We start from the raw sequence: 72,089 nt of genomic DNA, 5'->3' as shown, positions 1-72,089 counted from the left end.
CCACTCTCTAATGTTTTGCACTATCATACATCTTAGCATTTGACCTAGGGTTCTATTAACCACCTCGGTTTGGCCATCACTTTGGGGATGACAAGTGGTGGAGAAAAGAAGCTTGGTGCCAAGTTTACCCCACAAGGTTCTCCAAAAATGGCTTAGGAACTTGGAGTCCCTATCACTTACAATGGACCTAGGTAGGCCATGTAGTCTTACCACTTCCTTGAAGAAAAGATTTGCAATATAAGTTGCATCATCAATCTTATGGCAAGGAATGAAATGGGCCATCTTAGAGAACCTATCCGCCACTACAAAAATGGAATCCCTACCTTTTTTGGTCCTTGGGAGGCCAAAGACAAAATTCATAGAAATGTCAACCCAAGGCTTGGAAGGGATAGGCAAGAGGGTGTAAAGACCATGGGGTTGGACTCTAGACGTGGCTTTCATGCATGCTATGCAACCTTTGCAATGCCTATCTACATGCTTCCTCATGTGAGGCCAATAGAAGTGTTCTTTCAAGACTTCCAAAGTCTTGTTTGGCCCAAAATGCCCCATTAATCCTCCCTCATGTACCTCTCTAATGAATGAGGCTCTTAAGGAACCTTGGGGAATGCAAAGTCTCTTACCTTTGAAAAGATATTGATTGAGAAGGTAAAAGTCTTTGTAAGCCCCTTGGTGGCACTCACTAAGAATGGGGGAGAAATCAACATCCTTTGGATACAATTCCTTAATATGATCAAAACTAAGAAATTTAGTTTCAAGAATGGAAAGGAGGGAATGCCTTCTTGAAAGTGCATCTGCCACAATGTTAGCCTTTCCTTGCTTATGTTTGATCACATATGGGAATTGTTCTAAGAACTCTACCCACCTAGCATGTCTCTTGTTTAACTTACCTTGGCTTTTCAAAAATTTGAGTGACTCATGGTCACTATGTATCACAAACTCCTTTGAAAGAAGATAGTGTTGCCAAGTTTGCAAAGTTCTCACAAGGGCATAAAGCTCTTTGTCATAGGTGGAGTAGTTGATGTGACTCCCCTTGAGTTTCTCACTAAAATAAGCTATGGGGTGCCCTTCTTGGAGAAGCACGACCCCAATGCCTACATTGGATGCATCACACTCAATTTCAAAAGTTTTGGAGAAGTTAGGGAGGGCTAAGAGTGGTGCATTGATCAATTTTTGTTTTGAAGTTTCAAAAGCCTTTTCTTGATCTTTGCCACACTTATAGGCCACACCTTTCTTGACTAATTTTCATTGAGAGGGGCGGCTATGGTGCTAAAGTTTGGCACAAACCTCCTATAGAAACTAGCTAACCCATGGAAAAACCTAAGCTCACTTACATTCTTTGGGGGAGGCCAATCCTTGATGGCCATCACTTTTTCTTGGTCCACATGGACCCCATGTTGATTTATTTTGAAACCTAGGAAGATCACATGATCCATCCCAAACACACATTTCTCCATGTTAGCATACAAGGATGCCTTCCTTAAGGTTTCTAACACACTCCTTAAATGATGCAAGTGGTCATCTTGAGACATACTATAAATGAGAATGTCATCAAAGTACACCACAACAAACTTCCCTAAGAACTCTCTAAGAACATGGTGCATGAGTCTCATGAATGTACTAGGTGCATTGGTCAAGCCAAAAGGCATAACTAACCACTCATATAATCCAAACTTAGTCTTGAAAGAGGTTTTCCATTCATCACCTTCTTTGATTCTAATTTGATTGTACCCACTCTTCAAGTCTATTTTAGAAAATATGGTTGCACCATGTAACTCATCAATCAAATCATCTAATCTAGGAATAGGATGCCTATACTTGATGGTTATGTTGTTGATAGCCCTACAATCTATGCACATTCTCCATGTTCCATCCTTTTTGGGGACAAGAATCACGGGCATTGCACAAGGACTCATGCTATGTTGCACCCACCCCTTTTCTAACAACTCATTCACTTGTTTTTGAATTTCCTTAGCCTCCTCGGGACTAGTCCTATAGGCTGGCCTATTAGGCAAAGATGAGCCTTGTATGAAATCAATTTGGTGTTCTATACCTCTTAGGGGTGGGAGACCCTTTGGAGGTTCTTGAAAAACATCTTTGAACTCATTTAAGACTAATGACAAGTCCAAGGGACATCTAGAGTGAGAGTTTTGGAAGGAGGGGCAAGATTCACTAGGATAAGCTAGGAAGATGGGTTTTTGGGCAAGCATTACCTTTTTCACCCCTTTGAGGGTGATCATGCTCTTCTTGGACTCATTGCCATGCCCTTGCGCCTTCTTTTGCGCCTTCTCTTCTTTTCTTTTCTTTATCATTTGCAATTGATCCTTATTGACTTCTCTTGGTGAAAGAGGTAGTAATGTGATCTTTTTGCCTTGGAAGCTAAATGTAAACTTGTTGGCATGGCCATCATGAAAAGCTTTCCTATCAAATTGCCATGGCCTTCCTAATAAAATGTGGGTTGCTTCCATGGGCACTAAGTCACATAATACCTCATCTTTGTAGTTTCCAATGGAGAAGTTAATAAGGACTTGTTTGTCCACTTTAATCTCACCTTCCTCACTAAGCCAAGAAAGCTTATAGGGCTTGGCATGAGGGATGGTTTTCAAGCCAAGCTTGTCCACAACTCTTGTGCTAGCCACATTAACACAACTTCCACTATCAATTATGAGGGAGCAAGTTTTGTTGTTGATTTGGCACCTTGAGTGAAAAATATTTTCTCTTTGGTTTTCAAATTCTTTAGGCACTTAGCCTAGCATGCGCCTAACCACCAACAAACCTCCTTCATTAGGTTTGATTTCATCCTCACTTGAAGATTGGGAAGAAGTGTGGGAGGAAGAACCTTTAGGGGAGGGGGGAGAAGAATGTTCACTTTCAACCTCTCCTTTAGGGTTCAAGATCATGTTCCTCTTTGTTGGGCAATTTGAAGCAATGTGACCATAGCCCAAACACTTAAAACATTTGATGGAACTAGTTCTTGAACTTTGAGAAGAGTTTGCACTTTCATGGGAGGTTTTAGACGAATTAGTCCTAGGTGGGTGGTCTTTGGAAGGTGGTTTCTCATCCTTTCTTTCTTTTCCTTTCCAAGTTCTAGAGTAGTATTCATTGTATGAAGTATTCCTCTTGGCCTCTTGTTTCTTTTTCAATTGACTTTCAACTTTTAAGGCCAAGTGTAAAATTTTGTCAAGAGTGGAATACTCATACAACTCAACTACATCTTGAACTTCTCTTCTAAGACCACTCACAAATCTAGCTACCTTTTCTTCTTCACTTTCAAATTGGAGTTCTACTTTGAGAAGCATGGACTCCATCATTTTAAAATATTCATTCACACACATAGACCCTTATTGAAGCCTTTGGAGCTTCAAAAGAGTCTCCCTCCTATAGTAGGAAGGAACAAATCTAGCGCGCATCAAAGTTTTAATGTCCATCGAAGAGGCCGCGGGTGGCTCTTGGTTAATATTGTCCATACACAATTGATGCCACCATGTCATGGCATAATCTTCAAATTCTAAAACTACTAAATCTACTTGTTCTTGATCACCAACTAAATGAATGTTGAAGATTTGGTCCACTTTTTGCTCCCACTCTATGTAGAGGTTTGGGTCATTCTCCCCCTTGAACTTTGGAATCTTGATTGGTGGAGGTTGTCTTTGTGGGAGTTGATTGCGCCTTCCACCACCATCATAGCCGTGCCTTCTTCTTCTTCCACCATGGCTAGAGTTCTCGGAAGAGGACCTCCTCCTTCTCCTCTCATCTTCCCTAAGCTCAAGTCTTTGGATGTGCTCTTGTAGGAAGATCTCACTTTGCCTCCTATCCACCCTCAATTGGTCAAAAGTTTCTCTCCTACTAACTTCCATCTCACGTAAGATGTTGGCAAGGGTCATTTGTTCACTTTCTTGGGCCATAGGAGTCACCATGGGAGGGGAATAAGGTGAGACCGACTCCTCCTCTTCTTCTACCTCTAAGATTGGATCCATATTCATGTTCCTACACCAAATACTCACCAAAAACCGAGACAATGAAGAGGTTAGCTAACAAAAAATTCCAAACCCGAGACCAAGTGTGGTCTTCTCAAGCACCCAAGTGTTTTTGATCACACTCCCAAAGCACACAAGCAAGGCTAGCACTCAAAAACCTTCCAAACAAGTGAAAATACCTTTAAAGAGATGAAAACCTTTTAAAAGCTCAAACAAGTGGCTCGGCCACAACACTCTAGGAAGACAAGGAAAAGAAAACTACTAAGACAAAACAAAGATTACCTAAAGACAAGCAAGCAAAGCTCAAAAAACAAGAAAGTTTAACTTCTAAGGAAACTTGTCTTTTGAAGACAAAACTTGAACAAGACTAAAGCAATGAAAAGCACTTTCAAAGACTCTATGGAAAGCATTTGAACAAGCCAAGATTATATATGCATACACCAAGAAAGATCATAACCAAGTTAAAGCATGGAACTAATTTGCCAATATCACCCAAAATCCAAGTATAAAATTTGGTAGCATAACACCTAGTAAAAATGGCCAAATGGATTCACCAAGCAACACATTAGCTCTCGGCCAAACTGTTTTTGGTCATGAAAATAATTTTTCTTTTCAAAACTAGGTACTTAAGATGATGAGAAGGATATTTTAGGGTGTCTTGAACACTTAGTTCCCAAAAAAATTAGGTCAAAATCAATTTCAAGGAGCATACAACAACAAAAGACATAGATTTCATGCAATAGCTCAAATACTTAGAAACAAGAACAAGAAAACTCAAAGAAGCATATGACAAGAGACTCAAGCATCCAAAGACATGTTATCTAACCACATTTAGGAGCAAAAGAGTCACAAAACCGAAGCCAAAATTGCCACAACATAACCTAAAAACGTTGTTTTTCGTATTCTCGGCAACTCTGACCTTTGCTCACTCATTTGATAATAACTCTCTCCACAGAACTCCAAATGCGTTAATTCTTTTTTTGTTGGAAACTAGACCCACAGAGCTTTCTTTTGATATAAAGAATGTTACTTTTGGACCACTGAGCTAGCTGCAGTTTAATCTTTTAAAATCATGAACAGTTTCTACCAGCATTGTTTTTATGTGGACCATTCAAAGATAGCTACACAAGACAAGGTTAGAACATGAAAACACCATATTCCCGGACAACCAGGCTCTGATACCAAATGATGAAGGATTATCTTGTTTCCTTTTAGAGTTATGAATATGGTGAAGTTGTTTAAGAAAGCTTTTTGAAAATTCCCACTGGACATTAAGATAACATACTATCTCATGAAAGGAAGAAGAGAGTTGGATTCAAGCTTAAACACACACGGCAATAACAACACTAAAGAGCAAAATGAAAGAAGAAACAATAAAAAGGGAAAGCATAGAAGATGAAGAATGGAAGAAGCACGCCACTCATAGGGGGCGATCTAAGCCAACCAAGCCCTAGAGATGAGTGATGGTGCCGCCACTTGCAAGCAAGATAAGGCAAAGGTGAGTTCACTTCTAGGAAGGAGAGCTCACGAAAATTGGTGGTTGAATGCACAAAGTTTATAACAAAATGATCAACCCTTTTACAAGATAAGGAGCACCCTTTAAATAGGAGTTCATAGGGGTCCTTTAGCAAATACGAAAACATGAAAAAGGATTAACTAGCAAACCCTAAACCTAATGTGAGAGTGAGTCTTGGCCAAGTGAAGGGAGATGATTGGTGGAGGCATTCCCATGAGGATTCTAGGCCAAAAGAGGAAGGAGACCAAATGACCTTCTAAGGCATAAACCACAAAGACAAAAGAAAACAAGGTACATGTCTACTTTTGCTTTTGCTTTATGCTTTTTGCTTTCCTCTCTCTTCCACTTCATCCAAGTGCTCCAATCACCAAGTGCCACCTAGCCATGCTCTACTTTCTCTTAATTACCTACAAAATAAGACAAACAAGGATTAACATGTTGGTTTAAGTTAATCTAATCTTGGTCAAAGGTCAACTTTGGATCAAAGTCAACAAGTCAACCAAAATAAATCAACTAGAAACCAACTTAGGGAATTCAAACTAAAGTAATGCAAAACAAAGATAAAGGTGATGGAATAGAAGACTCCCCTCTAGACATGCTTCTAGTGATCCTTCTTGAGGGAGCTTCTAAGGAGGTGGTCATGCCTTCATCATCAACCAAACATTCTGATCTGCCTAACCCTTAGCCGAGGACCTTCTGAGGTGATGTGGGAGGTTCATGTCACCCTAAGTCAAACATTCCAATCTGCCTAACCCTCAGCCGAGTACCTTCCGAGGTGATGTGGGAGGTTTATGTAACCCTCAGCCAAACAATTCGATCTGCCTAACCCTTAGCCGAGGACCTTCCGAGGTGACGCCTGGGTTGAGATCCCAGTTCGTGCCCGACCCAAGTCCGATCTGAGGGGTTTTTGTCGATTCACGAGGTTTTCCCGACTTTTAGTCGAGCTGAAAGATTTGTCGATTACGGGTTTTTCCCAACCTTTAGTTGCGCTAAAGGATCTGTCGATTACGAGTTTTACTCGACCCTTAAACGAGCTAAAGGATTTGTCGATTGTGGGTTTTTCCCGACCTTTAGCCGAGCTAGAGGATTTGTCGATTGTGGGTTTTACCCGACCTTTAGCCGAGCTAAAGGATCTGTCGATTGCAGGTTTTTCCCGACCTTTAGCCGAATAAAAGGATTTGTCAATTGCGGGGTTTTCCCAACCTTTAGCTGAGCTAGAGGATTTGTCCATTGCGGGTTTTTCCCGACCTTTAGCTGAGCTAGAGGATTTTTCGATTGCGGGTTTTTCCCGACCTTTAGCCGAGCTAAAGGATTTGTCAATTGCGGGTTTTTCCTGACCTTTGGCCGAGCTAAAGGATTTGTCGATTGCGGGTTTTTCTCGACCTTTAGCCAAGCTAAAGGATTTATTGATACTTCTGGTTGGAACAAAGAGATCATATTAACATTCATCTGACCTCGTTAAAAAACCCTTATGTTCTTGTAAGGGAAAAAGAGTGTCGGGTTATTACATAATATTCAAAAAATCAACTAAAATAAAAACGAAGTACTGTTGCGTTCCATGTGCGAGGAATCGCTTTTCCGTCTAGGGTTTCTAGCTCTTAGGCACCCTGTCCTAGTGCTTGCTTTATCCTGAAGGGCCCTGTCCATTTCGGGGAGAGCTTGTTTTCTAGTTGCAAGGGATGGGCTCTTCGTAGGACGAGGTCGCCTTCTGTGAACGCGCGTGGTTTGACCTTGGTACTATACCGGGATTCCACTTTTCTCTTTATGGCCTCACTATTAACCCTAGCCCTTTCTCGAGCTTCTTCTAGTGTGTCTAGATTCGCACGGAATCCCTCCTCGGAGGAAGCGGTAGTAAAATATTGGACTCTCCATGTCGGTTGCAAGATCTCTATGGGAAGTACTGCGTCTGTGCCATACACCAGGTCGAACGGAGTTTCTCGCGTTGATGTTTGAGGCGTTGTATGGTATGACAACAAGATTCCAGGTAATTCCTCTGCCCAGTCTGCTTTTGCCGAAGATATCCTCCTTCGGATTGCCCTTAGTATGACCTTGTTAGCCGCTTCTGCCTGTCTGTTTGTCTGGGGATGTTCCACTAAGGTGAAGGCTTGACGAATTCCCATTCAACGCAGGCCTCGCGAAGTATGCTTCCTGTGAATTTAGTTCCATTGTCGGATATCAATCTCTTAGGTGTCCCGAATCGGCATACTATTTGTTTCCAGACGAAGTTTTTTACTCGTGCAGCTGTAATGGTCGTGACGGCTTCAACTTCTATCCATTTAGTGAAATATTCGATGGCTACTATCAAGAATTTCACTTGTCTGGCTGAAGGGGAAACAACCCTAGTATGTCGATCCCCCAGGTATGGAAAGGCCATGGGGAGCTTATTGAATATAATTCTTCTAGAGGGGCTCGGTGCCAGTCTGAGTGTTTCTAACATTGGGCGCATTTCCGGGCGAAGTTCTGACAGTCTTGTCGCAGCGTGGGCCAATAATATCCGGCACGGATGATCTTTATGCCTAAAGCATGGCCACCAATGTGACTGCCACATATTCCCTCGTGGAGTTCGGCCATAATTCGGAAGGCTTCGTTGTCTTTCACACATGTTAGAAGAGGTCTGCAGAATCCATATCGGAACAGCTTCCCATCAATCATGATGTATTTGGCTGCATTCTTCTTTATTATCTGTGCTTCACCTGGATCTTGTGGGAGGATGCCGTCAACGAGATACGTAATATAGGGGGCCATCCACGAGTTTGATGGTGAGTCATTGATTACTGATGAGAGGACTTCCAGTTGGTTGTCTTTTGGTAGTATTTCGGCGGCGGATACTCTAGGTGTTATCAATGTTTCCCGTATGACTGATCTGTGTTGCCTAGGTTTTGAACGACTTGCTAATTTGGACAGGAGGTCTGCGCGGCTGTTCTGTTCCCGCGGGACGTGCAGTAGTTCGAATGTAGCAAACGAGGAGGATAGGGTGCGCACAAATTCCAAGTATCGTGCCAACAAGGGATCTTTAGCTTGGAACTCGCTGAACACTTATCTTGTTACGAGGAGGGAGTCGCTTTTTGCCATTAGTCGGGAGGCTCCCAGCTCTTTGGCGAGAAGCATCCCTTCGATGAGTGCTTCGTATTCTGCCTGATTGTTGCTGGTACGGAAAGAGAAGCGTAACGCCTGTTTTATAAGGGATCCTTGGGGATCTTCCAGGATTATGCCTGCTCCGCTTCCTTTGGGACTTGATGCGCCATCAACAGATAAGACCCAAACACCCTCTGAGGACTTCTCTAATTAGGGACCTAGCGGGGTTAACTCGGCGACGAAGTCGGCTAACACTTCTGCCTTAACTGGTCCCCTGGGTTCGAATGTGATACTATACTGTGATAGTTCAATCGACCATTTAACGAGCCTTCTGGATACATCAGGTTTTTGTAAGATCTGTTTCACAGGTTGGTCGGTCATGATGATGACTGTATGAGCCTAGAAATAGGGGCGGAGCTGCCGAGTGGTGAAGATAATGGCTAGGGCTACCTTTTCGATCTTCTGATACTTAGTCTCAGCTCCTTTTAAAGTCTTGCTGACGAAATATATTGGTCGTTGCTCACCACTCTGCTCTTGGACGAGGGTCGTGCTAACTGCAAGGTCGATGACGGTTATGTACAACTTCAAAGTTTCTCCTGGCTGCGGTCGTCGTAGTATGAGAGGACTTGTGAGGTGCCTTTTTAGTTGCTGGAAAGCTTCTTCGCATTCCTCGCTCCATTGAAAACCTAGACCCTTGCGTAGGCATTTAAAGTAAGGGAAACCTCGGTCTCCCCCGCGTGGCAGGAACCTGGCCAAGGCTGCTATGCGTCCGGTGAGTCATTATACCTCCTCATGTTCGTGATCGCAGCACATTTTTCTGGGTTGGCCTCTATTCCCCTCTCGGTCAACAAAAAACCCAGAAACTTTCCATCTTTTACTCCGAACACACATTTATCGGGATTCAATTTTAATCCATATTTGTTGATGGTGGCGAACAGCTCGGCGAGGTCGTCACCATGAGTCACTACGGAGGTTGAGGTGACCACCATGTCCTCCACATACGCCTGTACCTTTTTTCCCAAGATTGGTTGCAGGACTCTATCCATCAGTCTCTGATACGTGGCTCTCACATTTTTGAGCCCAAAGGGCATTACTTTGTAGCAATAATTAGCGGCCTCACCCATGAAAGTCATCTTGTCTTCGTCTTCTGGGTGCATACGGATCTGGTTGTATCCCTAGTACACATCCAAGAAGCTGAGTAACCCACAACCTGATGCATTGTCCACCAGGGTATCGATGTTAGGTAAGGGGTAGGAGTCTTTGGGACATGCGTTGTTGAGATCGGTAAAGTCCACACACATCCTCCATTTTCCATTCGCTTTCTTGACCATTACTACGTTAGCTAGCCACTCCGGATATTGAATTTCGCGGATGTGATTTGCGGTCAACAACTTCCTTGTTTCTTCCCTGATGGCCTCTAGTTTTTCCAGAGACATCCTCCTCCTTCTTTGCACTTTTGGTTTGGCCTTTGTATCCATGTTCAACTTATGACTGATAAAGTTGGAATCGATTCCCACCATATCTAATGGGGACCAAGCAAAGGATCTCAGGTTAACTCGAAGTATTGACAACAGGTCCTGCTTGGTATTCTGTTTGAGGTCGTCCCCAATCTTCAGAATTTTTGTGTCACCCATGTTCACCTCCTTCACTCCTCCCACTAGTTGAGGTCTCCTATCTTCGTACCCTAAACGTGGATCGAGCGCCGAAGGAGACGAAGGGCCAACAGCAATAGCTAGGGTGTATGTTGTTCTCCTTATCCGGAGGCTGTTCTCGTAGCATTTTCTTGCTATTGCTTGGTCTACTTTGAGCGTGACTACTTTCCCTTCCGGGGCGAGAATTTCACCTTTAGATGAGCTGTTGAGACCACCGCTCCTAGCCATTTAAGGGAAGGTCGCCCTAACAGGATGTTGTAGGATGAATGGGCCATGACAACAATATATCGAACGACAATCGTTTTGGCTGCGTAATCGTCTGCGAACATGGTGCGGAGGTCGAAGTACCCTCTGACCTCGACTAGATCCCCGGAAAAGCCTATCAGTACTCCATCGAAATATTGAAGCTGTTCTTGGAGTATACCAAAACCTGTGAAGGCGTCCCAAAACATGACATCCCCCGAACTTCCCTGGTCCACCAAGACACGATGAACCCTCCTCCCCATAGCGATTGCCGACACCACTACTGGGTCGTCCTCATAAGGAAGTACGTCAGCTCGGTCTTGGCTTGTGAAAACTACATTAGGGGACTGGGAGGAATCGTGCCATTCAAGCCCGGTAGTCATCACACTCCGGCAGTATCGCTTCCGACTGGCGGCCGTCGTTCCACCGCCTGCAAAACCACTAGCTATAGTGTTGAGATCGCCGTATATAGGGGTCTCATTGGGAGATTGTCATTTCTCCCCATTGTGCTCTTTCTCAGCGTATTTGTTTAAACAACCTTTGTCGTACAACCTTCGCAACTATTCCGCCAATGTGTAGCATCGCTCTATTTGATGGCCAAAGGCCTGATGGAACTTGCACCACGACTTGGGATCCCGACCAAGTATTCTGGTAGTCTTTTCGGGGAAACGGAGCAGATTTTTCGTTTCTGCGTCAGAGAGGATTTCCACTTGGGGCAAACCAAGGTTCCTGATCGTGTCGAACTTCCCTGGCCGTCTTACTGTGGATGTTTGTGCTACGTATGGGGCGAAACGGAGATCAGAGCTCTTAACTCGCGTTTCTTCGTATCCTCGTCGTCCATCTCGTCCCTTAGGCTCAGGTCTTGATATTTTTTCTTGCCTTCATTTGTGCTTCATTACATCTTCCGCTTCTATGTGTATGGAGACCCTAAGACGGACCTCTGCAAGGGAGATAGCCAGATTTTTTACGAGGGACTCACTGAATGAGTTGGCCCGAAGGCCTTTTACAAAAGCATCCACCAGAATCTCCTCATCCAGGTTAGGAATGTTTGTACTGGCATCACAGAAACGATTTAAGTAATCTCGTAGAGGCTCCTCGGTCCCCTGTCTCACATCAAACAAGTCGGACATTCGTGGGGGTTTCGCTCGGTTAGCAACAAATCGCTCAAGGAACATCCTGGCAAACATCGGGAAGGATGTTACCGTGGCTCTGGGTATGCCACTGAACCATTTCAACGCTGCTCCGGACAGTGTTCCTACAAATACTTTGCATCTCACGGCGTCGCTCCCCCCCTGAGACCAACATTTGGGCATTAAAGACTTTTAGGTGAGATTTTGGGTCGGCGCTGCCTGTGTAGGGGGTAACTTGGGGATATTGTATTGAAGTGGAACTTGTTCAGCCATGATGGTAGCAGAGAACGAGTGTCCTTGGTCTTCCACATTGATTCGACGACGTCCAAGGTTACGCTTCTCTCAGTCTTGTAACCGACGTAAGAGATCCCCATTGGCACGTCTCAAGTTTCCTTGCTCTCGGAGTGTGTCTTCCATCCTTTTCCTTGCCTCTTCTGCTTCTCTACTTGCTGCGACATGTTCCTTTCGAGCTTCATTTGCTCGATTGTGGGCTTCGTCTACCTTTTGGCGTATTTGCTCATTTTCACGTCGTAATTCTATGATTTGCCGTAACAATTCCCCGGTAGTAGGCTTAGTAGACTCAGTGTTTGCGTTATTCTGATGTCGTTCCTCCATCTTCAGAGGATTTTTGGTAAATGAACTTCTTTTAGGGTCTGGGAATCAGTTTTACCAGAGCCCTACAGAGCCCCACGGTGGGCGTCAATCTGTTCTTGCAGAAGAATGCCTGAGATGCACAGTGGGTACAACTCGTCCTCTTCGCCAGATACTCGATAATATTTCTCTTTCTCTTTTTTTTTTCTCCAAAAATGTCTACCTTTTCTTCAGAGTATGGTGCCTGCTTTATATCGGTCCTTCCTCGTCCTCCGTTGGGAATGCTGAAAACGGATGGGAACGTGGTCATGTACCCCCTACCAAGAGGGAAAGTGATGCGATTCTGAGAACAAATATCCCTCATAAATCGGTCGTAGATCGGCCAGAACACAAGTTCACTTAAAATCGACCTAGTATGTGGATCGGTTCTAGATGGACCCATAGATAGTTTGGTCACGTATTGGTCCAGGTCGCGTATTGACCTAGCTTATAGATTGGTCGTCTGTTGGCCCAACATCAAGATCGGTCTCAAATCGGCCCAAGACAGGATGACTTTATGACCTATCTGGCCCAGATCAACACAATGAATGGCATCAGCTAGGTCGGGCGAAGCTTGGTCGCCAGGGCGTACAGAATTCATGAAATTTTAAAATTTATTTTGTAGTTAATTGAAATCTTGTTGGAGTTCAATCCAACTTGGGCTTTGACTCTAGCCTACTTTATATGGGGGATTTGGGGGTTTAGGGCTTTTTCAACCCACTCATTTGGTGCTAATAAAATGGGGGACTTATTTTAAGAGTGAGTTAGGATTCAATTGACAACTTTAGAAAGGGGGAGTTGTAATGGATGATGGGGGCACCAATCGATCACTCTCATGGGAATGAAGAGGGCCTTTAACTTCTCTTACATCTTTTAAAGCAAAAGGGTGAGGAAGGAAACCTAAGTATCTAAGCTTTTCTCCAAAATTTTGTAACATACAACACAACCTAGGTTGATTCTAAAAAATCATGTATTTATTGTATTCAATAAATAATATTCTTCCATTACAAAAATATTTTTGAGATTTTTAGAATGAAAAAAAAAATTACAAAATGCAAAAAAATTTGGAAACCAAAATGGATCGAAGATGAAAGGACAATTCACATATTTAAAATTCATACAATTCCTTTTATATACTTCTTTTGTTCTAATTTTGAACAATTAACTAATTCAATTAAGGTTTAGTTAGTTGGATGATACCCACTTTCGGTCAAATGTGTTAGTTTGGTACTCTCTTTTTAAAAGGTGTCAATAAAGTCCCAATTTTTAAAAAAGTGTCTCAATTAGGTCTCATTCAGAAAAAAATTATTAACGCCGTTAACTTTATTCATGACTTTTACCACTAAATTTTAATATAAATATCGATAATTAATTTCGTAAGTCATTTTATATATCAACATTGTTAATGGCGTTAATATTTTTTTTTCAAATGGACCTAATTAAAGCATCTTTTTAAAAGTTGGGACTCGATTGACACATTTTTAAAAGCTGGCACCAAACTGACACATCTGAACGAAAGTGGGTATCATCCGACTAATTAAACCTTCAATTAATTATGTGAAAATGTATAATCAAATATTTTTGCTAGCTTGGCATTAACTTTCTCTCCTTTAGTTTGATAAGTAGTTGTAAAATACAATATGAAGTATCAAAGAGAGAAAATATACTCATTATTTTAATGCTGGTTTATCTTATCGCACAAACTATGTCTAGTTCTTGACTAATTAGTCAAGTTCCACTAAGTAGGCTAATGATGAAAAGTACATATATTATTGTTTCAACAAGTCATCGTTGGCTTTTTTAGTGACTCTAGAAAGGGATGAATAAAGCCTGTAAACATTTTAAATATTTTTGCGCAAATACAAAATAATCAAGTTAAGAGTATAAGGAAGGGATTGCATACACAAATTTATATTGTTAACACCACACACTAAGGCTACACCAAGACTCTTAAGCAATGCACTTAAGATATTCCACTACTCAAAACACTTGGTTAGAGTGAGAATCACCCTCTCTGGTTACAACGAGTATCAACCTCTCCAAGTATCAAGTATCAACCTCTTCAGGTATCATGAGTATAAACCTCCCAAGGTTACAACGAGTATCAACCATCCTTCTCAATCTCCCCTGAGATTGAGAATTCTCAGAATGAAATAACAAGAACAACTCAAATTAAGAGAGCACTATCAAATTTCATAGGGTATACATCATAACATGAAGGATTTTACAACGGTTAATCACACAACCCAATATTTCTAATTACTAATAAATTTGACTCTATATGCTTTGTATTTGTTCTTTGAATCTTTTTCATCATATGAATATTGTAATTTTGTTCATATGAGTCCTCTTTTTTCAAACAACCTTCAATTCTCTCTTTTTCAATCGTCTCTTATTTTCTCTCATCCAACCAGTATTCTTCATCTAGGTCATTGTATTTGTATTCATATTATAGAATGTGACAATTGATGATCTTCAGATTGCTTTGCTTTTCTTTAGGAAACTCTTGATATGATCTTCAAAATATTTGCTTAATTTCACTCTTGAATTATCCTTTTTTCTTTTTTTTTCTTGAACAGATTCTTCAATTTGAATTTCTTCATTCTTTAATTCAAAATATCTAAGTTGACTCACATTCTTGGGTGTAGGCTACTCCTTGATAACCACCACTTTTTTATTGGAAGAGGTTTTCCATTCACCACCTTCTTTAATTCTAACTTTATTGTACCCACTCTTCAAGTCTATTTTGGAAAATATGGTGCCATCATGTAACTCATCCAACAAATAATCTAACTTAGAAATGGGATGCCTATACTTGATGCATATGTTATTGATAGCCCTGCAATCAATTAACATTCTCCAAGTTCCATCCTTTTTGGGAACTAGAATAACGAGCATTGCAGTAGGACTCATGCTATGTTGCACCCACCCTTTTTACATTCCATTTGTTTTTGAATTTCTTTAGCTTCGTCGGGACTAGTCCTATAGGCTGGCCTATTAGGAAGCCCCTTTGGAGGTTCTTGAAGAACATCTTGGAACTCATATGAGACTAAAGAAAATTCTTGAGGACATGTAGAGTGAAACTTTTGGAAGGAGAGGGAAGACTCACTAGGATAAGCTATTAAGACATGTTTTTGGGTAAGCATTACCTTTTTGACCTCTTTAAAGAAGATCATGCTCTTCTTGGCCACTTTGCCATGCCTTTGCGCCTTTATTTGTTCATACTCTTCTTTTCTTTTCTTTAACATTTGCATTTAGTCCTCATTGACTTCTTTGGGTGAAAGAGGTAGAAGTATGACCTTCTTTCCTTTGAAGTTAAAAGAAAACATATTGGTATGGCCATCATGAAAAGCCTTTTTGTCAAATTGTCATGGCCTACCAAGTAAAGGCTTCCATGGGCACTAGGTCACACAAAACCTCATCCTTGTAACTTCCAATGGAGAAGTTGATGAGGACTTGCTTGTCAACTTTGATCTCTCCTTCCTCAATAAGCCATGAAAGCTTATAAGACTTAGCATGAGTGATGGTTTTTAAGCCACGGTTTCCTAATACCTTTGTGCTAGCAACATTGACACAACTTCCACTATCAATTATGTGGGAGCAAAGCTTGTTGATTAGGCATCTTGAGTGAAAAATATTTTCTCTTGGGACTTGGCCCAATATGCGCCTAACTACTAATTAACCTCCTTCATTTGGCTTAATTTCATAATCACTTCAAGAAAAGGAAGAAGTGTGTGAGGAAATACTTTTGGGGACGATAGGGAAGAATGTTCACTCTGTACCTCTCCCTTAGTGTTCAAGACCATGTTCCTTTAATTGGACAATTTGAAGCAATGTGTCCACAACCCAAACATTTAAAACATTTTATGGCACTAGTTCTTGAACCTTGGAAAGAGTTAGGAGTGTCAAGGGGGGACTCTAGACGACTTAGTCCTAGGTGGGTGGTCTTGGAGACTCTTGGAGGGTGTTCTTTCATCCTTTCTTTCTTTACCCTTCCAAATTTTAGAGTAGTAGTCATTGTAAGAAGTATTCCTCTTGGCCTCTTATTTCTTTTTCAATTGACTTTCAACTTTTAAGGCCATGGGTAAAATTTTATCAAGTGGGGAATACTCATACAACTCAATACATCTTGAATATCTCTTCTTAGGCTACTCTTGTAAGACCCACTAAATTTAAATAATTAAATAAATAATTATTTAATAAATGCGGGTATGAGAGTACATTGATTGTGTGAGACGACTTGGGTTCGATTCCTAAGTATGCCATTTGTGTGTTATTTAAAAATTTTATTATTTTCTGATGATGTGTTTGGAGCGTGATGAGTAAGTAGATAGTTTGAAATGCATAAATATTAGCATGTAATATGACTTGGTTGAGTTGGTCGTGCACTTGAATTGCAATTGTGGGGTGATGGGTTCAAACCTTGGCTTAAGCAAATGACTTCTTTTTGTTAAATTCTTGGAAGTGTAGGAATTCTCAAATTTTGGCAAGGAAATCCAGGTTAGGGGAGTTCCTTTTGATTGTTGACCCAGTCTTCTGGGTTTTCTCCATGAACCGCCTGGCGACAGAGTATGATCCGCTAGGCGACACGAACACGGTTACGCAATTTTTGGTTGTTTTGGATATTTTTGGGGTACCTGTGATGTCGTCGTAATGTTCATATGCTTGAATGTGAATTTTTATGAGTATAGTTGACTGTGTATATCATTCTTATGTAGAATGCATGAATTCTTGTATAAAATTGGGACTAGGGTTCATGTTGGGGTTGGAGATAAATTAAGCATGATTTATGTTTATGGTTCCTGCACTATTTGATGGAATTGACGTTAATATTAATAAAGTATGAACTATGTCATATATGTGCATGTGAAATTATATTGGTGTGAAAATGATACCGTGATTTGGAGTGCTGGGAAATCGGGGCTGATTTGAATCAAATCTGGGCAGAATCAATAGGTCGAGCACCGCCTGGCGGCATCTGTGTTGCCAGGACACCACAGTTCTAGTGCCTATTAAGAGTGCCGTTAAAATTGCATGTATTGTTGGATATGTGGGGTAACTTGGGTTGTATGCTGGAAAGTAGAGAGGTAGTGAAGTGAAAGAAACCTAAAGCATTAGATGTCAAATGATGTAAGTATGAGTAGATGATAATAGGAATTCATGTTTTAAATCATATAAATAGGTATGTTGAACCTGATAGGTAATTGTAATAAATTGGAAGATGTGATGAAATTGTGTGGATGATTAAATGATATTGAGTTGGTTAATTTGTAATGGGGTGATTACCAAGTATAATGTATTATGGTGTTAAGAACAGTGTGCTATTAAATGGGAAATATGCTATATGGTTTGTAAGTGAAAGTGTAATTCTGTGACATGCATATGCCTAGACAAGTGAAGGGTAAGTTCCTGAAGCAGCATGGATTGTAAGCCCTTTATTGGTATTATGCTAAAATTGTATGTGTAATATTGATTCATTGGCATGATTACATCTGTGCATAAGGACCAAGTTATAGAATTATGATTGGAATGCTATATTGGTGCCATAAACTGTGCTTGGATTGTTTGGGGTCCATTAGAACCCATTTGATGTGCCTAAAACCAGTAGCATTGCGCTACTGGTATGATGCCTGGTGGCTTGCCTGGCGCCAGGCGATAGACAACCAACTTTGTGGCAGTGGCCCCTGAACGAGTACGGCGCCTGGCGGCAGGGTGGGTTCCGCTAGGCAGAAGCGGAGCGAAAGCAGTACTGGAAGGCGCTGGCGCCTGGCGGTGTAAGATGCCTGCGAGGCGGTCTGGAACCAGATTCTGCCTAGCGGCGTGAGATGCGCGCCAGGCAATTTTGGTGCAGTGATGATGCGTGAGGAAAGGTTTCTACACAGCTTTAGGTGATGTTCATGATGTGAAGCTTTGGCTGGGGGCCCAGTTACGAGTGCATCTCGTATTGGGGTAACACGTCACCACTCTAGGTTGTAGCCTGGTGGTTTAGGATGTCCAGTGGAGTGTGCGAGTTGTGGCTAGTACGACGAGGTTTCGGGTGATTGCCCTTTTCAGTGCATCTGATAGAGTTTTTGGTAGTTTGGGAACAACTACGAACTTATGTTTGTTTTGGGGAGCTCCACTTGGTGTCACCGTGAGATGCTGTGGCAAAATTATTCACACGTGATGACTATCAGGTGGTGGCCTGTAGTCGGAGGGGCGAGTAGACACTCGTGCAGCAAAGATCGATCAATGATCTCACTTAAAGGGTATAGAAATGTTAGACATCTAAAGCCTGTGTTGGAAATGGAGAACTAATGATAAAAGAGAAAATACTGACCTGGGTTATAACATTGGGATGATGTTCTTATTTTGATATTTGTTTGGTTTATTTAAATGAGCTCACCCTATTTGTGTGTGTGTGGCGATGATCATGTAACTTGTTACATGGGAGCAGATGTTGATGCAGGTGAGCATACAGATGTGTAGAGACAGAGTGGGGATCACGACGAGACTATTTACTCAGTTTTATTATGGCTTTTCTTTTGTAATTTTTATGGTTTGGTTTTGTAATAACTAAACATTGCGGTTTTAATTACTATGGAAGCGACGTTGAAGTTTTAATTTTCTCGCGTTTTTGGGAAATTACGAGAATAAATGCGATGTATTATAAATCTTATTTCTTATTTATTTTTTTAATAAGTAATTTACGGCTAGGATGTTACAACTCTTAAACCTAAATACCTTTTCTTCTTCACTTTCAAATTGAAGTCCCCCTTTAGAAGTATAGAGTCCATTAACTTCATATTCATCAACACACATGAATCATTGTTGAAGCCTTTAGAGCTTCAAAAGAGCCTTCCTCCTATAGTAGGAAGGAACAAATCTAAAGCACATCAAATTTTTAATGTCTCTCCAAGAAGCTGCGAGTGGTTCTTGGTTAATATTATTTTTATACATTTGATCCCACCAAGTCATGGCATAGTCCTTAAATTCTAACACTACCAAATCTACTTTTTCTTAGTCATTAACTAAATGAATTTTGAATATTTGGTCCACTTTTTGCTCCCTTTCAATGTAGATGTTGGAATCATTCTCTCCTTTGAACTTAGGGATCTTAATGGAAGGTGGTTGTCTTTCTGGCAATGAGTTGCGCCTCCTTCCACCATCAAATTTGTGCCTTCTTCTCCTTCCTTCACCACCGAAGGAGCCTTCGAATGAAGATGATATTCTTCTTTTCCTTTCATCCTCTTTAAGTTTTAGCCTTTGAATATGCTCTTGAAGCATAATTTCACTTTGTCTCTTATCCGTCCTCAATTGTTCAAATGTTTCTCTTCTACCCATCTCCATCTCACGTAAGATTCGAACAAGAATTTGTTGATCATTGTGTGGCACCATAAGAGTGAGAATTGGAGGAGAATATGCCAAGAGTGACTCTTCCTCCCCCTATTCAACAATTGGGTCAAAGTTCATCTTTCCCTACACACAAACTCCAAAAACTTAGACAAACAAAGAGGTTAGAGGTAACAACAACAAATTCCCGAGACCAAAAAATCACCCAAAAAGCTATCCCAAGTTTTTGATTCACACCCTAAAACAAGATAGGTAAGGCTAGCACTCAAATTCCACCAAAGGAGTTAAAAACTTTTCAAAATCCTTTCACATGCAAGCAATATGGCTCGGTCAAACACTCAAAAAGGTTCAAGGAAGAAAAGTACTAAGACAGAGCAAAGAGCACCTGTAGACAAACAAGAAAAGCGTAAAATCAATAAAGGCCAAACTCTAAAGAGAGAAAAAATTGTGATAAAACTTTCAACAAGACTAATACAAGAAAAACACATTAAAAGACTCTATGGAAAAATACTTGAACATGCAATTTCCAAGTTTAAATCATGCATACAACCAGGAAGATAAAAACCAAATTAAGGAAGGGAATTAACTTGTGAATATCACTCAACACCGAATAATGCAAGCTAGGAGCATAACACAATAAATTTTCAGATTTTTGTTCACCGAGGAGCAAGAATGCTTTCAACTTAGTACCACAAAAGGGTGAAATTTGTTTCTTTTTTCACAACTAGCTCAATAAAGATGATAAAAAAGTGTTTTAGGTGTCCTGGACACATAATTCCTTGATTTTTAGGCCATAAATCAATTCCATGGAGTATACATCAAAAAGCACTCGGAGTTCATACAATATTCAAATACTTTGAACAACAATAACAAGAAATTTTCAAATGAGCATATGACAATTGATGGAGGAAGGCTTCACGGTCGAACTCTTGATGGATGGAATCTCCACAGTGAGCCTCCAACTCGCAGATCTGCGCAGCGAAAGATGAAGATCTGGTACACGTAGTGGAAGACCAAGTACATTATCCAAGTTTTGTCATTGGAACTCAAAAACTCCCACTAATCGCGACCCTAGGTGATACCCTAGTCAAAGGTTGAACTCTGACAATGAGGGAAAAATGCTCAAACGAATCACTAATGTATTAGTATGAAAGTTAAGTTTACAATAATGGCTTTCTTCTTTATATAAAAGGAGAAATAACCTTGTACACACTTTACTAACCCTAATGCAAAAAGGGAAAGAAAATACATTTGTCGTTGCGAAGATCTAACAGAACCTAACAACTAGAAGGTAGGGTACGAAGATACCCTAGGTGCTAAGGTTTGATGGTCCAAGTAGCGAGTAAGGGATTGAATAACGAACATAACAAGCAACCCTAGCTGTGAAAAGGGTTAAATAGCTAATGAAGATAGAACCCTAGTGCTAGAGGCACATCCTCAAAAGAGCACAAAATTGAACCCATGTGTGATATGTTGCTCGCATCCCTTTGTCAAGTGTGTAGGCTAGATTCAAATTGATGGACCATCAAAAATAGAGGCATAACTACTCCACAATAATTGAAACGTGGCTTGTTGAAGAGTGTCCTTCCACTGATGTGTTTGTTGAATTGTAGATTGAATTGGGATTTAGGCCCAACATTGATGGTGAAGCTTTTAAAAGCAAGAAAGTTGCAAATGTTGGTGGACAACCTACTGACTTGATGCTAGATTATGCATGAAGCAATTTTGGCTACTTGACTCATGTTGAAGAGTTCACTAGGTTGCTCATTGGTTGGGCTAGAAACATTTCAGTTTCTGTTCAAAAACATGTTGTTGGAAACAGGAAACATTGGGTTGGCTAGCATCTTGAAGACATTATACTTCTTGGCCCAAAAATAAAATTACAAAGAAAAAATATGAAAACATCATATAAAACTTGTGCCTAAAATACAACCCCACAAATATGCAAATTACACATCTCAAACATTAAAGTTATACATTTATTTAAGTATTTAAAAACATAAAGGATAAATAGGCCCAACCACTACCCGTGCTGAATGCCTCTTAGGGTGATTACCATCACCCCCTCCATCTTGAAAAGGATATGACCTCAGATCAAGAGGGTATACTAAGTCACAACAAATAAAATCATTTCCTCTCGGATAAAAAATGAATATACAATAGACAAAAAAAAATCCCATGAATTTATGTATTTCAAGGAAGATAGTGGTAAAAGTCAACTTAGAAGTAGGCCTCTTAAAATTTTCTTGAGACCAAAGGCGCATTTCGAAAATAAAAATTATGTTTACCTTGAGATTATTGTAACCATAAAGGTAATGATCTTAAATGTGTTTTTGTGAAATGTGATGAGAAATATGATATTTTCTAGATTTCTTTTTTCTTTTTCTTTTGATATCAAGAGGCAATACAATTCATGTTTCTCTATTTTGAATTTTCTTGCTACAATTCATAACTCAAAGATCAATTTAACTTCAATTCAGCTAGTAAAAGGCACAAGTCATGTTCAAAGCCAATAACTTAACTAAAAAAAATTTGAAAGACATAGCAAAAGAAGAAGGTGAGTCACGTAGTATAAAAGAAAATATACATAAGATTTGAGATAAATATGTCAAGCATACAAACTGCACTAAAACAAAAGATAAGATTTGGTTTTCAAGCACTCAGCCAAGACAAAAACATCATGTGATAAATTTGTTTTCAAAAGCAATGGACTCAGCCAAGAGTTCAAAATAACACTATGAATCAGATCAACATAACAACATTGATGACACTAAATATGTTAAACAACAATAGCATCAACTTAGATTGAATTTCTAGAATGAATGTCTCTGATCTACCATTGGTTTTAAAGGGAGAACTATGAAGAACAAACCCGTACGAAAGGACAGGGTTGGGCCAACCTATGGTGTATCGGTTGTTATGCCAATATCAACGCCATACTACTAAGTAGGTATGGAAGAACTGTGCGCTGCGGGAAATCCTTCTCTATGCAAGTTCTCGGATGAGGTTTTTGAACAGAACTTCGATAGGCAAGAGGTGTAAGCACCACGAGGTGTGAAGTGATCTCGTACTAAACGAAACAACTTTTACTTCCCATAAAAAAGAAAGAAAGAAAGAAAGTCAACATATTCCTCCTTACTCTAACAAGTAAGCAAGTCAACTACCTGAAATTGCAGTCAATCTTGCTATAAGATCTGGAAAAATTAAATAAATAAATAAATATTTATTTAATATAAATTCAACTGAAGAGATATTTATAGTAATTAATGTGGAAAAATTTAACAAGGAGTAATGGTAGCTCAAGTGGTTGTGTGTATGGAGTGGTGTTGAGAGGACATGGGTTCGAGTCCTGTGTAGAATGTACTAATTTTATTATTTAATTATTTTGCATGCATGCGTGGTTGTGCTATACCAAATTATAAAGCCTGCTTTAGTGGCATTCTAGGTAGGTGACATTAAGGGTTGAATTAATTAATTAAATTTATTTTTTAATTTCGTTTTTTACAATTAACCTAATTAAAAGAGTAGAGGGAGGAGAACTAGGAAGGAGATGGCTGAAAAAATAAAAAGGGTGAAGGAGGCACATGTTCAGGAATTTTCTGAGAATAGAGAAACTTCTTAGGAAGAAGGCTAGAGCAAGCAAGGGTCATCCAAAATTTTATTAGTGTTGGAGTTCCAATTAAGAGGAGCTATCTTTTTCTTACTATTTTGTTATCATCATAACTTTGTTTAAATGGATAAATCCATGAAAAATATGAAAAATGAACATTTGGATTAAGTTTTTGTGTTGGGGAAGCTACTATTTATATGATTAATTTCATGTCGATAATACATTTTGTTTATACAGGATTGAGATGAAACATTAAGTGCCACATACATGGCACTTGGTGTGGTAATCACTAGTCCCTTCTATATTAACGTGGTGTTAGATGACTATATTACATAGTTATTTTTTAAAAAAAAAAACATTCGGTGCAGAAGTACTAGTCAAATGCGTATCAACTGAGTTGTGTATAATTGATTTAGAATGGATTGAATTTTGATATGGAGTTGAAGCATTGCAGTTGCAGTCTAGTACCTTTATTTTTTTACTAAAAGGTTCATAGGAAATTCTTTCAGGTTTTGATTTCATTTTTTTTCCTTGAGTTAAGGTAGTATAGGAGGTCACACATAAATTAGTTAATCAAAGCAAATTTAGTGTGCTTTATTTGGTTTTTATTTTTCTCTATTGATGTCTTACATGAATACTTGAATTTAAAATTGGGGCAGTAAGGTATGTGGCGTATATGCTGATTTAAAATGGACATGTTTTGGGTGCAATAGTTTAATTATATCAATGATGGGTTATTTTGTTTCATACGATAGTAACCTTGGGATATATATCATTCTTTTGGTATAAAAGTGATTATATTATGATTAAAGTTGAGCATCGTGAAAACCTTTTGGCATGGATTGTGTGGAATTTTATTAGGTGCAACAAAAATGATAAAACATGAGTATTAAAATAAAGATTAGGTGTTAGTGTTCATTTCTTGGAAAAAGTTAGTTAAAGTTGAGGTGAGTTACGCATTATGGTGTGAGTTTTTCATTTTGTCCTTAACAGTAGCATATGGCATATGACTTGGTGCCATCATGAGAAATAGGTGACATAGCCTTTAAATCTATTTCTATACTTAAGGATATGTTAGAGATATTATAATATTAATTTTATATTAACTTGCAACAAAAACTGTTGGTTGTAAATGTAGCTTGAAATCATATAATTAAGATAGTATAATAATAAATAATGTAAATTTTTTATTTTATTTTATAGTATAAGATAATTTGGGTCTATTCAAATAATTAGTTGTTAATCACATGGGCACTATTGGAGTGAGGCAAAGGTGATTTAGGTACAATGGACTTTGTGCTTTAATTGTATGTATTATCGGTGCAACCAAATATATGTATATATTATGTATTTTTATCATATCGTTATGCTGGTATATTTTAGTCGTTGGAGAATTTTATTTAATGTTAATTATGTGATGGTTTAGAGTGTTCTGGTAGTTTGGTGTAAATCATATTAAAATGGTTTATTTATGTGTTGTGATTAAATTGAAAAAAAAAAGATTTTTGTTGCTGTTGTGAATTACACTATGTGCATGAAGGATTCGTTTATAATGCATGTTTGATATGATTTTAAGTGGTGAATGCATGTGATGTATGTCCATGTGTTTTGGGGTCATGTTACGGTAATTGAATATCTGCCATTGCATTCTAGATGTGTACTTTGAATGATTGGTGTGTTTCGATACTATTTTGGACCCTTAAATAAAAAGTTTCAATCTACTAGTGTAGTGCCTGTCGATGTGGATTGGACCGCCAGGTGATAGGTGAACCAAGAAAGTCCTTGGAGCAAGCGGCACCCAGCGATAAGTCGAGACTGCTAGGCGGTCTGCAACACAACTTCGCCTGGTTTGGGATATGCTTGACCGTATCACGAACGGGTAGATTTGTGATTGGTGTTGGAACGTGTGATTAATATGAGCGGGAAGGTTCATATTAATGATACTCTCATGTGAGGATACAAATGGGAATGTTCGTATGTTTCGTGCTCACACTTAAGAGTTGTTGCGAGCGAGGAGGTTCGTAGTTGGATGGATCACACATGTTGGACAACGAGCGTGGAGGTCCGTAGAGTTGGACTACGAGCGAGTAGGTTTGTAGAGCTAGACCACGAGCGGACAGGTTCGTGGAAGCATTGGAATCCCTAAGATCAACTTGAATGTGTATCTTGTACAGGGTAGTGTGTTTTTATTAATTTCGTTTTAATGTGTTAAGATGTGGACTTGGACCAAGATGTGCTTGATTGTGTCATGAGCGAGTAGGTTCATGGCTGGTGGTGAACACGTGATAATATGAGCGAGGAGGTTCATATTATCATGCTCTCATGTGAGGATACGAGCAAGGAGGTTCGTATATTTCGTGCTCACACTTGAGGGTTGTTGTGAGCGGGGAGGTACGTAGAGGCAGGACCACGAACGGACAGGTTTGTGGAAGCACACATATCCTAGATCCATGGTCAAGAAATTGTGGGTTGGAAACCTTAGGCTAGTAAGGTTTCTTGATTAAGCATTGGCTAGAATAAAGTAATTTGGGGTGAACTTTTATGTATGAAATTATAGATGTACATTGCTACATAAGCTCACCCTTTTTGTGTGTGTTTGGCGATAATCGTGTGATTTGTTACACGGGAGTAGACGTTGTTTCAAGTGGAGATGGAGACGCTTAGAGCCAGAGAGGGGCTAGCTTGGGGAAAACTTTTATGGAGTTTTGATATTATTTTACATCTATCATTTTGTAAATAGATTTGATATTCGGCTTGGTTATGCAACCTTGGAGTTATTTCATATTATGGATTATAGCGCATGTATTAAAGTTTTAATTTTTCTCACGTTTTTGGGAAAGAACTTGGAATAATAATGGTATATTTAATATTATTTTACTTTCTTTTATTTAAATTAGTAATATCCGGCCAGGATATTACACTCGCTACCTCTTTAGTTGTCGCCCCCTACTTGGTGGAGCTCCAAAGGTGCATGAAGAGCTCCATGTGCAGCGGAAATGGATGAAGGAATGGAGGCAAGTTGGAAGGCACTTGCAAGCAATGGAAGGTGAAAGAGGTGATAGGATTTCCTACTCTATGCTAGCCTAAGGAAGGTGGCTAGAGGTAGAGAGAGGAAATCTCTAGAAAGTGGTGACTCTCAAAGGCAATAGAGGGAGAAGTGCTCTCAACTCAAGTTGCATCTATTGCTTAAAATTTCAAGAGTGTCTACAAATGAGTGAAATTTTGGCTTTTATATGAAGCCATTTACACATGAGAAAAGTGAGCCCTTGGATGGAGTGGGCCTTGATCTTGGCCCTTAGATCAAGCTTGGAAAAGGAGGCTTGATCTTGACCATTGGATGATGCCTTAGAAAAGGAGGAAGCATTCCTAACCCTTGGATGCTTTGGATCCATGAGGTGTAGGAAGAAGTGTTGACTTCCACTTAGTCCACCTTGGCTCTTTTGATAGCTCATGGCAAATCTTCTATTGGGCTTAGTCAAGCCCAATTTTATCAATTGAACTACTCATTGTTTGACTTATTATTCTAGAAAGCAAAGCCTAAACAATGGGCCAATATTATTGCTATTCTATTGTTCTTTGAGACACCTCTTCAAATCTTCACATCTTCTTTGGCCCATGTAAAGAGTATGAGAAGCCCGTGTGGGTTTGGGCCATCTTGAATGAAGCCTAATTGGATCTTTTTTAGCATGCTCCTTGTTATTGGGCCTCTTGATGGGCTTGGGCTTGAAGGTGCATGTGGGCCATGTATTGGGCCTTGAGCATGATTTGGGCCTAGGCGTTGACCCAAGCTATAAGCCTTGTTGGGATCACATCACTACTTGCTTGCTCATTCGCAAACTATGAATCAAATATCAGTCAAGACATCTTTGTTTCGAGCAAGCATAAACAAACATGGCCAAGTTACATAAGCAGGATAATGTATTCTAAACCAAATGATGACTTGGACCTAGCCATAGGCCAAATCAAAGGCCAATCATGATACATCTTTCTTGTGCCTAATAGCTTTAAGACCATAATGAGCCTAAAGGACTCTAAAAGCTTCCTAAGGGTCCATTAGAATAGATTTATTTTTGGGCTAATTATTTAGGTCATGCTTTAAAAATAAATTGTAAAATGATTAGAAGTATTGTTGGATCATAATTCATCTAGCTCTTGCAATTGGGTCCATTCAAGCCCAATTACAAAAGTCAGGAACAAAATTATATCTAGCTTTAGCTATGAGTCGCACATTTAGCACATGTGCTAAATGAGGAAAGTGTGACATGCCACATGGCATGTGATCCACTTTTTGTGGATCTTAGATCTAGATCTAGATCTAGACACATGTGCTTCACATGGCCACCTTGCATTTGCATTCCATTTAGTCTTGCATTTGGTTTTCATTTTAGGAGATGCTATCTACTATAAATGAGAGTCTACACACTCTTTGTAAGGTTACTCTTGATTGTTATTGCAAATAAATGTTAAGATCACTCCATGACTTGCACTTTTGAGATTCGAAATTGCTATAGCATTCTCCTAGATTTCTCCACTAGTCCTCCTCCTTAAGTTAGCCTAACCTCTTAGAAACCATGTACAATCATTTTTGTTGACATCACACCTCCTTTCTTTGGTGCATCTTCAACATTAATGCAAGGAAGTTTCATCAACCATCAAAATAACTCATGGAGCTTCATTACCAGTATTGGAAAGAAAATTAAACAAAAGTACTGGTGTTCAAAGCTATAAAACACGACCAAGGAAAATTTCTAAAAATTTTTTCACAACCGAACAGTAAGACACAGAACTGGAGTAACATAAACAAGGTGCTAGATCACATTAAATGACACTACCAAAGCAAACATTTGCATAAATCAATTTCAAACAAATCACCGAAGACTCAAAAAATATAGACTAAACATCAATACTGAATCAGTTTTCTCACAAAATAAAGACCATAACTAGAAACTCAAAAACAATCGACTCAGGCTATGCATTTAGCTAAACTAGAATGCCATAATGGTTCGGTTAGCAGCCTATGCATTTAAGACGACACATGGTTCACAAACATGAACAAAAAAGAAAGGAACAGTAGACACGAACATCAAAATGAACATAGAAACATCAATAAAAACAAAATTGGTAGCAGAAAATAATCAGGAAATTGATATTTAGATTATTTATTCATGATCTAAGAACAAATCCAGAAAAACTTAACAAATAAGAATCTAAACATACTGAGCAGATTATCAAAAATAATTGGAACAACACACAAAATAAGGACAATTTCTATGAAAGTTAAGAACATTTAAAAAAAACTAAACACGACTCTAGAACATAACAAGGATTTTAAAAAATTAAAGCTAAGTAAGCAAAGAAAAAATCAATAGCAAGCCTATGACATGCATTGTGCAGTAGAGTAGGAACTTAAGACATTTCAACCATTCAGTATTGATTCAAGAATATTTTAAACAAAAAATCTAAATAAATTTCAGAGAAGATATCATTACGGCAGATTAAGGCACACAAAAAACCAAAGAATCAAAGGAAGTGGAATAATACTGAAATCAAACATGATTAGAAAAAAAATCAAGAGAATAGAGATAAACATAAGAACGAGTTATCTCTTGATGATCTAAGCTCGAATTAAGCTTTGATAATCAAATGATTGAGGAAGGCTTCACAGTCAAACTCTTGACGAATGGAATCTCCACAGTGAGCCTCCTACTCGCATATCTACGCAATGGAAGATAAAGATTTGACACTCGCAGCGAACGGACAAGTGCATTGTCCAAGTTCCGTCAATAGAACTCGGAAACTCCCACTAATCGTGACCCTAGGTGAAACCTTATTCGAAGGTTGAACTCTAATAGTGAGGGAAAACACTCAAGTGAATCACTCATGTATTAATATCAAAGTTGAGTTTACAATGATGGCATGCTTCTTTAGATAGAAAGAAAAGCAACCTTAAACACGCTCTATTAAACCTAACGTAATAGGGAAAGAAAATGCATTTGTCGTGGGGAAGATCTAACAGAACCTAACGACTAGAAGGTGAGGTATGAAGAGACCCTAGGTGCTAAGGTTTGGTGGTCCATGCAATGACCAAAGGATTGTAGAACGCACATAACGAGTAACCTTAGCTCGGAAAAGGGTTAAACAACTAATGAAGACGGAACCCTAGTGTTGGAGGCACATCCTCAAAGAAGAACAAAATTGAACCCACACGTTATGTGGCTCACATCCCTCAGTCAAGTACATGAGCTGGATTCAAATTGGTAGCCCATTAGAAATAGAGGCATAGTTGCTCCACAATAATTTAAACGCGACTTGCTAAAAAATGTCCTTCCACTTATGCACTAGTTGAATTTAAAACTAAATTTGGCTTTAGGCCCAACATTGACGCTAAAGCTTTTAAAAGCAAGAAATTTGTAGTCGTTGATGGACACCCTATTGATCTAATGTTGGATTATGCATGAAGCAATTTAGGTTGCTTGACTCATGTTGAAGAGTTTGCAAAAGATACTCGTTGGTTGGGCTAATTGGAAGCAAATGTTGGATATGTTGGTTTGGCTGGCAGCTTGAAGACAATAGTCTTCTCAGCCCAAAAAGTAAATTACAAAGAAAAAAACATCAAATAAAACTTGGACCTTAAATACAAGCCCAGAAATATGCTAATTAGACCTCTCAAACATTAAACATATACATTTATTTAAGTATTTAAAAACATAAAAGAAAAATGGCCTTGGCCATTGGCCTATGTTGAAAGCCTCTTCGGCAATATACCAGTAAGTTAGCACTATTAGTGAGGCTCTCATTCATTACACGAGCAAGAAGTTGGTCTTATGTCGAACATTTAAGTTTGTTACTTTTAATAGCTTTTGTTATCACCCAACTAGTGAGTGAAATCAACATAACACCACTTTTTTTAAAATAGAATGTGTACATTGTAAATGTAATAGCAAGATTATAACTTGATGATGTACTTTGGTGGAGCAAATATATTGATTGTAGTTTGTGCAAATTAGAGGTTTTCTCTGATTGATGGGATTGGATGGGGTTAGGCTGGTGCTGTTTGGCTTTACAACCTTGTCTTTTACAACTTGAATTTATCAAGTCCATACTAAGGTGTGCCTTGAGTGAAAGGGCTTGGATATTTTTATTGAAGGAAGGGCATGTGCTCTTAACTAGTTGAAAAGCTAATTCATTATTTGAACCTGTTGCTAACTTTCTATTGTGGAATCTTTGCCAGATTGCTTTTACAAGGAAAAAGAATTTTGGAAGGGAGGAACGTGAACCTAAATGGGCAATGCATAGAGAACAATATTGTAAGTATCGTACGATTCACGATTTGTACAATACGAAACAATTCATTTCATTCGTGATACGAATCATAAAATGTATTGTTTTTACTCCTAAACTGTATTAGTATCATACAATACAAGTGTGAATCACACGAATAATAATTCAATTTGCGATATGAATTTACCCCCAATTTTAAACCCTAATTTCCCCCATATAGATTTACCCAATTTTAAACCCTAACTCCCCCTCCCTTTTTTTCGCACCTTGAAACTTATTAACATTACTCTCTATTCAAAACATGTTCTCATTCCCATCTCTCGTCATCTCGCCATCTATTTGTAGTGTAATGGTTGTACGGTGATATGGTGGTGGTTGTGTCTTGTCTCATGCATGCCTATATTTGTTTGTTCAGTGGGTTTGAGCGACTCACGTTTGCAATTTGATTGTCGTGTGGTCGTGTGGTAGTGTAGTGGTCCTATGTTTTGTGCGAGGAAGCTTCTCATATTTTTGAGCAAGAAGGGTGTTTTCCACGTTTCTAGGTAGGAAGGGTGTTATTCATTTGTAATGGTTAACCATTTGCTGCAGACATGAGTAAATAAAAAAGAAAGGTTTATATTACATGAAATTATTGTGAAAGTGTTCCACTAAATAGACTACAAGTCAAATGCAAATTTTATTTTCATATTTGTTGGGGTGGCATAGTAAGGATGAAACAACATCTTACTTAGTGTCTTTTGCTTAGTAGTATATAGCCATAGTTAAAAGAATCTTATGCAACAAATACATTATGTGATAAATATATCTATTTGACTATAAGGTTGTTTAGTTATTAATTGTCTCTTTGCATATTTATATATCTTATATATTTAAGCATATGTTACATTTTTAATGTTTATATAATGTTTATGAATTGTACGATTCATGATATGATACGATTAACAACTTAAATTTTAAGCTCTCTGATACACGATACGATTCACGATTAAATAGAAAACACTTCATAGCCTTCATCCATCAGAGCCTAAGATGTTTGGTGAACGAACAACTTACATATAACTCAATCATATGGCTGAAGAAGCTAAAAGCCTTGTAGAGATTGCAAGGGTATGAATCCATGACTTTCCATAATGTGATTGAATATTGAGTTGTGTTTGGTATAATGGATGAGTTGAACAAAGCTTACTTTTGTAGTTATTATGATTTTGGGTATTAGTTTTGTTTGGCATGATTGATTGAATTTTAGACTTTGGTTTTTGTAATTTAGATAGACCATGCAACAGTAACCATTGGTTGCATGGGCCTAGAGACTGCCAAACTAACCCTACCCATTAAATTGTTTATAAAAAAAGCCTCATGTAAGGGTTATGGGGACGCTAATACAACTAGAGATGGCAAATAAACCCGTGCCCGTGGGTATCACCCGAACCCGTCCCCGTTTTGACGAGGAATCCCCGCTTTGACTGGGTATGGGTATGGGTATAGGTAATACCCGAAATTTTCAACTGGGGATAGGGATGGGGATTGGGATATATATATACCCGCCCAAATACCCATCCCCGCTTAAATTACTAAACTATTTATAATTTATTAAATAATCTAAAAAATATATATAAATAAATAATATATTTACACATAAAATATAATATAATATAATATAATATAATATAATATAATATAATATAGTATATATACATATAAATAAAATATACTTATATATATATATATATATATATATATATATATATATATATATATATATATTTACACATATACATGTAATATAATATAATATAATATAATATAATATAATATAATATACATATAATATATATACATAATAATATAATATAATATATATAATATATACGTATAAAACAAATTAATCATTTAACTAGTGAGATCTTTTATAAACAAATTTATAACATTACAAATTTATAAAAATTTAAAAGAAATATATATATATATATATATATATATATATATATATATATATATATATATATATATAAAAGCATAAAATATCTACGCATATACATATAATATATATACATAATAATATAATATATATTATTATATTTATATTATTATATAATATAATATAATATATACTTAAAATAAATATATATCTATAAATATATATATATATATATATATATATATATATATATATATATATATATATATATATATATATATATAAACATAAGATATCCACACATATAATATATATACATAGTAATAATAATATAATATAATATATAATATAATATATAAAAATAATTATATATATATATATATAAACATAAGATATTCACACATATAATATATATATACATAGTAATATAATATATATATATATATATATATATATATATATATATATATATATATATATATATATATAACATATTTCTCATTCTCTTTGTTTTTTGTTATATAACATATTGGCAATTGCTTCAGTTTTAGATCCAAGGTACAAGATGGACATGTTAGAATATTATTTTTATAAATTGTATGGTAATGATTTTGATCTGAAACTTAGTAGGATTCGTCAAATGTGCTATGATTTGGTTTTGGAATATCAATCAAAAAAGAATGAAACTTCTTCTTATAGAGCTACATCATTGGAGTTGGGAAAGGATGTTGATAATGATGCGAATGAATTTTTAGAGTTTATGGCAAAAAAGAAAAAATCTAGAACTACAGTTATGAAAACAGAGTTGGATTATTACTTGGAAGAAGATAATTTGCCGGTTACACAAGAATTTGATATCCTATCATGGTGGAAAACAAATGGATTAAAGTTTCCAACCCTTCAAGCAATTGCAAGGGATGTTTTAGCTATTCCAATAACAACTGTAGCTTCTGAATCTGCTTTTAGTACTGGTGGTCAGATATTAACTTCTCACCGTAGTCGACTTCATCATATTACTATAGAGGCTTTGATGTGTACAAGAAGTTGGATATGGAACTCAAACCATCTAGGTAAGTTACTCAAATTTATTAATATTTTTTGTTAGTATTTTTTGTGAATTCTCATCTAATATTCTACATTTGGTGTTTGTAGGTGTTAAAAAATTAAAAGGAAAAGATGTTCTCATGAGTGAAAATGAATCTGATGAAGAAGGTACATTATATTCTAGTAATTAAAATTTTCAATTTCAATTATTATATCATATCTAATTTTTCATTTTTTTTCTATGTGTAGGTGGATCGAATGCAAATGAAACCACTGATCATTTGTAAAATTAATAAATATTTTGGTTATTATAAAATTTTAGTAATGTGTAATTTTTTAGCTTTTATATAATTATTTGAATTTTATTTAGTTGTTATTTGATACTTTAATTTGAGATTTATACTATTATAATATTTTTCTTAATATTTGACATCATGAAAATCAAAAAGAGTATGTTATTTTAATATTGAATATTTTGATAGTATCATGATTCCGTTGGTGTGATTTTTAAATTTTTTTTATAAAAAATATTTAATTGATATATGGAACAATAAAAAAATGGGTATGGATATGGGTATAAGAAAATACCCATTACCCGGTGGGGATGGGGATGGGTCAAAAGTTGTATACCCGTTGGATTTGGGGATGGGGATGGGGATGAATTTTTATTATGGGGATGGGGATGGGATCATGATACCCGTACCCGCCCCGCCCCGTTGCCATCCCTAAATACAACTCTACTGAATATATTATTTAAAAGTAAAAATAAAGAGACACTTGACCGACTCTATCCATCATAATAATTTTAAAAAATAAATATTTATAGGGCATGATTGTTACTAGTAATAAATTATATTATAAAAATAATTACAATTTAATCTATTAAATTGACAAGTACGGTTGTGCCCACGCTATTTGGGTCATAGAATAAAGGTGGAGAAAAAAGCAAGAGTACCTTTTATAAGTGGGTGTCACTGTCTCTAATTTTCTAATTTGCTTTCGATGTTATTGTGCACGCTAAAATTCAAAAGCTTCCTTAAATTGGCACATGGGTCTACAACACATGCACAATAGATGCAAATTTGTATGTTTTTTACTTTATGGAGAGTTTTAATGGAACTCTAATATTATGTATTCTTGTAGTGTATTCCAACGTTGAAGTAAGTCCTTACAGTACTAGAAAAATGCAATTTACACTACTAAAAAAACATATTTCCTGCCAATTTTTTTTTGAAAATTTTTTCGTAGGAAATACTTACAAAGTTTGTTGTTAAAAAAAATTGCATGAAATTGCTACCAATGTTTTTGCAAAATATTTTGTATAAAACAATTTTCGCAACAAATTTTGTAGGAAATACTTGCAAATTTTATAATTTTGTAGGAAATAATTACCCATGAAGGAATTACCTGCCAATTAAGATTCTTAGAAAAAATGGCAGAAAAAAGTCTTTTCTTGCAAATTTTTTTAACAAATTTGCAAGAAAAGTCCCATGTAATATGAGAATTTCTAGTAGTCTTAGTCATTGATATTAGCCACCGAAATAATTTAGTCGCAAATTGTGACTGAAATAGTCACCGATTCATAATAGTCGCAAATAGTCATTGATTTATTGACTGAATAAATGTACAATAATATTCATTACTATAGCAACTGAAATAGCTACCGAATATTTTTAGTCTCTAAATATTATGTTTTAGCCACCAATTTAGCATCCAAAATAAATCTTATTTTGTAAAATATATTTAATATGGTAATTAGCCACCAAATATTTTCGATCACTAAACATTATGTAATATGTAATGTTTTAGCCACCGATCTAGTGACTAAAATAAATTTTATTTTGTATAATATATTTAATATGGTAATTAGCCACCGAATATTTTTTGTCGCTAAAATATTATTTAATACGTAATGTTTTAGGCACTGATTTAGCAACCGATAAAAATATTATTTTATAAAATATATTTAATATGGGATTTAGCCATTGAATATTTTTGGTCACTAAACCATACACATAATTTTTTCGTAAAATTATTTAATTAGATTAAACTAACATGATAAAAGTTTTAAATTAATATTTAATATAAATTATAAAATAATTAAATTATTTACTTTTACAATTTGTTGCTACTCAATTTGGAAAGTTCTTGTTGAACTGAGCCTTTTCTTTAGAGAATTAAGTTCCACTACACTAAATGTTGAACACACAAGAGTAATGGAAGAAATATTTCCACCAAGCTTCTTCGATTTCATGGAACATCTTCCAATTCATCTACCTTATGAGGCAAAAGTTAGTGGCCCAGTCCAATATTGATGGATTTGAGAGGTATAAAATTACTAATCGCTTTTACACAATTTATTGTTTATTTCTTTAATATTTTAAATGATGCACGATTATATTATTTCTTGGGCTCTTACACTCCTTAAAAAAGAAAGTAAAAAATAAAGCTAGGGTGGAGGGCTCTATTTGTGAAGCTTACTTGGTGGAGAAAACATCAACATTTGTCTCATTTTATTATCCTAATCATGTACTCCTCCTATTTCAATTTTCAATTACCCAAGAAGAGCAATTGGAAAATCCATGACATATAATATGAACCAAAGAGACTTTGATGCTGCCTAATTGTATGTTCTTCAAAATTGTGAAGAGGTTCAACCATACCTTGAGTAAGATGATGTTTTACATCTATGTTAGTTATGTTAGTTTGTGTGGTTTGAGTAATTGGTTCCTTCTTTGTAGTATTTATGTTGAATACTTCTGAGAGATTAGTCCTACTTCTTCTAATGCTCAAATTGATAAAGACATTTCATCCCATTTTACTACATGGTTCAAACAATACGTATGTTTTTATTTTACTACTTATACAAGTTTTATTTTAAGACTCACATAGTATAATGTATATTCTTTTATTTAGGCTCTTAATCTAGAGAATGATACTCAAGATCCATCATTGGTTAATTTGGCATAGGGTCCAAAGAGAAAAGTTGAGACATGGCCTATCTATGTTATCAATGGATACAAATTCCACACTATTCATTAGAGTGAAGGCATGAATTCCTCTAACTATGGAATTTACGTACGAGGAAACAATGGTCAATTAGAGTCAAATTTCTATGGAGTATTGTCTAATATTATTCAACTAGAGTTTACTAGCTTGCCAATCATGAATTTAGTTCTCTTTCAATGTGAATGGTTTGATAATACTCCTAATATAGGAAACACAGTAGATAATAAGTATGGAATTGTTCAAGTAAAGAAATCACGGAGATATAATAAAACATATGATCCATTTATATTTGCACAACAAGCAGAACAAGTTTATTACACCAAATATCCCGAGGGACACCAAGGTTGATTAGGAGAAATTAAGACAAAAGCTCGTAGTAGTATTATTGATAATATAGTAAGGAAAATTGAGCATGAGACTCCATACTAAGATGATGAGCTTCTACAACTTCAAGTAGTGCTACATGTTGAATCAGACTTCATTCATGACTCTCTTGATGATGTTGATGGTGAGGGCAAAGAAATAACAATAAACTTACTAAATGAAATAAACATAGATGAAGAATATGAGAGGGAATACATTTCAAGTGAGAGCGAGGGTGAGGGTGACATTAATAGTGATTTTGATGACACAAATACCTCTTTGGTAATTGATGCATTAAAATTGATTGAATATCTCGTGTTAATAATGATTTACATCAATATGGCTGTGATTTCTAATAATTGAAGTGATGAGAGGCAAGATAACCAACACATTTGGTTGTAGAAAACACAATCAAGTTTGAGTCTTTTTATCATAATTAACTCATTTTTTTGTTGAAAATTGATTGTTCTAATTTCATACCTCTATCAAATGTTATATATGCAATAATTTCACTTATAGATGACACCAAGGAGTAGAGGTGGTGAATTGAAAGCTAAGGATAAGACATTTGAAGAAAAGATCACACAACTAATGCAAGATAATAAGCAACAAGAAGACACATCCAGTTGAAGAAACTTATTTCAGACCCTTCTGATCCTCCTAACAATGGAGATGTTATAGTAGATCATTCTAGTGATGGTAGTCCACATGAGCATTAGTTAGGTTTAAATGTATGATAACTTTAAAACTTGCATATGTATTTAGAACTAATTTCATTTTGGTTTTATGTTAGATCATGTATTACACTATTTTTTATTACATTATATATTGCAGTTTATTGTTATATAGTATAATTAAATATGGAAGATTTATAAGCAGATAAAAAATTGAATATAAGTAGGTTGATTTAGCCACTAGTTCTACCATCAATTTAGCCTCCGATTTAGCCACCCAATGTGGCCACCGATTTAGCCACCAATATGGCCTCCGATTTAGCCATCGATTTAGCCTATGATTTAATTAGCCACCAGATTAGCCTCTGATTTAGCCACCGATACAATCTTAATTAAATTACAAAATGTATCTATTAGCGACCGAAAGTTCAGTTGCTAAATTGGTCTCCAATATTTCAAGGTAACAAAATTTATAGTGACCAATTAGCATCTATAATATTGGTGGCTATTTAGCCACTAATTTTAAAATCGGTGGCTATTTAGCCACTCATTTTAAAATCGGTGGCTAATTGTTTTGTGACTAGGATTTTCGTCACTATTTAATTTTGATGGCTAAGGTTGTTAGCCACCCATTTTACCCATTTAGCCACCGATTTCGCCGGTGGCTAAAATGCTTTTTTCTAGTAGTGTTAGTTAGGTAGGATCTATAAATGTAGTATAATTAAGGTCAAAATATCTTTTTAGTCCCAATTTTTGTGAAGTTTTGTCAAATTAGTCTTAATTTTGTTTTGTGCTCAAATAAGTCTTAATTTTCGTCAATTTTGTTCAATTTGATCTTTGTTTGCTAACCATGTTTAAATCATTAATGGGCATAAACAGTAACTGCCACGCTTTTTTTTTCAATTTTTTTTTGTTAATTTTGTTAATTTTTTTAAATTTTTTTAAATGTCCACGTGTCAACCCAACATTGTGCCACGTGTCAAATTCAATGTCTTATTGTCAATTTGGTCCCTATATTTATTATTTTTGTTCAATTTAGTCCCAATTTTCTTAACATTAACCAATTTTGTCCCTCTCCAAATTGAGACCAAACTTAATTTTTATATTAAAATTCATATTTTTATTAGATATATTAAAATTCACATCATTATAACTTTTATATAAAAATTAAATTTGGTCCCAATTTCGAAAGGAACAAAATTGTTCAATTTTAAACAATTGGGACTAAATTGAACAAAATATCAAATATAAAGATTAAATTGAATATAAAAACATTGATTATAACACTTGGTACACTATTGAGTTGACATGTGGATATTTAAAAAAATTAAAAAATTAAAAAAAAATAAAAAATAATTCAAAAAAATCATGGACTGGTACGTGACAGTCATTGTTCATTAATATCATGTTCATTCATGTCAATGATTTAAATGGTGTTTAGAAAGAAAGACCAAATTGTACAAATTTACGAAAATTTAAATCTATTTGAAATCAAAAACAAAATTAGAAATGATTTGACAAAACTTTACAAAAATTGGGACTAAAAAAGTATTTTAACCTATAATTAACTCTTAAATGCCATACCTACACCTTGTATTTATAATTTTCTGAATGGACTTTTCCTTTTGGGAAGGCCTAATTGTAGGCTCATAAACACCTAATCTCGATTTATATATGCATATGCTGTCCTATAATTGATTTGGGTTTAGGCTTTATTCTTTGCATTAGGACTTGATTCCGGATTATTCAGGATGTGCCGATCGGTTCGGTATGATCCCGATGGGTCATGTATAGTACAATAAAGTTGCATTAAACTAAACCTATTGCGGAAAACATTGACGAATGAGTTGTAACAACTACTTTATTTGTGTTAACTAGACGTAATTAACAATAAGCAAAAGAAACAAAATGAAGAAATCATTTAACACACAACATGCTAAGTAGTCTACATGGTTTCTTACATGTAAAGAGTCTTTTGTAGAATGTAACTCCGCAGTTTAACCTACAAATTAACCTAATAATAAACCAAGACAAACATAAGGTGAATCTAACTGGCAGCACTACAATGTGTGGTGGATAGAAAGTGTTGTTGCTTAAGGCCACATGGTAGTGATAGAGCTGACAGCATTATCACTATTGAAATCTGTGCAAGGTATGTCCAAGTTTCCAAGCTCAAGAGGTGAGTTATGTGTGATTCCAGCACCATATGAAGCACCATCGTTCCCATGCACAGTGATGGTTGGTGAGACATGTGCCATGCGACGCAGATTATTCATATTGCTGTTCAGAGGTGAAGGAGTGCTCAATTCACTCAGGTTTGGAAGAATCTGGTTGTTGAATGGGGGAATTGTACCCCTTCTCACCATGTCCTCAGCTAACTTTACCTAAATCAACAAAGAAGTTGAGTTAACATATGTATGTATATATGTGCCTGTGTGAATTTGTGTATTATGTGTAATTTTGTTTAAATAATTCAACTTCAAATTTTATATTGATTAGATAGACATCCAGAAAATTTGTTTCGAAAATCTTATTTCAAAAAGCTTGTTTCAAAATGTATTTTAATTCTATTATAAAAATATATTTTGCATCACGGAGTTAGCGTAAAAACATTTGCTGATCCTACTTTTTAAAATTTAAGGAGTGTAAAATATAATATTTTAAAATAAATGAGATTTGTTGTACCTTAGCTCTTAAAGCTTCGACATCTGATTTTAGCACTCGATTATTGGTATCAGCATCACGGAATTGTTGGCTTGCATCCCTTAGCTGCTTGAATAGGTGTGAATTTTCCTGCCTCAGCCGTTCAACCTGACAATAAGGTAACACAATTGTTTAGCATTTCTCTGTAGAGTAATAAAAAAGAGATAGAAAAAAGGAAGAAGAATGGGAGTGAACAAATATGAATTATGTGATAAAAAAAAAAGTAAAACTAGAAAAAGCAGAAAAAGTGAGAAGAGTGTCGTTTGATAAATTACTTGCCACTCCAGGTCAGCCAAATGGGCTTGTTTTCTTCTTCTGGATCTCCTTGCAGACTCTCTATTAGAATCCTTCCTGTGCAATTCATATTACAATTGTAAAGTTAAAGCGTATTATAAATTTGTTTTATTCCGGTTCATTGACATCGATCATTTAACAATTCTTATAAGATTAAAATAGTTTACCAAAAAATAGTTTTTATATTTTTAGAAAAAAAAAGTAAATAATAATAAAGGGTAGGGTCAAATCACAGTGAAGAGAAATGTTGTGTTAACGCATGTCCAAAAAAAAAATGTGTATGGAAGTTATATGAACCTTCTAAGACGCTTGGTGTCAACAGCGTTTGTGCTTTGTTCACAGAGACCTGCTTCATCGTCTTCATCTGATGGGTCACGTGAGGAACCACTTGTTGTGGTGGCCCCTTTCACTTCGTTATCTCTTCCATTTGGTTTGTTAGCAGACACTGGGCTCCCAACTGCATCATGCATCCCAAATAATTATTTCAATCGAAAATCTTCAACTATAAATATACATATACATATATAAACACATAGCTTAATTAATTAACGGTACCGCAAATGGATGACTGAGAATCAATAGTTGCAGAGATGGTGGATTGGATGGGAGTGAGGTTTTGGGAATGGAGGAGTGTTCCATCTGTTACTCCACCGCAGCTTGAAAATGCAGTTACTGCATCCTGCAAAAGGTACAAACCAAAACACATCAAAGATTAGAAGAAACAAAACTCTTCACCTCCACTACCCAAAAACCCTTTTCAAACCACCCATTTTTATAGTGGCCAAAGCAGAGATTCTTTGGTACAACCTACATCTAACTTGTTTTAGTACCCTATTTTACTTTTTTAATATCACATTCTATTCTAGTATTTTCTTTTATGTGATTTTTCTCTTTAAATTTACCTCTATATACCTCTCAAATAAAGTTTAGTAATTTTTAAAATAACACTATATTGTAATTAAAATTATTTATTATAAACTTAAAATATAATTGTGATAGAAACATTGAAGTGTACAATAAATAATATCTCTAATGCGTAATTGTAATAAAAATATTATTTTAATGAATTCAAAATCGGCGTATTTACATCGTTTATAGGAAAAAAAAAAAGAAGAAAACTTCAATGCGCTCTTCTTTAGATTTAATTAGAGGAATTATTCTGATATATCCAAAACAGTTTTATATGAATGAATTAAGAGTGAAATACTTTATAAAAGGTTTAATAAGTAAGATGATATTCATTTTCGTTGAGATGTGTCAGTTTGATACCCACCTTAAGAAAGGTGTCAATCGAGTCTTAATTTTTGAAAGAGTGTCTCAATTAAATCATTTTCAGACAAATTATTAACACCGTTAATTTTATTCAAGACGTTTACTACGGAATTTTAATATAAGTATCAACACTTAATTTTTAAGTGATTTTAAATATCAATACTGTTAACGAGTTAATAATTTTTTTTTCTGAAAGAGACCTTATTAAGACAACTTTTCAAAAGTTGAGACTCAATTGACAGATCTTTAAACCAGGTACCAAACTGACACATCAAAACAAAAATAGATATCATCTAACTAATTAAACCTTTATAAAACTATTCTGTCTTGATTGGAAGGTTGAAAGAAAGTTATGAAATAAATACCAAACCGTCAAATATAAAGAATATACCTAATTGATTCTAACGTTATCTTACCATATTCGAAGTAAAATATTAATTTAATGGCAGGATAATGATTGAATCGTTAAACTCTAATGATTTACAGTATATATTAACGCATATTTACTAATAATATTTTTTTTACTAGCGTGCTGTTTTCTATTTAGGGTAAAGTTATATATATATATATATATATATATATATATATATATATATATATTATTAGTTTTAATTGTAAAATAAACATTTATTCAATATAATATTAATAATAGTTTGGAAATGAAAGTATAAATTATGATACCATGTGTTTTGCCCAGTCCACTCCACGCCGTTAACAGCGACCATCATATCCCCGCCGTCGTGACGAGCGTCTTGCCGCTTTCCGCAGCCGATGGGAACTTGGTCGCCGGCGAGGAGAGGCGGATGTCGAAGAACCTGATGGTTAGGACACGACGTTCATGAGGTGAAGAGTTTCGACTTGGAGATGCTACTCAGCAATTTATATATTTATTTTTTATTTTATTTTTTTTATCGTAGTTTGAGAAAAAAGTTTAATGAATTAGAAAAAAAAAAGTCAGAATTTTAAAGACCTAATCATGTAGTAAACATTTCAGCTTAGACGGCTTCCTTCTAATCACCACCGTGTTATCTTTGACGTAACATTCTAGTTAACTAGATTTTCACCTAAGTTTCATATTAAATATATGAATAAAAAAATATTTAAAAAATATAAAAATTAAGAGTTACAATATAATAAGTATATAAAAAACTTAGTTTATAAGTAATTTTAAATAAAAATATTTAAAACAGAGTTGCTAACAATAAGTAACATGCATCTATGTACATAAATACCACATATTTATAAATAAGTAACAACTGAATAATTAAAACTTTCATAATGATTCTTGCATAGATTCATTTAAAATATCTAATTATTTATCCATTATGAATTTATTTTTATTGACATCCTTAGATCATTCGCGATGTCTGCACTTTAAAGTAATGAAATAATTGTTAATATGACCATTAATGGGTACTATGTTCGCCAAATGAAATATATACCGATAACAAGTTTTTTTAATTATGATTCCTGTAATTACTTTCTAGGTAATAATAATTAAAGAGTGTTAAAGTAAAATATATCAATAACATTAAATATTTTTATGCAAACTTTTAAATTTGACTCCTTTTAATCACCATCAGAATTTGATTTCGTGGAAGTTAAATCATCGTAGTTTTCGTGCCAACTTATTCAATTCTGAAAAAAAGAAAACAATAATTTTACTACTTTTATTTCTAATATTTGTCCAATACCTTGCCTTTTAAAAATATAATACATAAATTAGAAAAACAATATATAATCCATGTTTTTCATCCATGTCAAAATTAATTTGAACTTTTAATTCCTAACGGTGATCTCCTATATAATTATGTCTCATTATTAATAAGTGTGTAAAATATTTAAAATAAAAAATATAACTATAATGACTTGAGACAAATAAAGATATAGCACTTCTATAAAGTGGATAGTTTATTGGATGAATTTTGTCATAAAGGGTCAAAAATAGAAAAAGAAAGAGAAATGTAGACCCAACCAAACCCTGAACTGAAGTATGCCTTCCCACGAGTTCTGATTATGGAGAAAAGCTACTAATAAAGAAGCAGCATGTTTTCTTCACAAAAAAAATTCATGCTGACGTGGCCTTCACTTTTTCTATTTGCTTTTACTTCAACTGGTGTCTATAAATAATCTTTTCTCCTTGATATGTTTTTTGTACACAAACTAATAGATTTCATTCTTCCAACACATCTCTCTTCCCACAAAAATTAAACATTGTGTTTTTCAATTATTTGAACAAAGCAAAGTTAGATGCAAATTTTATATATATATATTGGCGATGCGTAAAAGCTTCATATTTAATTACCAAAATGTTAATTTAACTGGATTTAAATCTTCTCATGCGATTAATATCTAGATAAATAATTGATTCTACCAAAATTAATTTAAGTTTTCCGTTTCACTTAAAATTAGTTGATACTTCGTATGAATAATATAACTATTATTCGTTAATTACATCTCAATAATCAACACGAAAAAAAAAGTTAAACTAAAAGTCAAGATATGTTAAAGGCCAAAATATTAAAATAAAAATTTCTTATCACCTATAAATATAGTAGGTTTTGTCCAATAATTATTGTTCTACTTTAATTTATAGAAGCGAAAAATTTTCCACCAGCAAAAAAAAGAAAAAATATTTTGTTTTTATTACTTATAGAAGCTATGTTAGTCTTATAAACTAAACGATGCAAAGAAGTGCTTAGCGAAAAAGATAACGCGGAGCGTAGAAAAGGTTAGAATAGAATAGAATAGAAGGTGAGAGAAGAAGAGTGAGTTTGTGAGTGTTGCGTTTGAGAAAGAGTGATAAGAGAGCACTAACCAGATTTTCGAAAGCGTCGTTGAGGTGACCAGAAGCGCCGGTGAAGGGGTCGAGCTTGCAGGGTTTGACGTCGTCGTTTATGTCGTGATCGAACATAAAGGAGATCCATTTGAATTCGTCGAAGGTAGCCGCCATAACGCCGCCGCCGCCGCCGCCGCCCAACTTGGTCTCCATTTCGCCGGAAAATTAAAAGGAAACGAAAGAGTAGAGAGAGAGAAAAGGGGACAAGAGAAGCTGTTTGATGGGTATATATAGAAAGTTCCCAAGCATGTGGCAACTCCAAATAACAATAAAAACTAAGTTAATCCTATGTATTCTTACTAAAATATTATAATATGGTTTTTTAATACAAATTAAATAATTTATTACGCACTATAATTTGTGATCGGAAAACTGATTTAAATTTTTCTATGTAATACTTTATTGAATTTGATACAGTTTTGTCCAATTATACATATATAAAATTTATTAAAATTATATTTAAATTCCATTGACTTCCGGTATAAAACGGTCTTTTGCATCTTATTGATAATATATATTTTGAAATTATATTAAAGTCAATAAACTTGTCACGATGATTTGTTATTGAATTAAAAAACTTTTTAAACGGTTAATATACCTATTATTTATTATATATGTTTTACTCGTTAATGTAAATAATTTTAATTTTTACAGCCTATTCTATATAATTTAAAAGTAATTTCAGTAAAAATAGTCTTCAATCAAGCTAAAGTTTTTTGTATTATTAACTGATAAAAAAATCTTAGGTAAAAAGAAACTTACATACACAGTATGTTATTAATTTAGTGACAATATATATACAAACAATCTTCACATGATTTTTTTTAATTAAGGAAAGAAAAACAGTGAAAGACATACCAAAACAACTTTAAACTCTGTTAATTTGAGTATTTTTTAATTCGGAAAACAGTAAAATAGCAGAAAGAAAAAGATTTGATTCCAACATTAGTTTTTTTAATAAAGATAAAGCAGTAAAACAATAAAATTGGACGGCACATGATGTCAAAACTGAGTACCACGAAATGCGTGAAATGGTCCACATCTGTCACGTGTGATTACTTGTTGAGCCTTTGAGAAAGGGGAAACACTAAACATTCGTGTTTACTCTGAATCACATGTGTTGTTGTTTGTTTTTTATTTACAATATATTCTACTATATAACTGTATATAATATTCAAGATTTAAGTGAAAAGAAAAAGTTTTATGACTAAGAAATTAAATACTTTAATTTACATATATCTAAATAAAGAATTTCACAATTATTGGAATTGTGTTTTCTGATATTTCCTTAAAAATGATATTTCTTAATAGAGATAAACGTATGAAAACTATTCTATGTTGAAATCACAAGAAAAAAATAAGGAATAAAGAAAAAGAATGAGTTATGAGATTGTTTTAATAGAGATATTTTCATGTAGCTGTTTTGAGTATTCATGAATAAAGATAAATAATAGGTAATAATTAAATTAATTTTGTTTAGATAAAATAGTTCAGTGATAGAAGTCTTAATCTTATAAGTATTGATATTAATATTTAATTTTTTTCATAAGAAACAACATAATTTTAGTTAAGCGTATATAAATTACCTAATATGAATGTATTACATATAAATAAAATATAACATTAAATCAAACTAAAGTTGTTAATATAAATGATTTAATGAGAAACATATATTATATATAAACAAAATATAATATTAAATCAAACTAAATTGTTAAGAGAATGGAAGTAAAGTTTCAACTAAAAATTGCAAGAGCTCAAAATAAACACATGTTTAAGAAGTATAAATGCATAAAAATTACAGATATGCATGAAGTGATTGAAAATTATGTTAAGAAAAGATGACCAAATCTTAAAATAAAAAACATATAATAGAAGATCTTGTCTACTGATGCTAATCTTAAAAAGATATATAGAATATAGGAAGTATTTCTTTGAATCATCTTTCTTTGAAAAAGCTTTAAAGAACTAAGTATGTTAAATATTAATGAATATACAAATCTGGCATAAGTAGACATATGTTATACTAGACACACTATCAAGCAAGACTTTACGAGTTTGTTAAAAGCTCAAAGCAAAAGGTGATCTTTCATAAGAAGAATAAATTTACATTTTAAGTTCTTCGTACTATCACATCTTTATGATGCCACATTGTCTTTTTTTTTTTTTTTGCTAACTATGAACACATTTTAAGGAAGATTTTGATACAAAGTATCATTTAATAATGTGTGTATGCTCGGTTCGGTATTTTGAGTAAAAAATAGACATCTCATGGATATAAGAGAGTGATTTATACATCTCATTCTACTACATGCCAAAGAATGTTAAAAGAAAGTCATGAACCTCTGCAAGAGATTTGAACTACAATGAGATGAAGCATGCAACCTAAATCGGTCTTTTTGGATGCCTATATACGAAAGTTCTATCATGCAAAAGAGACTAAGGATACAGGATATAACTAACAAGACGTAAATGCAAAAGTAAAGCATCAAACTTATGAAGATTTTTATTGGATTGCTTAGAGAGACTTTTAGCATATGTAAGGCCACGAAATTTTTTTATTATTATACCCTAAACTGTAAGGGGTTGCCCCAATCTTATGGGCCTAAGGGTTGGCCCAAAACAAATTTTGGCCTAATATGCCCTAACGCTTGCATTCCACTCACTTTGCAGAAACAAATCTCCTACCTCTCTTAGAGCAATCGCAAACCTCTGCTAGGGTTTTCGCATCCCCTCTTACGTTGGGCTAGAAGGACTTCATTGACTCAAGTAAGTTAACCTTCCAACTGTTTTCTCCTATTCTAGCCCTGCTGTCTAAGTTTCAACTAAAGTTTTTCCTTATTGATCTAGTTTCATCTTTGTTCTGCGAATCCTAGTTCTCTGTGCTAATCTCGGAGTTGCTGTGCTCGCTAGTCTTGGGTTAGGAGTCTTGGGCTATCTTATTTCCAGGTAAGGGAAGCTAGAGCTTGTGCATTTACTTCGATTTGTTTGGGCTTTCCTTGTCCCTGTTCCATGATTTATGCCTAGTATTTTGTGATTGAACTGTGAAATACTTGGTTTGTTGGTTGGGTGCGAATGTGTGGCTGTTGCAGAGAGAACAGTGGCGAGACATATTACTCTCGCCCAAGCGAGACTGACTCGCCCAGGCGAGACGTGCAAAAACAGGCCAGGGTTACCCTTGAACTCTTGCTCAGGCAGAGAGCTCTTGTTTTGAGCGAGGCACTATCTCGCTCAGGCGAGAGACGCTCGCCTAAGCGAGAACGCGTGGAAGCCATGGTGTGTTGCTGCTATTTTAGCCCAAGCGAGGAACCTAACGTTTGGGCGAGGGGTGGTCTCGCTCAAGCGAGGAGGGCTCGCCTAAGCAAGCATGCGAAAAACCTCCCAGGGCTTTTGTCGTGATCTCGCCTAAGCAAGGGTCTGCAGCTTGAGCGAGGGAACTCCTCTCGCCTGAGCGAGGGCCTCTAGCTTGAGGCCATGCTGTTCTCCTCACATGGTTATGATTGGTTGGTTGTTTGGTTGGTTCGTTTTATTTAAAGTATGATATGTATGATTATGCATGCAAAATCTGTGGGTATGAATTTGAGGTTGATGAGTTAGTGTGATCTTGAAATGTAAAATAAATGAGATGGTTGGTAATTCTAGTGGCATGGCGTTGGAATGAAATACACTACTATGTTCATGAAATTGGGAAGGATGAGTGGGTATGGATTCAACGGGGAAAATAAATGAGGACTGGTTATAAAGGTTGGCATATAATTTACGTGTATGATAAATATGACTTGAATGATTGAGTGTGTTTGGCCTGTGGTCAGTACGTAAATCATTGAAATCTCTAGGTGAGATTTCAGGGTCGTGCTTCAGTGGTCGGGACGTAATTCCATGACCCTGTTAGTGGGTGTTCATGGTGGTGCCCCATCTATATAATTTGGTAAGGATTCAAGGTAAGGTTGCATCCTGACACTTTAAGGAGTCAGTTAGTCTCACTTAGAGCGGACTGACTCTTGTGGTGAGAGTAGTAAGAGGCCTAAAATTCATTAAGGGCTAACCTTGTGTGTGGGGGATTGAATCATTGTAACACTTGTAACACATAGCTCGAGGGTGAGCAGGGTAATCCACCACAAGCGCAAGCATCTGCTGAATCTGACCAGATTATATGTAATCCGGATGAGTCGAGTTGAGTCTTAGTGTATTGATTGGAAGGTCATAACATGTGTAATACCCGCAAAAATTAATTAATTAAATAATTACTTAATTAATAAATGCGGGTAGAAAGCGCCTTTGTGGCATTAATTATGGTTTAATGTGGTGTGGAAAAGTACTAGCTCAAGTGGTTGAGAGTACTTTGGTTGTGTGAGAGGACTTGGGTTCAAGTCCTATGTATGCTTGTTATGTGTTGTTGTTTTATTATTAATTTTTAATAATATGTATGAGTATGGAATTGTTAATATAAACTATTATTGATTGGAGTGTATCACCAAATGTGAATTGGCATAGTGGTTGTGCTTGGCATTATGAGTGGAAGGTCACGAGTTCAAACCTTGGTAGATGGAACTTAACCTTTCTTTTTACTAAACTTAGCTTGGGATGAATATGGAAAGGTAGAGAGAACCTAGCAGAATGGGGCAGCCAAGAGGGTTGGAAAACCACCAAATAATTAACCTTGAAGGGGAATTAAAACCACAATAAAGCCCAATTTCGTTTTATTTTTAAAACCTATTTTAAAGACACCTATAAAAGGCAAATTTTAGGTAGAAAGAAGGGTTTCTGTAATTGTTTTGTGGTAGCTTGAGAGGAGAGCGAAATTGGAGAGTGAGAGGTTGAATTGGGTGTGCAAAAGGGCTGGAGTAAGGTATTGGTGAACAAGGAACTTCCTCTTTGTCTCAATCTCATTCAAAAATTACAGGTTAGGGGAGTTGTCTATTTTGTATACGGATATTGACTGTGGTTCTTGGTTTGTTTGTTCTCATATTGATTTTATATGGTATGAATTGCATATTGTAGACTTGTGATTGGAAATGGTGGAAATTGATAATGTGCAATAAGTTTTTGTGGTAATGGAATATGACTGAATGAGGGCTTTGGTATGGAATAGGGTAGAAAGGGATTTAATCTCGAGTTGGGTAATAGGAATGAATGGAATGGTATGTTTGATGTTTGCTAGTCATTGTTTTATGTTGGGCAATGATTGAATGTTGTTTGGTATATTTTTTGGGTTTGGTTTGGCACTGTTTTGGGTAAAATGTGTGTGTGACAATGAGGGAACTCTGCAAGTCTCGCCCAAGCGAGTCTATCTCGTCTAAGTGAGAGTTGCAGAACCTCACGTCTGATTTGGTTCGCACTGCTCGCTCAGGCAACCTTGGATGGGGTTGAGCGACTTAGTCTCTCACTCAGGCGAGAGACACTCGCCTAAGCGAGGTTGCGAGGAAACCTGGATTGTTTTGAGTGCGATATCTCGCCCAGGCGAGAGGTTTTGAAGTTTTGAGCAACTGACACTCTCGCCTAGGTGAGAGTGGCTCGCCTAAGCGAGTTCTCGAAGCGTATTCATGTGTGTTTTGTCGAATACTCGTCTAGGCAAGGTTTGTGTGTTGTTTTGGGCGAAGGTGTGACTCGCCCAGGCGAGAGGATCTCGCCTAAGCGAGATAACGTTATGAGGTTGTTGTTTTAAGCTCGCTCAGGCGAGGTAAATTAGCCTAAGCGAGGCTGAGGGCTTAGCTTGGGTGAGAGTCCCTAGCTTAAGTGAGTTTATGCGAAATTCCATGTTTGTGTGTGCTTGTGTGTGTGATTTGGCTGCTTTATCCTAGGTATAAGATGTATATGCATGTGGTATGGTGTTTGGGCTTGAAGGACTAAGTCCAATAGGGTTTGGGATGTGCTTGGTGGTTGGACACATGATGGGCATGGAACTGGTTGAGTTCCCGTCGGCTACTAATGGGCGAGGAGTCCTTAGTATGGTGATTACATGTGTCGGGCGCACGATGGGTAAGGAACGATTATGTTCCCGTCGGCTACTATTGGGTGAGGAGTCCATAGTATGGTGATTGCGTGCGTGTCAGGGTCCAAGTTATGAGGCTTGAATGATTTACTACAAGCGAGGAGTTTATAGGGCAGGACTATGAGCGGGATAGGCTCATAGGGTTGGACCACGAATGAGTTAATTTCGTGGGAGCACAATGGAGTCCCAAGACCTAGTTCATGCATATCATGAGGACTATGAGGTCATGGTTGGGTAATTTGATAATGAGATACTTAATTATGTTATTTTGGGATGGGTGGCATATTTATTTCATGTATCTGTTTATATATATATATATTGTGCATAGCTCACCCTTTCTGTGTGTGTGGCGATGATCGGATAACCCGTTATCCAAGAGCAGATGATTTGACAAGTGGACCAGGAGATGCCTAGACTCGGAACAAGGGATAGCCGAGAATTTTGTTTATATGTTATTATTTTAGTTTTTGAGATAAATATGTAAACATTTGGGAGCCATGTGATTATTGTTTTAGTTTATAAATTATGGACTACTGGTTTTATGACTTATATATTAAAGTTTTAAATTTCTCGTGCTTTTGGGAAATAACTTATATTAAATGTGGTATTTATTTTATTTCGAATTTTATTTATTAAATATTAGTAATATTCCTTAGGGATGTTACAACATGCTTGGATGATGTTTGTATATTTGACTGTGAAGGTATAGCTGATTGTATGATAAAACTACTTTTGGCTCTAGCTTACCCTTCTGTTTTGTTATGTGTTCTGCTGTGTGGTTCTCTCTTTTGCAATGATCATCAACTTGTTGATGTGAGCAGATGCGAGGAACACCCGTGGGCAACAGGGAGGTGATGGTTTCACTGTTTAGCCAACTGGACTTGGGCTCTTCTTTTTATGTCTTTTGCGAGGGATATGGCCCATGTATTATTTTGATATGTGTTGTGTTTCTGGTTACTTTAGACCTCGTACCTTATCTTGTTTGGCATCGTGGTGTGCCCTAGGATTTTCTTTTATAACTCTTGGATATCTTTAGGGAGTGAGTCCCTACTCCACATCTCTGCTCTTATTATTATATTTTATGACGTGTCATTTAATTAAGTTTATTTATTAAATTGGACGTTACAACATACATTGTACACTCAATTTGTAACATTCAAATTATAATACAATGTTTTCAATATCCAAATATATTAGAGTTATATTATCTATAAATATATATAATTTTATTGTTTCACAAAAGGAAAAAAAAAGTTAGAGGTATATATATATATATATATATATATATATATATATATATATATATATATATATATATATATATATATATATATATATATATATGGTGATTAGTCCTATTATTTATTTAATTCATTATATTGTTTTTTTAAAAATATTTATTATTTTATTTGCTTTTGGCAATAATAAAGATTATGATAAATATAGATTTGTTATTGTAGTTAGAGGTATAATCTTGGAGATTTAAATGATTAAGGTTTACTCAAGATAAGATATTCTTGGGTTATTCTGTTGACAATAATGAAATCTCATTTATTCTAACTAACCACTAGAAAATTAATTTGAATCTTGGGTTGTTTTGTTTTCCAAATTCTTTCACTACTGATATTGTAGACACTTTTACAAGAAATGTCTAGTAAACAAATGTGGTTAATAGTAGGAAGTTCAGTCCTCGCTTTTTCATGACTCCAAACATACCCATCTTCATACAAGGACCTATAACGGTCACCTTCTTTATGCCACCCATGGTTCATGTTAACCCTGTAATTAACTTCTTTCCTCCTACTGACTAAAGTCTAGTAATCTGTACCCGAATAAGAAGAAAAAATAAACATACATTCTCTTCCTAGTATTAGAGAAAATGTAGGATGCAAAATATATGATATGGAAAGTATTGTAAAATTGATAAGGTTATTGTAAATTATTTGATGTAACATTATAATATATAGACCACTACAAGAAAACTACTTATTACTGGCGGATTATTACCGACAAATTTCTTTCCGTCGAAAATGGTTGATTACTGCTGAATTTACCAATGGATATCGTCGTCTAACTTACCGACGAATATATTTGTCGGTTATCGGTCAATAAATGATAAGAGACAATTATTTTGTCGGTAATTGCGTCGGTAAAAGTGTTTAACCCTTATTGACGGATGGTGACGTCAGTAAATCCTTCGGTAAGGTCGTCGACTGCAAAACTTAAACATTTCAGATTTCATTTCCCTCATTTCAGTTTTCCCGCAAAAGTTCAGAAACCTCATCGCCAAACACCCGACACTCACATCTTTGGCTGCCACCGCGACATGGGTCTGCTATTGCCGGAGATTTGAGAAAAAGAACAGTGTCTCTGCGCTACTACTACTGAGGGTGTCACCTTTGAGGAGTCCGTCACGGTGTCGCCGCTTCCATTGTTACATTGCCACGACATTGATAGATAAGCTTCCTGTGAGTAGGGTTTTGTTCTCTTCTTTTCGCCATCTCATCCCCCTGTTATTAATTTCATGTTGTTTTTTCTGTGATGAACAACGAGGTTGCGATGGAAGGCTGTTGTTTCATAGTACCACACTTTTTGGGAGAGCTCTTTGCGCGAGGGAGGCTGCTAAATTGGTGATTGCACCATCGACGAAAGGTTAGTGGGAACTGATAATGTTAACTGTGGAGGAATTGCTGGCAGTCATATTTTTAGTTTATCCTGTGTTATTATGATGCATATGCTTTTGTGTCAATTTGTCCTTGTGAGCATTTGCAATTAAATACCACCCGAGATTCTGAAAATGCACCAAATTACTCTCAGAATTACTAGAACCCATCAATTATGAAAATACCACCTGTGATTATTTAATGTTGTCATGAATTAGTGTTATGTTCATTTGTTTACTTGCGATTTGGTCGATGCTGTGATTAAATCTTGTTGTGCTTTCCTTTGTTTGGGTCTGAATGGGAATTTGCACAATTCCAATTGCACAATTCTAGTTTATAAAATGGGTTTGGTTTGTTCAAGAGTGGTTCTTGAGGCAAATTGGGATTTAACTTGGGACATTGAACCAATGAATCTGTATGGCAGCATTTATAGCTTATGAAATTTGTTATTGAGTATTGGGCTTAGCTTTTATTTCCTTTTCTTTGTTATTTATCCAGCAGTGTAAAGGCCTAAGTTTGGGGGTGTGATAACTCCCAGTTTTGTAGTAATTTTATAGGCCAAGATTCTATCCGTGTAAGCTTTATAAAGTGCATTTGAGCATGCAACTTGCATTCCTTGTCTTAGTGCAGTTAAATCTATTTAAGTGAGGTTCTAATTCAGTTTCAATCTATTATTTCTTAAGCCTCGTTGCATTTATAATTCTCTTGTCAAATCCTTTAAGACGGTTACTTTAGCCTCTTATCACTTTGAGTGATTGTTAGTTTGTGAAACTAATTCTAATTAACTCCAGCCTTTGATTTTTGTACCTTAGTTTCTAAAACTAATTATAATTAACTCCAGCCTTTGAATTATATTTCTTCTTCCTACCTTTCACGTTTTGGCTTTGGTTAATAGAAACTTATTCCTACACTAAGACTAATACTCATTCTAGTGGCTTCTTATATAGGCCCCAATGCAGAAATTAATATTGTGAGAAGCTAATTAAGTATTTATGAACTTTTGTTCCATTAAAGTTTGTATATGGTGTTTGTATTTCATTTCAATTTCTGCCTTTGCCTTTGGTTCATGTTCTAATGGAAATTTGAAAACTTTATCATTTTATCTTGATTATGATAGCGGAGGAAAGGGTAAGGCTTAGGGAGGTTGTGGACCAAAATTTACAAGAGCTGGGAAGGATTGCCCTAAAAGGGTTCTATTTTTGTGAGGTATTTCTTTCCACTTGCTTTAAATTTTTCATTTCCTATATTCATGCATTATAATTTTTAGTAGAGCATGCATTGCTGATTTTTGAGTTGTAAATGTGATGACTTGATGATCTTTACATGTAAAAAGGCATAAAATTAAATATAAAGAAACTTGGTGCCTTAGTCACTTTGTATTTTGGGTTCAGGATGATGTTCTACTATTGGTTCATAGTCAAGAAGGTCAACCTTGCTTTCTTTCTCATCTTTAATTAACCATTGTATCAATATTAATTTTGTTGTGTGGTTTCCTTCTTAGTCACTTTATGTGTAGCATGGTTGGTTTAATTGGTAGAGTGGTGTAGTGGGTTTCCTTAAGGGTAGTTGGGTTTCTTTAGTCACTAGTATTTTTTTTTAGGGAGTTCACACCACCACCACTACATATTGCATCTTTATAAGAAATAAGAATGTGAAATGGTTCTCCCTTTCTTGAGTCTCTCAATTTTTCCATTTGCATATAAAGTCTTTAATCTAACTTCATTAGAATTAGTATTTATAATTGAAAGGCTTAAATATACATTTGGTCCCTATTTTTGTTATTTTTATTCAATTTGGTCCCTATTTTCGTTGTGTGTTCAATGAGGTCCTCATTTTCATCAAATTGTGGTCAATTTGGTCCTTTTCAGTAACAGAGTTTAAATAGTTAACGTTTTTGAACAATACATGCCACGTGTCAGTTCCTAGTTTTTTTTCTTTATTTTTTTAAATTTTTTTAATTTTTTTTTAAATTTTTTTAATTTCAAAAAAATTGTCCACGTGTCAAGTCACAATTGTGCCACGTGTCAATGCTAGTGCCACATGTTAGTTTGTGATTGTATTATTTCTTTTTGTTCAATTTATTTCCGATATTCGTTATTTTTGTTCAATTCAGTCCCTATATTCGTTATTTTTGTTTAATTTAGTCCCAAATTTTTTTTAAATAGAACCATTTAATTTTTAAAATTGACATTAGTATTAGTTATTTTTTAAATTCAATTATAAATTATAATATTTAATTATAAATTGAATATAATTCTTAGATTCAAGTGTTAAATAGAATATAATTATTTAAATATTATTAAAATATAATTATTAAAATTTTAAAAATATATATTAACATTTGTAAAATTCACATTTAAATTTAAAATATTTAATATTTTTATTGCATTTTAGATATTAAAATCTAAAATATTTTATATTTAAATGTTAATTTTACTAATATTAGTTTACTTTTCTAAAATATTTTGAATATTTAAAATATTTTTATATATCAATTTTAAAAGTATTTTTGAATATAAATATTAGAAAAAAAATTTAATAACTATATTCTTATAATATTTTAAATAATTATATTCTATTTAGCAATTAAATATAAGAATTTTATTCAATTTATAATTAAATTTAATAATTTATAATTGAATTTAAAAAATAATAAACTCAAATGTCAGTTTTAGAAAAAATATTAATATAATTTGTATAAAAGATATTAAATTTAGTGTCAATTTGAAAGGGAGAAAATTGATTTATTTTAACAAAAATTGAGACTAAATTGAACAAAAATAACGAATATAGGGATTAAATTGAACAAAAAAAATAATACTAACACAAACTAACACGTGACACTAGCATTGAGACGTGGCACAATTATGACTTGACACATGTACAAATTTTTTGAAATCAAAAAAATAAAAAATAATCAAAAAAATCAGGAGCTGACACATGACATGTACTATTCAAAACGTTAACTATTTAAACACTGTTAGTGAAAAGGACCAAATTGACCACAATTTGACGAAAATGAGGACCTAATTAAATAAAAAACGAAAATAGGGACCAAATTGAATAAAAACAACAAAAATAGGGACCAAATGTATATTTAAGCCTAATTGAAAATAATATTTTGCTCCCTTAACTTATCACTTCTAATCTTATAGGTTCCCCTTTTACAGCTTGATCTAAGATTGGGTGTGGTGTGATTTGGTGTGCTTGCACATCAAGAGGTATGGTATCTCTCACTCTAACATTGCACTTATCTTGTCTACACTCATAAACAATCATTAATAGGACTGCCAAAACCAGTAATAAAACTAATCATGCATTCTACTCCTCATTTCTTAATTTATTTTGCTAGCCATGGTTTCACGTTTTGTTTTTTGTGTGGTTTGAGTAGTCAAATTCAGTTTTGAGTATTATTTTGTGGTTGTAGAGGTGTCTAGAACCTTCTTTTTTTATTTTAAATCTGGTGGGATGGTTTTTGTGTTATTGTAGATATGTAACAATCTTTATTGTTACATTTAGTACATCCTTGGAAGTTGAAAAATGGAAACCGAGAAGTACATTGAGGAAGGCTTGATGTTTTTGGTTTGTGTCGTAAAGCTAGTGTGAACTTATTATTTTGGTTACTAATGTAGTTGTTGGTTGGTCTTAAAACAAAATTATTGAATGAATGATCCATTTTTTGTTTGGAGTCTTATATATAGCCATTAAAACATTTATTTGAATGTTTAATCCTGCACACAAGTTAGGAATAGAAAAAGAATTTAAATCTGCGTACACTACTTAAAAAGTAATTATAACAGAGTAATAGGTGAACCTCTTTCCTCAATTTCTTCTCATTCTTTTCTACTGCACATTGTCACTCTTATCTTCTAACTATCGTACCATTGAAGGTTTGTAAGATACGAAATAGAAATTGGTAATCAGAGGTTTCCTTTCATGTTGGACTTAAGTAGTAATAGGTTTATTACTTAAGTCCCATGTTCTTTGACTACCACAAAAGTAACATTGTCATTGTTTGCTTTGTCATAGAACATGACCGAAGTTCCCAACATCGTCGTTGGGTGTATGACCGTTGGTACAATGAAAGGGGAGGCTTGAAGGAAACTTTTGTGATAGGAGTTGAACAGTTTATCCAGATTGCTCTACAATAAAAATATTATGCTCTTGATGGAGGGATTAGATGTCCCTATGTCAAGTGTGAATGTACTCACATTTTGAAAGATGAGGAACTTAAAGTTCATCTATACAAAAAAATATTCATGCCAGATTATTGGATTTGGACATTTCACAATGAAAAAGTGCCCTCGAGTGAACATGGAAGATGTGTTCCTTGTTCAAGCACAGTTGATCATACCTCTAAGATGAATCAAGGTATGTATATGCAAGAGATGTTGAATAATGCTCTTGGCCAACATGCTTCATTTGAAGAAGCAGACAATAGTCGTTTAAAAGAGTCTCCAAATAAGTTCACTCAGAGATTTTACAATTTAATAGCTGAGGCAAATGAACCTGTATTTGAAGGGGTAACAGAGTCAAAATTGTCAATATGCATTAGACTTTTGTCCTTCAAATCCAAGTGGAACATTCCCAACCAAGCATTGGACAACATTGCAAAACTCATTTTAGATCTAACACCACCAAATAATTATTTGCCCAACAATTACTATGAAGCAAAGAGATTAGTTTCAAAGTTAGGATTGGAGTCTAAGAAGATTGATTGTTGTATGAACAACCGTATGCTTTTTTATGACAATGATAATGGAAAAAGTGATGCATCCTTGCTCCAATGCAAATTTTGTGGACACCCTCGATATCACACAATCCATGTAGGCCATAGGCAAAAAAAACCAATTCCATTGAAGTCCATGTTCTACTTGCCTATAATTCTAAGACTACAAAGAATGTTTGCTTCAATGCAAACAACATAACATATGACATAGCATGATGAGAACAAAATACAAGGCATGCTACGTCATCCATTTGATGGACAAGCTTGGAAGCACTTTGATCGAAAACATCCTTCCTTCGGAGAAGAGTCAAACATTTTCCAAAATTGCAAGAAAATGGTGTCACAAGGATCGATGGGTATGGACAGTAACATAATTGGACTAAAAAAGTATCTTTTGGGATCTTCCATATTGGAAAGATAACTTGCTAAAACGTAATCTTGATGTCATGCATATAGAAAATAAGTTCTTTGACAACATCTTCAACATAGTGATGAATGTTAGTGGCAAGACAAAAGATAATGACAAAGCAAGAAGAGATATTGGTTTATATTGTCGGCACAAAGACTTGTAGTTGAAGTCACAGGGCAATGGGAAGTGTCTCAAGCCAAAAGAAAATTATACCATAACAAAAGATGAAGCTAAAATAGTTTGTCGTTGGCTCAAGGAGTTTAGGATGCCAGAGAGTTATTCTTTAAACTTGGCAAGATGTGCTGATATTGAAAAGGGTAGTATTCATGGTATGAAGAGTCATGATTGTCATGTATTCATGAAGATATTACTCCCTATTGAGTTTAGCTCGTTGCCAATGCATTTGTTAAATTCTCTAATAGAAATTAGTCACTTCTTCAAAGACTTGTACTCAACGACACTAAAGGAGGATTTATTACGAAAACTAGAGGAAAATATTCCTCTTATTTTTTGCAAATTGGAAAGAATATTTCCTCCAGGATTCTTTGATTCAATGGAGCATCTCCCTATTCATCTTCTATATGAAGCATGGCTTGGCGGACCAATACAATATAGGTGGATGTATCCATTTGAAAGGTGATACGATTACTAAATTTTGAACTTTGAACTCTTATTCTCATGTTCAATCCCAATATGTACATTTTTTATTTCTAAATATTTATAAGGGAATCAAAGCATTCTATCAAAAACAAAGCCAAAGTAGAAGGATCCATTTGTGCAACTTACTTGCATTGTGAGACCACATACTTTTGCTCTCACTATTTTCAAAACTTCATGTTGTCACCGAGAAATCATAGGAATGAAACACAATGGCAAAGTCAAACATCCGAGTCAACATTATCAGTGTTTAAACAAGTCGGTCGTCACGCAGGAAAGGAGTGCACTCATTGGTTAACTGATGTTGAATTCAACTCTGCTCATGTGCATGTGTTAATCATTGGTTAATTATGATATTAAATTATGGTTGGTATGACGTGGAAAAGTACTAGCTCAAGTGGTTGAGAGTACTTAAATTGTGTGAGAGGACTTGGGTTTGAGTCCTATGTATGCTAACTTTTGTGTTATTGTTTTGTTATTTAAATCTATGTAATCATGTTCTGGTATGATATGATGTCTGAATTGGATTTGTTAAGCATGAAACATGACTTGGTTGAATTGGTTGTGTAATTACTTTGTGATTGAAAGGTTATGGGTTCAAACCTTGGAGAACCAAACTAAAAACATTATTTTTGGCATTTTGGCTTTGAATTGAATATGAAAGGTTGGGAAAAACCCTAGATAGTTGAGAGGCAGCCTTGGGTAGCTGAAAAACAGAAAAATAGATCATAAAGGTCAATTAAATGGAATTAACAGTACCATTAGGTAAATTTCGTTTTGGGTAATTAAACTCTACTAAAAGCCAAGTTTAAAAGGGTAAAAAAGTGGCCAAATGGAAGGTTTTGGCAAGCTGGAATAGCAACCTGAATTAGAGCACGAAAATCAGAGAGATTGGTGAGGTTTGAGTGAGGTTCTGGTGAGGTTTGAGTGACCACATCAAGAAGGGGGATACGTAGTGATCATTGGAGTATCTCAAACAATTCAATTTAAGCGAAGGAATTCCAGGTTAGGGGAGCTTTTATACGTTAGAATTTTTATAAGTGCATTTGAATTGATGGATATATGTATAATTATGATTATTGTTCGTTTTTGGTTGAATTTTTGTGTTTTCTGGGAAATTTCCAGAAACCGCCTGGCAGACTGTTCATAACCGCCAGGCGGAGCATGTAATTATATGTGATCTGGGTTCCTGGACGAGGAACCGCCTGGCGGCACGCTCCCGGCCGCCAGGTGCTGCGTGAAGTTTTACATTTTTTGGGTTTCGCTGATGAACTGCCTGGCGATGATGAATTTCCGCCAGGCAATGCGAGTCTGTTGGGCTCGATTTCTGGTGATTTTGGGTGTTGTTGGGTTGAGATGATCGGGGAAAAACAACGGGATAGTGGTTACTGGAAGTTCTAAATTGTTTTCGACTGATTTTGATCGTAATGAAAGGTTAATCCGATGGAACAGTGAAATTGAGTTGTAGGGTTTGGGAATTGGCGGATTGGTAGCAATAAACTGGACAAAGCTTATTATAATAAAACTACTCTGTTGGAATTAGACTAAGCGTGGGCTGATGGCACTCGTATTAGGTTCTTGGAGAGGTTAGGAAGGAAAGGGGGCATCCATATAGTATGAGAATCATATTTGCAGGGGTTGTAAAACTGGGAAATTACCCAGAAATCTACGTGCCGCCTGGCGGCACGGGCTTTGCCGCCAGGCGCCTTCGTGGCAGTGCTGTTCTGGGGTGTTTGCGTGGGACAGTGAGGAAGTGGGGAGGAGCTTGAAGTCAAGTTGAAGAGTGAATGAAATTAGGAGGGTTAAGGATGGGAAATGAGAATTTTAGCAGCGAGAGGAATGGGTTGAGGTGGCAGGATTTGTTAACAGGTATTGGGTGGTTAAGAGTGGAAAGCTAGAGATGAACTCGGTAATGGTAATGAGCGAATTGTGAAATTGATAAGTGAGGAAGGTTAACATGAGATAAATCTGTTTATTCTATCAATACATACGGTGATATGTTACATGGATGGGAGTGGAAAATTTGGTTAGGGAGACATTCACTCGAGGAGTGATGTACTAAAGTAGTGTAACATTAGCTGGAATCTGAAGGTAGAGAATGTGTATGAGAGGGTAAGATTGAACTCAGTGGGATCTGTCTTGGAACGCAAAGCAGCGTAGTACCCTTAAATAGGAGGACCTTGATAGGAACGGGAAGTGTATCTTGTAGGTAAATCAAAAATGTTAACAGATGTGAGCGTGGTGGATGTGTGATACACTGAAGCTCTAACTATTAAACTTGGTTGAGAGACTAATGTGGTCTAGTTAGGAATTCCTGTGACTTAATTCAGAACAGTACAATAACCAGTGGTGCAACTGATACAGCGCCTGGCGGTTGGGGTTAGGCCGCCAGGCGATATCGAGGCAACAGTGAGGTCTGATGCAGGTGGTGCCTGGCGGTGAGGGAAGTCCCGCCAAGCGATAGAGAACGAACAGAAGCAATATGGGGTCGCATCCGCCTGGCGATGTGAACGTTTCCGCCAGGCGGTTGTTGCAGACTTTGTAATTCTTTTGGAGGCGCTTGGCGCCTGGCGGTACGTGTCCCCTGCCAGGCGGTCCGAAAGCTGGCAGTGTCTAGCGGCACGTGTCCCCCGCCAGGCGATTTATGCTACTGCAGCTTTGAGTTTGGATTATGATATTTGTGATCTACAGTGCGTCTAGTGATGCTTTAAGGGTGGGATTGCTGGTGTTCCTTGAGTTGTGGCTCGGAACGTATCCCTTGAGTTGTGGCTCGGGATAGGGGTTAAGCACGTGGTATTCCTTGAGTTGTGGCTCAGAATAACATCTCTTGAGTTATGGCTCGGGGTGGCGGATGAACACGAGGAACCCTTGAGTTGTGGCTCGGGTTGGCGAGTGTTGCCGGTGTGAGTGTGCTGGTTGTGGCCAGTACGGATGGGTCCAGATAGATTACCCTCCTCAGTTGTTGGCTGACGAGTTTGGTAGTCTTGGGACGATACGAACTATGTTCGTATATGGGAACTCTACCTGGCGTTGCGGTGTATGGACCGTGGCATGTTTTTTCCCGCACGTGCTCTATCGGTTGTGGCCGATAGGTATGGCAGCAAGTCACCTTGAAGTAATCCTTAGACGATGTAGAACACGAATAAACTGATTCGGGGTCGGATTGCAGGAATAAAAATATAGGGCAATATGGGAAGTTAAGTTAAGTACTGTGATATGTATGCATATTTGATATATATGTTTATAGCATTGTATATATATGATTTATCTGCTAAGCTCACCCTATCTGCGTGTGTGTGGCGATGATCGTGTACGCGGTACACGAAAGAAGATGTTGATGATGCAGGTGGCTCTGGTGCAGCTTAATCGCGGAGAGGGGTTCGACTTGGGGAACTCTTATGTTTATCTTTTGTTTTTGAAAACATTTGTAAACCCTAATGGGTGACTTGATAATATTGCGATTTTGGTTTTGTAATGGATGTTATAAACTTTATCCGCTCATTTAATAAAGTTATAAATTTTCCGCGTTTTGGGAAAATGAGGTATTATTAAATGCGCTGTTTTTATTTATTTCTTTAACTTATAAATCCGTAATATCCTGACGGGATGTTACATCACTTTTTTGTAACATCCCTGGCTACCCCTCCTTGGGCCCTAGAGGCTGTCAGGTTACTACAGCCCAATGCACCCCAACCCATCACCCTTCTCCGTCCATTCATACTGGGTGGGTTGTTGCCAGTGGGAATCGAACCCCCAACCTGACCTTTAACACCTCTGGCAAACCAGCAGATGCTACCATGCTTCTAGTAATCCTTTTAGGAAGCTCTAATATGCTCTCATGAAGAGTCATGGACTCATTACTCTCCCCTTCTTGGAGAGAATTTGTTGACGAATTTGAAAAACCTATATCAAAAGGAGAAGGATTACACATATTAAAAGTATGATTTCTGTTGTAGCTAAGGGGTAAATCTAACTCACGTACATTATATTTTATTCTCCTCACAACTTAGAAAGGGTCATCCCCTCTAGGGTGGAGCTTGGAATTCCTTTGAGATGGGAATCTATCCTTAATTAAGTGAAGTTATACGCAATCCACATCCTTAAAGGTGACCACATTTCTTCCTTTATTTGAAAACCTTTGGTATTACCCAACCTTCCTCTCTTTTACGTCCTTGACTTGCCCATGCAAGTCTTGGATTCTTAGATCTCTTATCCCATCTTGTAAAGTCCAAGCCTCTTGGGTAAATTTAATAACGTTGTTGTTAACACGATCAAATTAATACTACTAAACTATAACAACTTCAGTATTAGTAAGATAGTAGCCAAACAAATATAAAGGGTAAAGTCAATCCTAAATCATTTCCCAATGAACACGAAATTGATTCCTAGAAAATTAGTTGTTATTAAATCTATACACTAAAAGGGATAGTCAAATACAATAAAAATAATACAAAAAGATAAAGGTAAACAAAATAAATAAGATTTAGATAAGCAAGTAATGAATGAAAGAAGGAAATAAAATTAGAAAAAAAGAAGATAAAAACAATAATAAAGAAAATAGGTAGATTATGTTGCTTCTTAGAAATAGGATTTCATCATTGATTTTCTAAGGATTATTGTTATTGATTTATTGCCTAAGATTTCAAATTAATCAATGTAACTTCTCAATTAATTGTTGGCGTCCTCACTTTTAACCAAAGTAACTTCTCAATCAAAAGCAAGAACCTTTTAGATTAATCATAGCAAATTTAACCAAAGTAACTTAATTAAATATTACTATGCCTAATCATGTCTATTTTTTTACCTCTTATATCTAGTAAGCTAATTAACTAAAGTAACTTCTTGATTACATATAATTAAAAATTTCACCTTTAATCAAAGTAACTTTTCAGTTATTGGTAAAATCTCATTCAATCATATGAAAGTTTCTAACTTTAGTCAAAGTAATTTCTCAATTAAAATTAAAAACCCTTGCACTCTCATATGATTGTTATGATATCTAGATTTAACATTGTTCTCACTTGCTATTATATAAAAATCATTACTTTTACTTGATTAAGAGACAAAAGACATGGATAAATATAAATCACAACAAGAATCAAAATAACAAGCAAATTTATTCATATAACCTTAGAATCTAGTTAAGAAAATACAACAAAATCATCCCCAAAGGCTTAACAATCCATGGAACCTAAAAATAACAAAAAAATAGAAAAAGAGAGGGTGGAAAACGTGAAAGATGAGAGAGAGGAAAAAATGAGCCCCCCCTTAAGCTCTCTTAATGTGTTTTCGTAAGTCTCTTTATATAGAAATTGGATTATGCTTTGTTTTGGGCTTTTCTGTTGTTTTAATCTCTATTAATATCCTCTAATTACTTTTAAATAATCCAATATCTTCAAGATATATTTGATTGTTGGAGACTTAAAAAAATTTAAAAAGATCTTGCCAGATTCAAAAAGATTTGGTAAATATGATTTATGGATATTTACTAATATAATTAAATAAGATGATTATTAAAAATAATAAATAAAATATCTAAAGATATATTTACCCCAAATTATATTTTGTCATAAAAAAATTATTGAATTAGTTCCATTCTTTAACTTGGTGCAAAAATTTTCATCTTTGAAAGTCTAGTTTCATAAGATGGTTAGAAAGTGTTTTTATGTGGCTTGGACAGTTAGTTTCTCAAGTTTTTAGGCCAAACTCATTTTCATGTACCATACATCAAACAAGACATATAGTTCATGCCATATTCAAGTACCTGAAAGCAATGAAAGGAAAACTTCAAATAGGCATATGATAAAATGCTCAAAGAAAAGCTCAAGACAAAGAAAGACATTTGGAAGAAAATGTTGGCATGGTAACATTCATGCAAAGTTCTCGGCCAAACATCATATAGGCAAGAAAAGGAGTTTTTGATACTTAAACCTCAAATGAAGTGAAAAATTATACCCACCAAGTTGAACATCACCATAAGGGCGAGAGGTCTCCCAAAGACAAATCAAAACTCATAATCAATGGTTAGCACATAAAACACCATATTCAAAGAAAACATAAGCTCTAGATACCAAATTATTTAGGATTATCTTGATTCCTTTTAGGATTTATGAATATGGTGCGAGTGGATTAAGAAAGCCTAGTGAAAATTTCCACTAGACATTAAGATAGCAACTTATCTAGATATGAAGTTGCATTTCACATGGCTTAGAGAAGAAGAGAAATGGATTGAATCATAAAACAAAAGTAAATAGCGAATTAAACATAGAAGTCGAGACAAAATGAAAGAAATAAAGCATATAAAATGGAAAGGCAAGGAAATGGACAAGTGTGAGAAGCACGCTAGTAAAAGGTTAGGCTAGAAGCCATGGGACCTTGAAGATGAGTGGAAGGTGCCACCACTTGATTCTAGGTTCGAGATAAGGCTTAAAAGTATTCACTCCCAAAGGAGGAAACTCTCACAAGGTTGAACACAAGGGTGTCTATAATTTCCTAAAATGATAAACCCTTTTACAAGTGTTAAAGGACACCTTATATAGAAGTGTCTAGGGATCTTTGAGCAAAAACACATAAGTCTTAAAAGGGTTACAACGCAAATAACAAATCCTACGATCTAGAAGGTAAGACAAAATGATGTACATGGAAGCCTTCTAGAAAGCCTTCTCAGCCAAGGCAAGGCGGGATCATTCTCTAGATGCTTCTAGATGGATTGTTGGCTAAGACATATGGTCCCTCATTCTAGATGTTTCTAGAATGCTTTGCACATTCTCTCTCTTCCACATGTGCTCTAAAAAACGCCACATATGCGCCACCTCCTTTAGGGAAATTAAATGACCTACAAAACAAGTAAAATTGGATTAACATGTTGACTTAAGTTAAGTTAATCTTAAGTCAACAAGTTAACCTAAGATCTAGATCAACAAGTCAACTAAGAACAATCAACGAAGTCAACTTCATGGAAATCAAACTAAAGCAATACTAAATAAAGATAGAGATGGAAAAGCCACCCCTTTTGTCATGCTTCTTGTAACTCTCCTTGGGATGGCTTCCATGGTGCTAGATGTGATGGTCATGCCTTCATCACAAATAGATGGAAGGTTAACCATCCATTATGTTCTTATACAGTCTAATGAGGCAAAACTTGTGGTTGATGAAGCTTAATGTGCTACTTTTTGGGTGCCTTTGCATAATACAGAGGTTCAATTAGTGGGCTCGGCTTTAGGCATATTTTTCGCTTGACCTAGATATTTGGTCATTATAGTCTCAATACAGGCACAACCTGTTGATAATGATGACATGATAAAAGCGGATAATAATCCCATATCAGAGCTTCTAACCATATTACCTAGGTTAAGAGGAAACTCACATAATTACGGTGAGACTTTAGAGTCTTTAGAATCAGTACTAATGATGTCCCACTATACATTTCCTTACTTGATTCATTGGACACTGTATCTTAAGTATATTTACCATATTTTAGATATTACATTTAACTTATAATTCATTGTATTAGGTACATAGACAAATTGATTTTGGACCAAGGCAAATCTTCAAGTGTATGGATTGATTGATCCTCAGTCCATGTAGAAATATGGCAAAACTAAGGTGCAAATCTAACAATAGCAAACATGGATAGGTGACTCACAAAGAAATATTTACTCTACTTTATACATTGAATGATTAATTTTAATGATTATGTGATTTTTTTTTATTATGACAATTATTCAACTAATTATTTGTCATTCATTGTAGGCCTCATTGGCAACTTACTAAGGGATTACATATTAGTGTCGTTTTGTTCACTTCGCAAATAAACTAGCCACAAAATTAAGAGATTGTTACAAGGCTAAATTTTACATTTTTCATTACATTTCACAACTATAAGACACTCATTGCTAAAATATGCTTTTACTTTAATTAGAGTTGTGACTGACCCAAATGTTTTAAGTGGAAGGGGTAGAACAAGGTCACTTTAATTTATACACTTTAATACATAGAATAATAAGTGGAAAAGGTAGAACAAGGTTATACATATTTTAATACATATAATTATTTTATGTAATAGTTGTATCAATTAATTTGCTTCACTTATTCGTCATTTTAGTGTTGATTCTTGTGGTTTCCATAATCAAATTAAAGAGCAGACATCTAATGTAGTGATAGGTCATCCAATATGAAGTCGAAAAATGTATATTGCATAAGAAGTCAATATAAATTAAGCATGGATGGGGTTAGTCAACCCAAAGTCATCTCTCAACAAATTTAGATAACATGTGTGCATTCAAACATAAAAAGTCATTAATCATAAAAAAGAAATCACCACATAGATGACCATATAATGAAGTTCAATAAACCAAAACCTCTAGTGAGACTCGTCTGATTGGATTGGCAAGCGTTTATCAAGGCTTAACAACTTATTCTTACCATTAATTTTAGTTGAAGCTTAGATAATACCAATTAGGCACATTTCAATTGAAAGAATATCTTTAGTCTCAAATACCCTTCAAGAAAGCTATGGTTATATGTTTTAAATGTTAGTAAAAGTGTAATCATCAAGTGTAATAGGCAAGCTAATTCGTTCGAATGTGGCTAGTACATCATATACTAGACGAGAGCCATCATTTGGACGAGTGTTATTGAAGTGTTTATTACATTTATGATTACTACATACTAATGTAAGTGAAATGTTTTAGGTTTTCAATGATCAATCTGCTTTATCACAACAGAACATCAACCAAATACGAGAACAATGAGCAACCTTGCTCCTAGCTTATATAAACTAGTTCAGGTTATTTTGTTTGTTAGCCTTTTTTTAGGTAATATTAGACCTCTTCATTTAAATTTTGTTAAAAGTTATATTGTATTTGGAAAACTTTTGTATTTCAAGTTTTGGTTTAAGCTAAAACCAAATGCATTTTTATAAAACATGTGTAAAATTTACATTGGACCATGCACTGACCATCATAAAGTTACATTAGACATGACTAGGCTTGATGTAAAATTACATTGGGCAATGTATGGTCCAACGTAAATTTTTCACTCTTTTGCTCTAATATCCCAGTTATTTACATCAGATTCATTGAAGTTTTATGTAAATATGAAGCTTTTATGTTGGGGCTTAAGTTTGAGTAAATGTATGCCACCCGTTTCTTTGTCAAAGTGTTACCTAGTGTGAAAAGTCAAACATATATGACGTGAAAAGCCTATTCTATGATAGTGAGTAAAGGCAAATCACAAATGAAGGAGAAGAACAACAACCATGGAGAGAAAGCGCAACGGAAGGAGAAGAATGTTGATGGTAACACATAAGACAAAATGACAAGTTATCAAGTGATGAAGGAACATCGGATGCTTAAAGACAAGCGTACTCTGAAAAAACAGAAAAAAGTAAGGGGATTGTGTGGGTTGGAGAAACTAGAAAGGGGCATAGATGAGTACAACGACAAGATCAAGTGATTGATAACAAAACTAAACATAGATGTCATATGAGGTTGGTAGTCTTATTAATTCCATACCTGATATTGATATTAATAATTGCAATATATTGCAATTATTAAGGAACAAACCTATAAAAGTAACTAGCATATGGAATTTGGGCAAAGAGATAGGAATTCATATCAAGGAAATTAGAAGAAATGAAGGGATTTCAACATGAGAAAATTATAATGAGGAGGATAAGAGAATAAGTGCCAAATGAAGATTGTATCATTGAATGGAAGGGGATTAGGGAGTAAGGTAAAAGATATTTAAGAGAAATTGTGAGGAGGGGAAGAGATGAAATGTTGTTCCTTCAAGAAACAAAGTAGATATAATTAGCAAGTAAACTTGTTGTGCTATGTGGGGGATAAGTATACAAAATAGAAACATAACCCATCTCAAAATGTTGAAGGGGGAATTTTAACCATTGGTGCAAAGGGTTATTTACATGTGAAAAAATAGTAAGTAGGAAGAGTTCTTAATTAATATAGCCAAGTGGGGTCCAAATAATACATTGACAATAGTGGTGGTAAATATGTACGCTTTTGTTGCCTAGTTACTAGTTTCACATTCATGGTTTCTTCGTTCTTCATTTTCATCAATTTTTTCACATTGTTATGAGACCATTGATTATGGAAGAAGGATCTATCTCATTAGTGGATGAAGAAGAGATGGTAACTTGACTTATAGTAAGAACTAATGACTTGAGATAAATATTACTCGAATCTCATAGTAGACATCAAATGTTCTTACAAAAAGATAGAAAAATTCTAGATGAGTTGTTGAAAAAGAAAAAAAATTTTGGGTGAAGCTATAGACTACGAAGAGTTCTAAATGAGGACATTTAAGTACTTAGTAAAGTTTTACCTCTAGAAGACTCTTTGACACTTAAGAGCACATCGGTAAAAAAATGCATTTTAACTTAGTGGTCTCTTTCATATTTCATTTCCTTGTAAATTTAAAATATTAACTCATGTTTAAAATAAAGTTTTTCCATTACATGATTCATGGCAACTTTGATATTTTTAGGAAGTTGATTTGTTTCTAGTGAAGTTCTTTTCCTTTGGTTTAATGTTGATATTAAATTGACTTATAATTGAGTTTTGAAATTACTAAGCTTTGCCCAAGAGTGCAAAAGAATAAGTGTGGGGCTCTGATGAGTGCAATTTTATGCCCTTATTTAACCTTTCAACTTGGCTTCTTAATTGATTTTTTGTGCTTAAAAGATTGTTTTAATTAGGATTCATTATATTTAGGTTTATTGAGCTTGTAATTTAAACACATGTTAAAAAACAACTTTTTAGTTGTATACATATTCTTTGGATATTATATGAGGTGTGTTAGTGCAGCTGTATCTAAGACAAGCTCATGGATGTGAGATACAAATTGGTTAAAACCTTATGATACCTTCACTAATAAGCAAAAATACTAGACAATCAATGCAAGCAGTCAAGCCAAGTACCACATGAAGATGGCAAAGAGAGTATGAAAAATTGAAGAAAGAAGAGTTCTTTAAAAATTTATGGTGCCTAGTGCCACAAGATGTGTGCCCAACGAGCTTGCTAGTTTGTGAGTGAGTGATTTACACTAATAACATGTGCCTAACGCCAGGTGAAAAAAAATTGGCTTAGCAAGACAACACATGGCTTAGCGAGAAATGGAGGAAAGCCAATAAAAAATTGCTTATGCAATTTTCTCTATCTTTTTCAATTGAAATAACTTTAATCAGTGGTGGGCGGATCTTGATCAAAATTTTTGGAAGAGTCAAAAGAATATACTCAAAATTTATATATTTAATTACTAACACTACTTCAATAAAAATAAATACATAATTTAATATAGCTATAACTATAAAAGAAATTACATATATTTAAAAGATTGCTTATCATTTTTTTAATATTATTGAGCTCATTAATAGTTGAATCATAACTAAATTTTTCAGCTATTTTTTATTTTCAATGTAAAAACCTTATTATCTGCAAAATATTCATCTTCCATTTTATTAATGTTCATAGATTGATTCAAAAGTTTTCAAAAGCTTTCATATTGTTATGCGATGAACAACCATATTTTTCTGTTTTCATCTTCATCGATAGTTTCTCTTTTGTCACTTTTAAAATATGAATTTATTCTTTTGTTTTTCATCAATCTACCTATTTAAAAAAGAAGGTTAAGAGTAAAAATAATTTATCATAATGTATTAAAAAATCAAGAGACATAATTACTAAAAAACTTATGATAATGAAGTCACAATTAAAAATCAGTTATGATAAAGCACATAATACATTACTTTTTCTTCTATATTCATAAAAAATGAATATACAAAAGAGTCATGAGATAGAAAATAGTGTTAAATATTAAACAAATATTTTACTATTAAATGAGACAAGAGAGAGTTACCTTTTATTATTTATTAACATTAAATATTGTATTTAATAAAAATAATAAAAATATAACTAATTTAATTTCCATTAATTTTCAATATACTACTACCTAATTTTAAAAGATATATATAATTTAAAATACATTTTAATTTTAAAAAAAATTACAATACATATAATTTAAAAAAAATTCAAAAAGTTTGGGGGGACTATGACCCTCCCTTGCCCCTTATATGCTCCACCTTTGACATTGATGATGCAATAATCTTTATGATAAAAGTTAATTTGAGACAAATATATCTTTAGATATTGGTTTTGACATTTTTAAATATTTATCTTATTTAGTTATACCCATAAATATCAAAATACATAAACTATCAAATCCTTTTAAATATGGCAAATCTTCCTTAAAGCCTTTTTTAAACTCTATAACACTCAAATAAATTATGGAGATATTGGATTTATTTAAAATATATTTTAAGGATATTACATTAACAGAAAGAAGATTTCAACATTAGAAAAGGTAGAAAAAAGACATATATAGTCCATTTCGATATAAAGAGACTTAGGGGAATTCACTATAGGACTTCTTGGTTAATCATCTGGGTTGATTTTGTTGTAATTTATTAATGAGATTCTAAGGTTAATGAATGAAATTGTTTGTTCTTTTGATTTCTGTTGAGATTTATTTTTATTTATGTCTTTTATATCTTAATCAAGTTAAAATAATGATTTTTACATTAGCAAAGTGAACATGGTGTTAAATATACATAGCATAACAATCATATGATTCAAAGGGTTTTTAATTTTAATTGAAAACTTAATTTTGTTAAGGTTAAAAACTTTCATGTGATTGAACGTTTTTTTTTTAAATAGTTGAGAAATTACTTTGATTAAAGTGAATACAGTTAGAATTAATGAAGAAGTTATTTTGATTAATTAGTTTTTTAGTTGTATAAAAAATAAAAGAATAAATAAAAAATAATGTTTGATTGAAAAGTTATTTTGATTAAATTTATTATGATTAATCTCAAAAGTTTTTACTTTTAAATGAAAAATTATTTTTATTAATTGTAAAAATATAAACAAATTAATTGAGAAGAACAAGAATAAATTAAATAATAATCGTTAGACAGCATATTACAAATACTATTTGAAAAAAGCAATGAAATCATCCATTTTTGTTTTATTGTTTAAGTCTTTTTCATTTTTTTTAATTCTT

At 35.0% G+C, this 72,089-nt stretch overlaps 4 protein-coding genes and 1 pseudogene across 5 annotated transcripts; 1 reads left to right on the top strand and 4 right to left on the bottom strand.

Moving 5' to 3' along the window:
• Positions 1-7,920: 7,920 nt before the first annotated feature.
• On the bottom strand, positions 7,921-8,235 carry LOC146884229 (uncharacterized). Its single transcript, XM_085665908.1, has one exon. The coding sequence runs from the start codon at positions 8,233-8,235 to the stop codon at positions 7,921-7,923; it is 315 nt and encodes a 104-aa protein (XP_085522034.1).
• Positions 8,236-9,740: 1,505 nt separating this feature from the next.
• Positions 9,741-10,843, bottom strand: LOC146884228 (uncharacterized). The gene is made up of 2 exons (XM_085665907.1): positions 10,545-10,843; positions 9,741-10,437 (listed from the first exon to the last, which is right to left on the bottom strand). The coding sequence occupies exons 1-2, from the start codon at positions 10,841-10,843 to the stop codon at positions 9,741-9,743; spliced, it is 996 nt and encodes a 331-aa protein (XP_085522033.1).
• Positions 10,844-11,341: 498 nt separating this feature from the next.
• LOC114194955 (uncharacterized) lies at positions 11,342-11,773 on the bottom strand. Its single transcript, XM_028085357.1, has one exon. The coding sequence runs from the start codon at positions 11,771-11,773 to the stop codon at positions 11,342-11,344; it is 432 nt and encodes a 143-aa protein (XP_027941158.1).
• Positions 11,774-35,987: 24,214 nt separating this feature from the next.
• On the top strand, positions 35,988-37,140 carry LOC146884227 (uncharacterized; annotated as a pseudogene).
• Positions 37,141-39,351: 2,211 nt separating this feature from the next.
• On the bottom strand, positions 39,352-44,768 carry LOC114193328 (basic leucine zipper 9-like). 2 transcript variants are annotated; one of them, XM_028083073.2, is made up of 7 exons: positions 44,539-44,670; positions 42,402-42,535; positions 41,004-41,127; positions 40,746-40,905; positions 40,430-40,505; positions 40,137-40,262; positions 39,352-39,835 (listed from the first exon to the last, which is right to left on the bottom strand). In XM_028083073.2, exons 2-7 carry the CDS (start codon positions 42,402-42,404, stop codon positions 39,545-39,547), a joined length of 780 nt encoding a protein of 259 aa, XP_027938874.1. In that variant the 5' UTR covers positions 42,405-42,535; positions 44,539-44,670; the 3' UTR covers positions 39,352-39,544. The 2 variants fall into 2 exon arrangements, with proteins under 2 accessions (XP_027938874.1, XP_027938873.1); XM_028083072.2 differs by lacking the exon at positions 42,402-42,535 and having other exon boundaries at positions 44,539-44,768.
• Positions 44,769-72,089: the final 27,321 nt, after the last annotated feature.

This window comes from Vigna unguiculata, chromosome 8 (genome assembly GCF_037176805.1).
Source record: "Vigna unguiculata cultivar grain cowpea cultivar isolate G323 ecotype 2 chromosome 8, ASM3717680v1, whole genome shotgun sequence".
In the NCBI taxonomy this organism is placed as follows: domain Eukaryota; kingdom Viridiplantae; phylum Streptophyta; class Magnoliopsida; order Fabales; family Fabaceae; genus Vigna; species Vigna unguiculata.
The sequence above is the reverse complement of the archived record's forward strand: the minus strand, read 5'-3'. Positions and strand labels throughout refer to the sequence as shown.

Bases quoted from the DNA above. Each gene is read 5' to 3' on its own strand.
- LOC114193328 (XM_028083072.2), bottom strand. From the start codon at position 44,712: ATGGAGACCAAGTTGGGCGGCGGCGGCGGCGGCGGCGTTATGGCGGCT. The intron at 41,128-44,538 runs GTTAGTGCTCTC...TACCTTTTGCAG, and splicing joins ACGACGCTTTCGAAAATCTG to GATGCAGTAACTGCATTTTC. The intron at 40,506-40,745 runs GTTCATATAACT...TGAATTGCACAG, and splicing joins GACACCAAGCGTCTTAGAAG to GAAGGATTCTAATAGAGAGT.
- LOC146884229 (XM_085665908.1), bottom strand. From the start codon at position 8,235: ATGGCCCCCTATATTACGTATCTCGTTGACGGCATCCTCCCACAAGAT.
- LOC114194955 (XM_028085357.1), bottom strand. From the start codon at position 11,773: ATGCCCAAATGTTGGTCTCAGGGGGGGAGCGACGCCGTGAGATGCAAA.
- LOC146884228 (XM_085665907.1), bottom strand. From the start codon at position 10,843: ATGACTACCGGGCTTGAATGGCACGATTCCTCCCAGTCCCCTAATGTA. The intron at 10,438-10,544 runs GTTCGCAGACGA...TTAAATGGCTAG, and splicing joins TACTTCGACCTCCGCACCAT to GAGCGGTGGTCTCAACAGCT.